This window comes from Denticeps clupeoides, chromosome 11 (genome assembly GCF_900700375.1).
Source record: "Denticeps clupeoides chromosome 11, fDenClu1.1, whole genome shotgun sequence".
NCBI lineage: Eukaryota > Metazoa > Chordata > Actinopteri > Clupeiformes > Denticipitidae > Denticeps > Denticeps clupeoides.
This window is the reverse complement of record NC_041717.1, coordinates 6,680,725-6,750,074: the sequence shown is the minus strand read 5'-3', so window position 1 is coordinate 6,750,074 and position 69,350 is coordinate 6,680,725. Positions and strand designations below refer to the sequence as shown.

The 69,350-nt window shown below is 44.6% G+C and overlaps 2 protein-coding genes and 1 pseudogene across 5 annotated transcripts; all 3 read right to left on the bottom strand.

Moving 5' to 3' along the window:
• Positions 1 to 10,325: 10,325 nt before the first annotated feature.
• On the bottom strand, positions 10,326 to 54,712 carry LOC114800004 (tubulin beta-1 chain-like). 3 transcript variants are annotated; one of them, XM_028997049.1, is made up of 7 exons: positions 49,041 to 49,119; positions 48,841 to 48,951; positions 27,894 to 28,002; positions 27,697 to 27,807; positions 27,222 to 27,611; positions 11,467 to 11,577; positions 10,326 to 11,383 (listed from the first exon to the last, which is right to left on the bottom strand). In XM_028997049.1, the coding sequence occupies exons 4-7, from the start codon at positions 27,779 to 27,781 to the stop codon at positions 10,326 to 10,328; spliced, it is 1,644 nt and encodes a 547-aa protein (XP_028852882.1). In that variant the 5' UTR covers positions 27,782 to 27,807; positions 27,894 to 28,002; positions 48,841 to 48,951; positions 49,041 to 49,119. The 3 variants fall into 3 exon arrangements, with proteins under 3 accessions (XP_028852882.1, XP_028852883.1, XP_028852884.1); XM_028997050.1 differs by lacking the exons at positions 27,222 to 27,611; positions 27,697 to 27,807; positions 27,894 to 28,002; positions 48,841 to 48,951; positions 49,041 to 49,119 and adding exons at positions 11,655 to 11,763; positions 54,485 to 54,712; XM_028997051.1 differs by lacking the exons at positions 27,222 to 27,611; positions 27,697 to 27,807; positions 27,894 to 28,002; positions 48,841 to 48,951; positions 49,041 to 49,119 and adding exons at positions 11,655 to 11,763; positions 12,617 to 12,673.
• On the bottom strand, positions 47,956 to 51,536 carry LOC114799055 (tubulin beta-1 chain-like; annotated as a pseudogene).
• A 2,593-nt stretch (positions 54,713 to 57,305) lies between the features above and the next one.
• On the bottom strand, positions 57,306 to 60,337 carry fgf17 (fibroblast growth factor 17). 2 transcript variants are annotated; one of them, XM_028996201.1, is made up of 5 exons: positions 60,014 to 60,337; positions 59,890 to 59,926; positions 59,161 to 59,338; positions 58,544 to 58,650; positions 57,306 to 57,830 (listed from the first exon to the last, which is right to left on the bottom strand). In XM_028996201.1, the coding sequence occupies exons 1-5, from the start codon at positions 60,043 to 60,045 to the stop codon at positions 57,540 to 57,542; spliced, it is 645 nt and encodes a 214-aa protein (XP_028852034.1). In that variant the 5' UTR covers positions 60,046 to 60,337; the 3' UTR covers positions 57,306 to 57,539. The 2 variants fall into 2 exon arrangements, with proteins under 2 accessions (XP_028852034.1, XP_028852035.1); XM_028996202.1 differs by having other exon boundaries at positions 59,161 to 59,305.
• Positions 60,338 to 69,350: the final 9,013 nt, after the last annotated feature.

Genomic DNA, 69,350 nt, shown 5'->3' with positions numbered 1-69,350 from the left:
GGACTGATCACCTGGATTTAAAAAAAAAAGATCCATCTCCAATCCTCGCTTAGGGTTTAGAGTGAAGGAGACTCTGGTCAGAGCTCTTGGCTGGCTGCACTGGAATGTACTTTTTCATTTGAGGACACGGTGAGCAAAAATAATTAATTTCTTAAAATTTTTGTTAAATCATATTTGCTTGATTCTGTGGTGAACTGAATTCAGTCATCTGAAAGGAGTGTAATTTTCCCATTTGTGTAATAAGACTACTCTGGCATGTGAGACAAGAACTTATTGGAAATTATTTGTGAGCCTTTATGGCAAGACCAAAGGGAAAAGAAAAAACGGGAGAATTGTGAGCCAAGGGCAAGATCAATGTTGTGATCTGTGAGCTTTTTAGCAAAATCAGTTGTTAAAACTGTGAGTCCCAGGCAAGATCAAGTTAAGCTCTGTAATAAAAAAAAAATAAAAAGAAAAACCTATGTTTTAAATATCCTGTGAGCCTGAGTGACAAGACCAGTGCTTTTTTGAAACTTATATAATGATAAAAATGATAAAAGAGAGAAAACCATGGTGATGCCTGTGTTAATACTTTTTTTGTGTTAATACTAAATTAGCAATAGATTTTACCGTCTGGACAAAAATATTTTTCATTTACCTTTTGTGGATTTTGTTTGTTTGTTTTAACTTTCTGAGCGTTTTAAAATTAAGTTTGTGGAAAGATGGGAAAACTATAAGTATATATAAGTATATATTACACGTAAACTGTGCATTTTAAATGAATTTTGTACTGTTGTATGTCGCTTTGCTTATAGGTGTGTGAGTTTTTTTCTGTTTTTTCCCCCCACCACTGCCTGCAGATGGGAGCAAAGCAACAAGGAGCTTTGGGAAAAGCAAATAAAGGAAGCTACACACTATATCTACAATATATCTGAACAAGTGAACTTGCTTCTTGACAGACTTGTATGGGGAAAAAACTAATTCCTGAGCAAAAGTCATGTTTTGAGATGACTGACAATAAAATAAAGTGAAAATAAAGATCATAGAATAGGAGGTCATGGAGGACAGATCCAAGCCCGAAGCAAACAGAAACTGGGAAATGGAAAACCGCAGCCTGGAATGTTCCAGGAAATTAGGGGATTATGTGTGAAGAGTGGGCAGTGGAGGCTGAGAAAAGAGCATGTGTTGCCTAATAACACTTTGCAGGTTAAATAATAATTAAATAATTAATAATTATTTAAAATAATTAAAATTAACTGGAATATTTTGTCTTTAAATGAATATGACATGAGGCGAGTAATAATGGAGTAATTTACCCACACTCTTTCCTCTGTGGATGAAAAGAGGCACACCAACTCGATTTGCACTGCCTCATCTAAAAACGTTCGCGGCCCCATATCCTTTAATGTCCTCTTGAGATGTCTATCATGTTTAGGGAAACTTATAAGCAGAGTTTTCAGAAGATCACATCTTTTTAGCAGCAGCTTTAGAGGAATAGCACCACGCCGATGGTACGCGCCCAAGATTTGTAGGTGGGTCAGCGCGTTTTACCTGAGAACAGTGTGGTAGACGATGGCTTGTAGATACGAAATAGATGCAGTACTGTGAGATATGATAACTTGAACATTAGGCCGAACAGGTGGTCTGCTATTACCATCCCCCTCCACTATCAGCCCAGTCATCTGCATGTGTAATGCATGGTGTCTGCAGTCTGGCTCCATAAGGCTTATCTGGGTTCTTGGGTGACTTAAACAATTATACATAATCACACACACACACACACACACACACACAAGCACACCAACAGAATGCAGCAAAGAGCCACAAGCAAGGAACGCACAGAGCTAAAGACAAGGAAATAATAAAATAACAAATATGTATAATTTATGAGTTCCAGCAAATTATGAGACATGGAGACATGCTAAAAGGCTTCAGGGCGTGGGATGGAATTCAGCTTATGCTCCGCTAGGTCTCCCACTTTGTTTCTCTTTCTGCCCCACTGATGAATGTATTTTAAGTTTCATCTTTGGTTTTGTAGAGGAATATAAAAAAAAACAAAGAAAAATGGATGTGAAGCATGGATATTGCTGGACAGTGCATACAATTAATACAGGAACCAAGGGTAACATGAATGTGTCTCAGGTATTTGAACCCACAAAAAATAAAACCAACAACTTTTGAACATGACTTGGCAAACAAATCTAATTGGAACCTTTGTCTGTCTCTGAAAACGTGGGTCTCTATTTGAACTTTTGTTTATTTATTCTCAGCATATCACACTCAATTGAAGTCCTTTTCAGCACTAATTAGGTTTTAGCGCTGGAAGATCTAAAAGAAATACTATTTTTATGAACTGCTTGAGAAGATTTGGTAAAAGGACATTATTTCATTGTGACCACGACTCTCCAGATTTTGTTCTCCAGGACCAGGCCTCTAAGAGCACTTTGTTTTAGAAGCCCACCACTGTCACCTAGTGGACCATGTTCCTATTACAGAAGAGTGGTGGCTCTTTCTAAGTTCTGTTTTTCCCAGGGGATCGACAGCAATGAAAAAAGTTCTCACATCTAAATCAGGTCTGACTGGTTTTATCAAACCATATACTTAATATTCCTGTACGCTTTTGGGCAAGTTAATCAAAAGGATGTAAACCTGTGTGATTTAACAAATGCTCTGTGCAACACTTATGTTATTAACACAGAATGAAAAAAGCCTGCTCTTAATTTGCCAACTGCATGCCTAATGTCAGGATTGACTGCAGCTGGGCTCATCACCGGTGGCCGACGGCGCATAAAAGCTGAACATTTCCGCCCCTTCAGAAGGGACGACATTTTAGTGGACCTTAGTGCACGTATGTGAATGTGTGTATTTTTGAGTTTTGTTTTAGTTCATTCCCCTTTATTTTCCCTTCTTGGCCACCGCGCCATTGTTTATTTGTATTTATTTATTGTTTATTAATAAAATCCCTTCCCAGCATGTCCTGCTTTTGCGCATCCTTCCCCCGTCAGCAAGCCAGCGTGACAGAATGTCGTCCCTCCCGACAAAAGCGCAGAGGAAAAAGGCAGAGGAGAAGAAACGAACGCGGACGCCAGGGGAGAGACGCGACACCCGTTCAGGTTGAGCGCTTTCTTTTTGTGTTCGTGGCACTGCGTGATGACGTCACCCCCGGGAAAATCCGCGAAACCCGGAAGCGACAACGTCCACGGGTGAGTGGGCAGAGCGAAGACGTTGGTGTCGACAGCAGCAAGGAAGTGTCTGACTGGGTCAGCATGGGGCTGGCAGCAGGGAGAGACAGACAGAAGGAGTTTTCAGGACTTCCTGCAGAGACTGAGGGCGGAGTTTGATCGGCCAGCGCCTGAGCCAGGGATCGAACTCTGCCCCTCCACCACATCCAGCGGCAGTCAGGATCCGAGGCAAGAAGACTCAGCACTGGCGAGCGACGAGAAGGTTGCGCCTCCTGAGATCCTGGCTGTGCCCCCTGAGGAGGTCCCGGAGACCCAAGCGATACCGTTCTCTGGAGACGACCCTCTCTTCTGTTTGTCTCTGTCTGTGTGTGTGCGTAGTATTTGTGTCCGTATGTCGCCCCCACTTCCCCTCTTTGTGTCCACCAGATGGAGACCCAGCAGCGCAGCCGAACCCCAGGGAGGGAGTTCTTAACCTGACTGCACTGGTACAAGGTGGACGAGCCCCAAGGTACCCCTAAGTCCAGCCAGGGGGGGTGCTCCCCCAAAGAATTTTTTGGGGGGGGTGCAGTTTGGGTTGGGGGCTCCTCCTGAGGGGAGGGTAGGTAGGGAAGCGATGGAGCTGGGTCCTCCAGTAGCCAGTGAGGAGGGTGGGCCAGGCATGGGCCTGTGTCCGCCTCCAGAGGGGTGGAGCGCCATAGAGCCCCCTGGTAGGCATGAGGACCCAGCTGGGACAGGCAGGAAGAGGGCCCCTCCGTTGGACGCAGAAGGATCTAGCTGGATGGTCTGGCAATGCCCCCCCCCCCCCCCCCCCCCCCCCCCCCCCCCCCCCCCCGGCACCAGGACCACTCAGTGAGAGGGGCTGCAATGTCCCAGAAGTCACCAGCCTGGTGTGCCTGGTGTGCATTCGGCGGAGGCTCCGGGGCCACCTCCCTGCGCGGTGCAGGGAAAGACGCACGACGCGTCAGAGGGGACATAACAGGGCACGCACATACTCTGATGGATCGGCCCTGATTTTTGTGTTCAGGTCCGAGGGTCCGGAGCAGTCATGCAGGACCACGCCGGGGAGCCAGTGTTGCCCGGTCACCTGCTCCTTAATTCTTTATTATCCTTAAATGACTGAACCTCCACTTTGAGGACATCCATCTAGGTTTGCAACAGCCAAAGCAGCTGCTTTGAGGCACGCCGGGGATGAGCTCCTCACCCACTTCCCCATCCAAGGTTTTTCAGGACGTCAACAAGAACTCTCCTTGCTTGATGCTCATCGTCATTCTGGATGAACACTTTGCCCCCGCCACCTCTGGAGGGCGCCGTAGAGACCTGGCTTGGAGCGCCGTGCTATCTGTGTACGTCCTGGCTGGGCAGATGGCCCTGCATTGTCATAACAGTGGCATGGAAGCGGTTCTGCCCCAGATACAGGAGTGTGTGGGGGGATATATCGAGAGAGTGATATGCCCAGAGCTCTGGGATAAGGGAGTGTCACTACACTTGCGTACTGCTGTCATTCTTTCATCTTTGTGATGAAGAATCTGTTTCACCTCTATCATAACTACACACATTCATCTTCATAAAAGTATGAATAATTAATTTTAACATATTCTCTCCTTTTTTTCTGCTAGTCTGGTTTTGTGACTCGTTTTGGAAAGAAACCTACTTTGGAAGGAGAAGTGAAGAAGGTGTCCTGCTGGACTCAGCATTTCAGCATTCTTCAGCATTCTTATTTATTTCTTATGGAAGAGCAGAGATTGACATTTTGCCCCCAATGTTACACTCCGGGTTGTAGGTAATATCATAGTGGGTAACAAACTCGATTATAAACCAGAAGTCCACAAACTCCCAGGTTCAAACCCCACTTACTGCCATTGTGTCCCTGAGCAAGACACTTAACCCTTAGTGTCTCCAGGGGGACAGTCCCTCTAACTACTGTTTGATAATTGCCATAACTTTACACTGTAAAAAAAAATTCAAGCACCCATTAAATATGACACAAATATATACGTGTCCATGCTTAATAAAAATGTTGAATGTTGTTATGATGAGTATTTAAGTTGACCTCATCAATTTTCAATAGTGGAACTCAATGAGGAATATTTGTGTGAAAGTGTCAGGATTGACTGCAGCTGGGCTAATCACCTGTATCCAATCCTGACAGCGCTTAAAAACCGCAGATGTCCGCCCCTTCGGGAAGGACTGCATTTTTGTGGACTCTCTGCACGAACTTGACCTGTGTATGTTTCATGTGTATTTTGAGTTCTGGCAATTGCCACACGCCTGCGGGTTTGTTTAAGTTTATTCCCCTTTATTTCCCGTTTTGGCCACCGCGCCATTGTTTATTTGTGTTTACTGTTTGTTTAATAATAAAACCCCATTCCCAGAATGCCAGACCTCTGCGCTTCCTTCCCCCGTAAGTCCGTAGACGTGACAGAATGCAGTTCTGCAGCGCAGAGGAAAAAATCAGAGGGGAAGAAATGCCGCGAAGGACGCAGCCCGGCGACGAGCGCGGACATCAGGGGAGAGACACGCCGCCTGTTCTGGTAGAGCGTTTTCTCCCCGATAAGCCATGGTACGCGGTGCCGCGTGATGACGTCACCCGCGGGAGAATCCGCGAAACCCAGAAGCGACAACGTCGGCGGGGGAGTGGGCGGAGCGAAGACATTGGCGTCGACAGCAGCGAGGAAGTGACGTGGGCAGCGAGCGCAGAGGATGCGACCCCCACGATCTTCGCCATGTCGAGCCAGGAACTCTGCGCTCTGCTGGCAAGGCTCCCCGTGGACTGGGACGACACGGACGATGACGACGAGAGCACTGGAGACGCGAGTTGGGCTCCGCCCATCGCGCCAGTCCGCGATCGACGCAAGGTCTGTGGGGACCCACGTCACTTTCAGGGGGGTGAGAAGCGACAACGGCAGCGTTCCTCCAGCGAGGAGGTGGGCAGGCTCCAGTCCAAATGGCCAGAGTACTGCCCTTGGGAGTAGCAACAATGACGTGGATTTTCAATTGGGCGGTCGGGGCCGGGATGGCACTGCCGGAACTGCCTCGCAGGGAAGACGCCCTCCGGTCGCCGAACCGCCTTCCCTCTGCCCGGACGTTCCCCAGCTGAACGGCAGTGCATCACCAGCGCCTCCACATGCTGGAGAAGACGTCCACCACGCCACACGCCCACCAGCATCTCCAGCGACGTGCCCAGCCCCGTGTGGGACAGCCCAAGGGTCCCGGGACCCTGCAGTGGGGCAGCAGATGCAGATGAGATCACCACCATCCTCACGTGTCTGACTGGATCAGCATGGGGCTGGGGCGCAGCCCTCTGGCAGCAGGGAGAGACAGACGGAAGGAGTTTTCAGGACTTCCTGCCGAGACTGAGGGCGGAGTTTGATCGGCCAGAGTCTGAGCCAGGGATCGAACTCTGCCCCTCCACCACATCCAGCGCCAGTCAGGATCCGGGGCAAGAAGACCCAGCATTGGCGGGCGACGAGCAGGTCGCACCTCCCGAGATCCTGGCTGTGCCCCCTGAGGAGGTCCCGGAGAGCCCAGAGAGGGAGCCAGACAACCCTCTCTTCTGTCTGTCTCTGTCTGTGTGTGTGTGCGTGGTATATGTGTCCGTATGTCGCCCCCACTTCCCCTCTTTGTGTCCACCAGATGGCGACCCAGCAGCAGAGCCAAACCCCAAGGAGGGAGTTCCCAACCTGACTGCACTGGTCCAAGGCGAGGTGGACGAGCCCCAAGGTACCCCTAAGTCCAGCCGTTTGCAGCAGTTTGGGTTGGGGTCTCCTCCTGAGGGGAGGGTAGGTGGGGAAGCGACAGAGCTGGATCCTCCGGTAGCCGGTACGGAGGGCGTGCCAGGCATGGGCCTGGGTCCACCTCCAGAGGGGTGGAGCACCATAGCGCCCCCAGGTAGGCATGAGGACCCAGCTGGGACAGGCAGGAAGAGGGCCTGCTTGTCCCAACGGACGCAGAAGGGGCTAGCCGGATGGTCTGGCAATGCCCCCCCCTTGGCACCAGGGCCATGCAGCGAAAGGGGCTGTATGGTCCCAGAAGGCACCAGCCTGGGGTGCATGGAACGCTAGTTAGTTAAATGAGCTATAACTCCTTGCTGAAATATTGGTTTGCATCCATATATGTTGGTTAGATAAATTAGAAATCATTCTTGCTAAGTACAAAGAAATATTTGCTAAGTAGCCTGCTAACATTTTTAGGCGGGAACAGGGCCGGAGCGAGACCCGGAGTTTCATGCCTCAGACAGGGGTGGGGTGGGGGCTTATACGTTTGTAAGATAACAGAAAACTCTTCACTTTAACAATATGTTGAATTGAAATTTCAAATAGCTAAAATGAAATTAGTAGCTTCGCACTTTTTTTTATTGCATTGCTCTGAAAAAAAAAGAACCAGCTAATTTAGTTAGCTTTCTATATGAAATATTGGCTGGCCGGCTGGTCAGTTAAATAAGCTATAACTCCTTACTGTACTGAAATATTAGCTTGGTAGCATGTCAGTAGGTTAGATAAATTAGATATCATATTTGCTAAGTAGCCTGCTGACAGTTTAGGCAGGAACATGGACCAAACCAATTCAAACACTTGGTAGGGGAGAACGTCCTCAGAAGGTAGAACCCATCTGACTTACTGCTAAGTGAACTACATGTAGTTAGATTCATTCATAGTGAGAGGAAACCAGCCCAAAATGTTAAAAATGCAAGGAAAGGGGAAGTGAACTATCTTCCACATTATCCGTCAGGGGAAAACGGTGAACACCAAGAGCAACAGCGGCTCAAAATTCTTTCTGAATTAAAGAAGAGAGAGGTCGACCATCAATCAGTTGATGTCCAGCACCTTTGCTCATCTCTTGTTTCCAAAATGCATCACAAACTGCTTGAGAAAGCTGTTCTACTATGATAATTGGTGATGAAAATAAATTATGATAATTGGTGATGAAAATAAATTATGTTAAATAAGATGTACACCAACTGTTTATTCAGTTAAATAGCTACATCCATGTTACCATGTCACGTTTGATGTGGTAATTTCACAGTTTGAAGACTTGTTCTCGCCCCCTACAGTGCAATTCCGCTAGGTATACATCCGCGCTAACATTTCAAGGTGAAAGTCATCAAAATTCAAAATCAAAAAAATTCATCAGTTCTTTTTTTGCGTTGTGTAACTTTTTGATTTTGTTTCTTGAACCACAAATGATGAGCTGACACCCAAGAGATTTTCTGTGCAAAGTGTATTCTGTACAAAAAGCAAGGTCGCGTCAGAACATCGCGTCAGAACATCGCGTAACACATCGCGTCTTTCTGCACCTCTCTCTCACAACTCATGCCATGTGTCCAACAGAACTGAACATTAACATAAAGCATTCACAATTTACAATCCTGCATTCCTGTACAAAAAGCAAGGTCGCGTCAGAATATTGCGTCTTTCTGCACCTCTCTCTACAATATACAGTATTAAAAGAACATAAAAAAATTATTCAGAAAATAACACACATGCAAAATATTCCTAATATGTACATAAATGAAAATGAAAGAAATAATTTTTTGCACACAAACCCCACGCACCTCTCACAGCTCACGCCATGTGTCCAAGAGACCTGAACCGGGTCTCAAAAACAAACCTGGCAGCAGAGGTGACGGCTGTTTACTTTGTGCGTAATGAAAATGGACAAGTCAAGAATGTAGGACTTGTCATTGAGGGCTCCATCGTATTCCACCACCTGGGGGATCTCAGCAGAGCCTGCTGCTACTTGCTTGGAGTAACTTATGCATTAGACCTGAAATACCCCAAAACTCTAAAATACATTTTTGAAGTATTTCAAAAGGTGCTTGTGGAAGTGGATGCTGGAAACCTGTCGACAAAGGTGCAAAGACTTAAAAACAATTTAATGACATAGTTGGCAGTTGGGTGGATGAGCACAGATGAGACTCACACAGATGAGACTCACACCCAATTTGATCATTTGTGCAAGGCCTCTTAAGGGCAGAAACGTAGACAATCTATGGGTTTGTTTTGTCAAATCATCTCCAAGTGTTGTATGACTGATTGTGTGATCTGATGATGTTCTTAATGCACTTTTCTATTTGGCATTGATATGCATTTTGTTTTTTCTTTGATCATTCCTGTGTGCTATGAGCCATCCAATTTTGAATTTTGTTTCAAGACACTATTCACACACAGTTACTTGAATGTTGTAGTTTTCAGTTTTCAGTTTGTAAAAAAGCACGAGTTGGAGTGTCAAGATAATTTTTGTTGAGCCAGTTTGTAATGGCTTAAATGACAACAGTTTAATTTCTTTTGTAATATATCTCCTGTTCTTTTAGAGAAGTGTCTAGAGAAGTGTTGGTGGAATAATCCCTATTGAAATGCACCTTTTGGTTATGTGCAATATACACCATGTTACTGCTGGTTGTTCCATATGCTAAAAAGAAATGTAATTTTCTATAGCAAAAAACATTTTAATTAAAGTTTTCATGTTTTGTGAGATGTTGGTTATATTGTGTGGGGTTTTTTTTACTGAATAATGTAAAATCTAGTGAATTAAGTTTAAAAATAAACTAGTTACAACAATTTTTTTAGTAACTACCAAAAATGTTTTCAATTACATTTACTTCTTTCCTTTAGTGCCTTCTACTCATGTATTTCATCTAGTTCACAAAGTATTTTTAGTTAAATTTACTCAATTTATGCGGTATTTGTGACAGGACAGTTCATTTAGATGTAATTGAAAATATTACTTAAATTTACTTAATACTCCTGTTTTGTTATAATCAATTTTGAGGACTTTCAAATCTACTCAATATTTTCAAGTGTATAAATGTTACACTAATTAAATTAGGTAATATGCAGTATTTCTTTTTAGAGTGTATATGACTGCTTCCGTTCAGTAACTGAATACATTAGTCTTGCTTACAGGTATTTATCGAATGTTGGTTGCACAACGTGCTACATTCTGGTGAAACAGGCAGGCACTTCGGTTAATACGAACAAAAAAATGATAATACTGCTTCCAAAAACAGAACTGCACACTTCAAGAAAAAGCGCCATATGTCTAACTGTCAAGCGTAAAAATGCTTTTATTGAAAACTATGTATAGACAAAGAATAGGGAAAAAAACAGCTCAATCAAGAACCGGAAAGCACAAAGCTGCTTTGTGGATCAAATTTTACGAGACAGCTCAAGCAACCTCCTCTTCACCCTCTTCCTCAAAATCTCCATCCTCAGCAGTGGCATCCTGGTATTGCTGGTACTCGGACACCAGGTCGTTCAGGTTGCTCTCGGCTTCAGTGAACTCCATCTCATCCATGCCCTCGCCAGTGTACCAGTGCAGGAAAGCCTTGCGCCGGATCATGGCAGTGAACTGCTCAGAGATGCGCTTGAAAGGCTCCTGGATGGCAGTGCTGTTACCAATGAAAGTGGCGGCCATCTTGAGGCCACGGGGTGGAATGTCACAGACGGCGGTTTTGACATTGTTGGGGATCCATTCGACGAAATAGCTGCTGTTCTTGTTCTGCACATTCAGCATCTGTTCATCAACTTCCTTCATGGACATGCGACCACGGAAGATGGCTGCAACCGTGAGGTAGCGGCCATGACGTGGGTCGCAGGCAGTCATCATGTTTTTGGCATCAAACATCTGCTGTGTCAGCTCGGGGACAGTGAGTGCGCGGTACTGCTCGCTACCTCTGCTGGTGAGTGGGGCAAAGCCTGGCATGAAGAAATGCAGACGGGGGAAGGGCACCATGTTTACGGCAAGCTTGCGCAGATCTGCGTTCAGCTGGCCAGGGAACCGCAGGCAGGTGGTCACGCCACTCATGGTGGAGGACACCAAGTGATTGAGGTCACCATATGAGGGTGTGGTGAGTTTGAGGGTGCGGAAGCAGATATCGTACAGGGCCTCGTTGTCAATGCAGAAGGTTTCATCTGTGTTCTCGACCAGCTGGTTCACAGACAGGGTGGCATTGTACGGTTCGACAATTGTGTCTGAAACTTTGGGTGAGGGCATAACGCTGAAGGTGTTCATGATGCGGTCAGGGTATTCTTCGCGGATCTTGCTGATTAGCAGGGTGCCCATGCCAGACCCGGTGCCACCACCGAGGGAGTGAGTGAGCTGGAAGCCCTGCAGGCAGTCGCAGCTCTCCGCCTCCTTCCGCACGACGTCAAGGACCGAGTCAACCAACTCCGCCCCCTCAGTGTAGTGGCCCTTTGCCCAGTTGTTACCAGCACCACTCTGGCCTGTAGAGAGAACACACATTCAATGTGTAGCCTACAAATCAAAACTGAACTAATAACACAGATAGACATAAAACTTTACCTACCAAAAACAAAGTTGTCAGGTCTAAAAATCTGCCCAAAGGGCCCAGACCTCACAGAGTCCATGGTTCCAGGCTCCAAGTCCACCATAACAGCACGAGGTACATATTTACCACCTATTTGATTTAAAGTTGATATTTAATAACACATAAAATAATTTGTAATAGTGAAATATGAAAAAAAGGACACCCACCTGATGCCTCATTGTAGTAAACATTGATGCGGTCAAGTTGGAGTTGACTATCTCCGTGGTATGTTCCAGTTGGGTCAATGCCATGCTCATCACTTATAACCTCCCAAAACTGGGAAAGAGAGGAAGGGAAAAATGAATAAAACCAAGCTGCTAAATGTATTATTGGACAAACTATTTATTGGGTCTGTCAGGAAGACAGACCATTTATTATTGTGCTATGAATGGCAAAAAAGAACATGTCTCACGTTAAAGACCGCCACGCGAAGACCGTCAAACGTAAAGAAACAACGGAGTGGTCAGGCCGAAGGCCTGACCACTCCGCACACGATGATATATTTTTTGTTTTGGTAGGTCGTACGGCCCGGCCACAAATCGGGTTAAAACGTGTAAAAAGTACCGTTTACCATCGTGCCGGGAACGCGTTTTTGGCTCCCCGAGGCTAACCGTTGAAGCTAGCGACCCGAAAATCGAGGCGAGGCCGACGTATGGGACGAGTCGGTGGCACCAACGGGGGTTTGGAAAACCCGGAAAAAGCCGGAAAACCGGGAAAAAGGCAATAAAAGGACACGTCTTACGTCCAAGGCCGCCACGATAAGACCGCGAAACGCACATTATGATCATAATGATTATTGTCAAAAGCCAAAGCGCAAGCCACGAGCTCTGATTGGCTAGACCAAACGAGGATTTTGGCCAATTTAAAACTAATTAAAATACATTTACCATGCCATGAAACCACCACAACAGCGGCGTTTTATTGAAATATCGACACATGATTTGAGGACATTTGAATCCTAAGCGCATTACTAATTTACTTGCAATTATGGAACGGTAGCAGGTAAATTGACAATCTTTTGGAAATAAGGTCTGCAATTTCATCCACATTTAAACAAATGAGCCAAAAAAACTAGACAATTTACTCATCTAAAGTCAGTAAAAGTAAAACATTACAATAGTCAACTTACCTTGGCACCAATCTGGTTACCACACTGTCCAGCTTGAAGATGCACAATTTCTCTCATTTCTTCAATAAATTTGCTTACTGATTTCAATATGAATTTCGGACACGTTGTATTAATTTAAATAATTAGTCTTTACTAAAGACATTTTACTAAAGACTAAAGATGTTTATAATTTAAATATTACGTTTGCATTCTCATCAAATTTTTTTAATAAATACTTTTTTTGTGCAAGTGCCCATCAGCATCACTTCACTGCAGAGAGCACGACTCGCATCACAGCGCACTGTAAAAATAAGGATGACTTTAATAACTTACAATAACTACAGGACAAAAGTTAAGCATTGCCGCATATCCTGCTGTCCCCATGGACGTTAACCGATTACAAAGCGAACTACAGTAATCAGTCGACGCCACTGAGCTACGATTACGCCCTGTGCTTTTACCCCATGTTCCTTCTTTTAACTGGAGAGCCACAGAAGTCCAGTTTGCCAGCAAAAAAAAATTGAGTTACTTAACGTAACCCCGGTTCTCTGATAACATCTCAGCGCGACCGATTGTCAAAATGGGAAAGATATGGCCAACTCCCGTATTGCATGCTTTCCGAAGTACCTCCGAAGTACACAGAGCCGAAAAGACACTAATCAGCAGCATTAAGCACAGAGTGCGCAAGCGTCGGCGCTGTGACGTCGAGTCAGTAAAATGTAATACATGTGTGCAGCATTGCCCAGCTAGCAGCAGCACAAATATCATGTACAGCAGGGTTCTCAACCTTCTGCAAGCTGCCCCCCCAGCCCCCCCCTCACATCCCAAACACCACCTTACATAGATAGATAGCTAGATACATAGATAGATAGATAGCCCTAGACTATATTTTTTAAGCTCATATTATTATTATTATTATTAGGGGCAGTGGTGGCCTAGTGGTTAAGGAAGCGGCCCCGTAATCAGAAGGTTGCTGGTTCGAATCCCGATCTGCCAAGGTACCACTGAGGTGCCACTGAGCAAAGCACCGTCCCCACACACTGCTCCCCGGGTGCCTGTCATGGCCGCCCACTGCTCACTCAGGGTGATGGGTTAAATGCAGAGAACAAATTTCACTGTGTGCACTGTGTGCTGTGTATCACGTGTGACAATCACTTCACTTTATTATTGGGTCTGTCAGGAAGACAGACCATTTATTATTGTGCTATGAATGGCAAAAAAGAACATGTCTCACGTTAAAGACCGCCACGCGAAGACCGTCAAACGTAAAGAAACAACGGAGTGGTCAGGCCGAAGGCCTGACCACTCCGCACACGATGATATATTTTTTGTTTTGGTAGGTCGTACGGCCCGGCCACAAATCGGGTTAAAACGTGTAAAAAGTACCGTTTACCATCGTGCCGGGAACGCGTTTTTGGCTCCCCGAGGCTAACCGTTGAAGCTAGCGACCCGAAAATCGAGGCGAGGCCGAAGGCCTCGCCGAGTCTTACGATCCGACGTATGGGACGAGTCGGTGGCACCAACGGGGGTTTGGAAAACCCGGAAAAAGCCGGAAAACCGGGAAAAAGGCAATAAAAGGACACGTCTTACGTCCAAGGCCGCCACGATAAGACCGCGAAACGCACAGAAACAACGGAGTGGTCAGGCCGAAGGCCTGACCACTCCGCACACGATGATATATTTTTTGTTTTGGTAGGTCGCACGGCCCGTCCACAAATCGGGTTCAAAGCGTAAAAAGTGCGGTTTACTGTTGCGCAGAGGAAGAGGTTTTCAGCTCCCTGTGACCAGCCGTAAAAGCTAGAGACACGGGTGTCGAGGCGAGGCCGAAGGCCTCGCCTCGACACACGATCTGACATATTGGATGTGTTGCTACCGCCAACAGTGGTCAGGAAAACATGGGAAATAGGGAAGGAGGCCAAAAAGGCCATGTCTCGCATTTGTGGCTGCCACGCTAAGGCCGTGAGACGCACAAAAAAAACGGAGAGGTCAGGCCGAAGGCCTGACCTCTCCACACACAATGACGTATTGGTTGCTTCTTTGGGGATTACAGGAGGGCCACAAATCGCGACCAAAACATTAAAAGTGTGAAAAAATCTGGTTTCCAAGAATTTGCGATGAAACGCTTCACAGCACACACACGACTCTCGTATCAAATCGTGCGGCTTGTCGTTACGCACGGTTTGACATATGGCTCGGCTCGGCCGGATTTACGGTCCGCGCGCAATTAGCCAAAAAGCGTTTTCGGAACGCGTTTATTATTCTAGCCCAAAATTGGACTTTTTTGGAGTTTGCGTCCAGACGGTTTGACATACAAAGAAGATATTGATGTCGTCTCGTAGATCTCGCCATGGCCGACGATTTGACGTATGGTTTATCTCCGTCTGACTTACGGATCATGCACAAACTTGGGAAAACAAAAAAGTGTAAATGCGCGAAAAAAGTTTATTTATTTATTATTTATTATTTCAGCCTTTTTTCGGCAATTAATGCGGGTCGTACCGAAGCACGCACACCGGCGTGCTATATATCAAAAATTAGAACTTTGTTGCGTGAGGTGTGCTATTACTTTTATAAGCGATCGGACTGGGCCTGGCCGAGCTATTAACGCTGAAACAGGGTAATTTCCCATTCGAACGTATTGATCGCTAATTTTAGCATTGGTAGCATTTGTAAAAAAAAACTTCTTTGAAGTGATACTGCAGTACCACATTAAAGAATTCCCATTTTACAAATTACATGCCCGCGGCTGTGACCAATTTGACACATGCCACCACCACTAACCGCTGAAGCTAGCGGCCCGAAAATCGAATCGTACGATCTGACATATGGGACGAGTCGGTGCCACCAACGGGGGCTTGGAAAACCCGGAAAAACCCGGAAAAATGGGAAAAAAGCAAACAAAGGACACGTCTTACGTTTAAGGCTGCCACGATAAGACCGTGAAACGCACAGAAACAAAGGAGAGGTCAGGCCGAAGGCCTGACCTCTCCTCACAAAATGACATATTGGTTGCTTCATTGAGGACTACAGGAGAGCCACAGATCGTGACCAAACCACTAAAAGTGCAAAAAAGGACATAACTTACGTTCAAGGCTGCCACGCAAAGACCGTGAAACGCACAGAAACAAAGGAGAGGTCAGGCCTTCGGCCTGACCTCTCGTCACAAAATGACATATTGGTTGCTTCATTGAGGACTACAGGAGGGCCACAGATCGTGACCAAACCATTAAAAGTGCAAAAAAGAACATAACTTACGCTCAAGACCGTGAAACGCACAGAAAAAAAGGAGAGGTCAGGCCGAAGGCCTGACCTCTCCTCACAAAATGACATATTGGTTGCTTCATTGAGGACTACAGGAGGGCCACAGATCGTGACCAAACCACTAAAAGTGCAAAAAAGGACATAACTTACGTTCAAGGCTGCCACGCAAAGACCGTGAAACGCACAGAAACAAAGGAGAGGTCAGGCCGAAGGCCTTAAAGAAGACACCAGTTCAGGAGGCTACACCCGCCCCATTTTACAAATTCCATGCCCGCAGCTGTGACCAATGCCCGCAGCTGTGACCAATGCCCGGACAGACCCATCAAAATTTCCCCTGGGGATTTTTGTTTCTAGTTATTGTTATTATTATAGTCTTCCCATGCACGCATGTAAATAAAGCCTGACTTAATTCATTGTTTCTCATTGTGGCTCCTCAGACGCTCGGTGATAGAAATAATTTCCACAACAATTTGGTGTCAGAAGTGGGATTGGTCATGACGGCCAAGACTTGATCAGAGGGACTGGATTTACATTTACATTTACGGCATTTGGCCGACGCCCTTATCCAGAGCGACTTACAACGTGCTTAAGTTACCATCGATGAAGAGATCAATTCCGGTTCACTAGGACCCCAACTATGAATACATCTATTTTATTCACTCTGTTGTAGATTCTGTACACAAAGTTCGACAACAAGAAAATTACAATTTAATCAAATATTCTTTAAAGAGGAAGGTCTTGAGCTGTCGTTTGAAGGTGCTCAGTGACTGAGCCGTTCTGACCTCAAGGGGAAGTTCATGCCACCACCGAGGGGCCGAGACGGAGAAGAGTCTAGATGAATGTTTTCCTTTTACTTTCAGAGATGGAGGGACCAGGCGAGCAGTACTGGAGGCTCGGAGTAAACAAGGTGCAGTGCGAGGTGTAATAAGGGCTGTGAGGTAGGATGGTGCTACTCCATGTTTGGCTTTGTAGGCCAGCATCAGTATTTTGAACGTGATGCGTGCAGCTACTGGGAGCCAGTGGAGGGAGCATAGCAGAGGGGTGGTGTGGGAGAATTTGGGAAGGTTGAAGATTAGTCGTGCTGCTGCATTTTGTAGTAGTTGTAGAGGTCGGATGGTACATAGTGGTAGACCAGCTAGAAGGGAATTACAGTAGTCCAGTCGTGAAATTACTAAGGACTGAACCAGTAGTTGGGTGGCCTGGGTTGACAGATAAGGGCGGATTCGTCTGATATTGTAGAGAAGGAATCTACATGTGTGGGAAAGATTGCTGATGTGAGTTGAGAAGGAGAGTTGGTTGTCTATTGTTACGCCAAGGTTGCGGGCTGTTGCAGGAGAGAGCTGCGAGTTGTCTAGGTAAATAGCAAGATCCTGATGTGGTGAAGAAACTGCTGGAATGAATATTAGTTCAGTTTTGGTGGGATTGAGTTGGAGGTGATGGGCTGCCATCCAAGACGAGATGTCGGTTAGACATGCAGAGATTTTGGAAGCAGCATGTAGATCAGAGGGAGGAAAGGAGAAGAGGAGTTGTGTGTCGTCAGCATAGCAGTGGTAGGATAATCCATGTGAGGAAATGACCTCACCAAGTGATCTCATGTAAAGGGAGAAAAGGAGAGGACCTAGCACCGAGCCGTGAGGGACACCAGAGGAGAGTGGATCCTTTCCAAGTTACTTGGTAAGATCGCTCATCAAGGTAGGAAGCAAACCACTGCCATGCTGAGCCCCGAATTCCAAGCCTCTTCAGGATTGACAAGAGAGTCTTGTGGTGATTTAAAAAAAGATCCATCTCCAATCCTCACTTGGGGTTCAGAGTGACAGAGACTGTGGTCAGTGTTCTTGGCTGGCTGCACCGGAATCTTCTTCTTCATTTGAGCTTCGGTGAGCTAAAATACTTAATCTCTTAAACTTTTAATTAGTATATTCTGTCATGCTGGCTGGACATGGCGAGGAAGGAGAACGCATACCCACAACATCACAGGACAGGGGTTTTAATACATAATACACAGGACAGGGGAAACATCACCACACAATGACCTGACGGTGAACAGACACAAACAGGATAGTTTTATACAATGATACACAGGTGATAACAATCAGGGAACATTACACAGGACGAACATGAAACTCCTGCCGGACCGGATCATGACAAATGGACAAAATGGAGAAGTGTTTTAAATATGGGAACCGAAAGGTGAAAGAAGGAACAGACAAGTTGGGAAAGAAAAAAAAGGGGAAAAACTGAAGCTGTGAAACCATATAGTGTTTCTGCCGCTGCTGCTGTCTCTTTGTCTTCTGTGCAGAATTTTTGGGGACCTTCTGCCTGTCTGAGTCTAGACTCCATCCCTCCACCTACAAAAATTTACAGCCCCCACCAGACCAAGAATATGCAGATCTACAGCCGTTGCTTCCCCAGCCGATTCCTGCTGCAGTACTACTACCGCCAGAAGATGTACCTGTTCCAACTCCACAAGAGCCATCCATCATCAGAACAACAGCAACTGTCAAATTCAAACCTGGCATCTTTCCTTAAACCTCCTTTTCCATTTAGCCTTTTTCGTCACAGTAACCATGTGTCTGAAACCTATTCCAGTAACCATCTCTTACAGGCCCAGGAAAACATACTCACGCTGCAGAGGCTCTGTTACAAACAACCTCATCTACCCCACCCTGTCATCTACTTCTCAAACAAGTGTGGTTGGTGGGCTCTGGAACTGTCAATCTGCTGTTAAAAAAGCTCACTTCATCTCTGGTCTGAATGGAGGACAATTTCAATTTTAGATCCCTGTTCCTCCGGAACCTGCACCCCACAGTAAGTCACCATCTGGGGGTTCTGGCATGCCCACGGACTACGTCCACCCAACAGCTGAGAGACTTGGCCCACAAGGCCTATGCCAAACAAAGACCTGTTTCTGAAAGGACAGTGAAAACCCCCACCATCTATCCTGTCTCCAATCAGAGTGCAGAACTCACTCTAGAGGGCACAGAGCAAAGCCACAATGACAACAGAAGGTCACAAACCTTTCCAGCCAACAGGGGGCAGCGTGGACAGGGTGGTGCCCGGCACAAGCACCAAACTGGTCACTCCAAAAGATCCTGGGACAGGTCACAACCACCTCCCAACCCAAGGGGTGAAGCCACATGGGAAGCAAAGAGACAACCCAGAAGGTCACAGAAGGTCTCGCCAACAGCTGCGGGAACACATCGACCCAAGAGCAAGGTTCAAGGACATTGCTATGTACTTTCCAGCTAGCTAAAGCAGATGCACTACACGGCGAGTTATGGTCTCTACCTGCCCACCCACCCACCCTTAACGTGGCAGCCATAACCCTCAGCAAACAGACTCAGCCCACTTCAATGACCACCTCACAGCCGCTAACGCTGGCTCCTCAAATCACCACTAAGGACATTACTGTGTATATGCCTCCAGCTAACCAGAGGACAACCACAAGCTGATATCACATCCCCAGGTCCAGCATCTGGCATTACACTGAGGAGCCAACCTGGACTTTACATCACCAACGACAGTAACCCACAGTTATACCTGGCATTGTACCACCTTCCAAGTGACGAGTACCAGAGTAACCATCAAGCTTCAAAGCATTCCAAAGAGACCTCCTGCCTGGTCCAACCCTTGCAATACACAATCACGCACACACTTAAACACATTTTCTGTATCTAGTGCTAGGAATATGCGATTATAAGTGGATCCCGTATATGCATGAATTGTGTGTACGTTCCCTTGTATGAATTATATTAGTTACAACTTTCTATTTGCATTTAGTTAAACTCGAATTGCCTATACTATATCATGCAATTTCTACAAGGTAGAAATTGTAACTGCAGTAAACTGCAGTTTCTCTCTGGGCCAGCAATAAAAATTCCAATGGGTTGTAAAGACAAAGAAAGTTTCTCCCGCCATAAATTCACACTTGTGATTGGCCATTCAGGCCAAATTGTGGGTATACCAGGGAAAGCATCAAAAGTGCTTCTCCCAGGCCCCGCTTCGCTCGGAAAATTCTTTTTCCTCCTGAGACACTTCTTTTCAACACTCTGTTAAGCTCATCTCTAGGGTTTTAATCTTCGGCAAGTTTTTTCCTTCAAGTAACTTCAAGGAAAACCTCCAGCTCACGCCTAAAGGTCGAGGATCTTGACCCTACCGCATCAGGACTCTTTTGCATGAAACAAGGACCAATGCAAGTAACGTTTTATAACTATTTAGGTGCGTGTTTAAGCTTGATCCCCTTTTTAAGGTGAACCGTGATTCTCTGACGATTCTAATTAAGCTGTGGTTAATTGATGTGAAATACTGCCATTCTCTTTTCCTTACTTTCCTTTACTCTGTACATATTTGTTGGTTTAATTGTTGTATTTTAGCCATAGCCTCGTTTATTAAATTCTTTATATTCACAATTGTTTGTTTCTGAGGATCACTGAACGTTGATCCTTTAAGCTACATGCTAAATTACAGCTAGTACTGCAGAGTGTGAAAAGTTATTTTCCTTGGCCAGGAAATAACCTTTTATAGAATTGATAAATAATTGTATTAATCTGCTCGGTTGATGGACAGATCAAGTAATTGTAACAATAATTCTGCTACAGTTTATCCTAAAATCTAATCTAAATGTTTATTATTAATTATAACCAGTTATAATTAATTAAAAATATTTCCCTTTTGAGCGAATTCGTTACACATAGTATGGCCACAACTCTGAATGGCGCCTCGTGAAGTGCGCAGATTCATGTCCGAGATCATGCAGATTCCTCCCAGCTAGCTGGAATGGGGTTACCAGAGTCAAGACCGTCTGGCACCATGGGTGGCCGAGGCTCTTTTACAAACCTCGACCTAAACTGAAGTCCCCCTGTGTAGGGTTCGCTGCCCTGAGCGCTGGGAGGTCTGGAGGGCTGCGCATCCGGGAGAATGGCGTCCTCGTCGTCCTCCTCTGGCTCGTCTCGTAGGAGCGTCATCCTCCTCCTCGCCATATGCCACCTCCCTGTCTGCGAACATGTGTGCGTCAAACAGCGGGGGCAGCATAGGGGACATGACATCCATTATGTATGTCTAGCTCGTGGAAGCATGGGTGAAGGGGGTTTTGAGGCGCCCTCCGCCGCGGGCTTGGGCAACATACATGAGTTGTCACTTGTGGCTCCGTAGAGACCTGGATTGGAGCGCCGTGCTATCTGTGTACGTCCTGGCTGGGCAGATGGCCCTGTATTGTCATAACAGTGGCATGGAAGCTGTACTGCCCCAGATACAGGAGTGTGTGGGCGCGTATGTGGATAGAGTGATATGTCCTGAGCTCTGGTATAAGGAAGGATGAATGAGTGTCACTACACTTGCGTACTGCTGTCATTTTTTCATCTTTGTGATGAAGAATCTGTTTCACTTGGATCATAACTATACACATTACATTAGTCTACGTAAAAGTATGAATAACTCATTTTAACATATTCTCTCCTTGTTTCTGCTAGTCTGAAGTGAAGAAGGTGTGCTTCTGACTTTGCTCATCTTCAGCACCGGCATTCTCATTTATTTTATTTATAAAATGATTGACATTTTGCCCCCAGTGTTACACTCCAGGTTGTAAGTAATAACGTAGTGGGTAACAAACTTGATTATAAACCAGAAGTTGTCACACGAACCGGGATCAGAACGAGGAGACGAGAAACCTCGGTGCGGCGGGACGCAGGGAGGCAGGTAAGTTCCTCCGCGTTTATCTGCGAATGCGGACGGTGCGAGCCTCAACACCACACTGATGTTGTCGTTCACGTTTTAAGACACAAGACAGGGCAGAACAGGGCGACAGGAAGGAGTTCGGGAATCAGGAGAACAGAGAGGACAGGTATGGTCTTACTTGGGTTGAGGATTTCGGGGCCGAGTCAAATGACGTGCATCCTTCAATGACTGAGCAGTTGGCAGCTGCTCTCTAGCCTAATTTATAGGAGTCACGTTACCTCGTTTCCGTGTTACTCCGTGTTACCCCCCCGTGTTACCCCCCCGATCCCCGACGGCCCCGGAGCGGCGGCGGTATGCTGCCGGTACTCAGTCACCAGAGAAGGGTCCAGGATGAAACGACTCGGGATCCAAGACCGTTCTTCTGGTCCCAGCCGGTCCAATGCACCAGGTACTGGACCCCCCAACCTCTGCGTCGAGAGGCAATAATGCGCTCCACCGTGTATGCGGGTCCCCCGTCGACGATGCGTGGCGGTGGCGGATCCGGAGGATGAAGCGAGGATCTGACAAAGGGTTTTAGTTTGCAGATATGAAAAAACGGATGGACACGAATGGCAGGAGGGAGTTGGAGACGGTAGGTGAGGGGGTTGATCCGGCTGAGGATCCGGAATGGCCCGATGTATCGAGGGAACAGTTTGTGTGACTCAGTCCTGAGACGCAGGTCTTGGGTGGATAGCCACACTCTCTGTCCCACTCGGAAGCGCAGTCGCCGGGGGTGCCGGCGGTCGTGCTGGGTGGACATCCTCCGTGAGGCGGCAAGGAGGGCCGACCGCACAGATTTCCAGGCCTTTCGGCAACTGCGGATCATCTGACGGGCCGAGGGGACCCCACCTGCGGGCACCTGGTGAGTGAAGATGGGGGGCTGATATCCATGGCAGATCTGAAAGGGGCTATGGAGGAGACTTGCAGGTTGTATGCCAGCTCCGCCCAAAGGAGAAACCCGGGCCACGTGCGTTGGTGTTCCGACCGTTGGTCTGGGGATGGTAGCCAGAGGAGAGGCTGCAGGTTGATCCAATGAGGCGACAGAACGCCTTTCACACAGCTGAGACGAATCGGGGTCCCCGATCAGAGACGATGTCCTGGGGGAACCCATGAAGGCAGACCACGTGTTGAAGCATGAGGTCAACGGTTGTGGCAGAGGACGGTAAGCCGGGCAGGGCGACCAAGTGGACCACTTTGGAGAAGTGATCCACTATGGTCAGGATGGTGGTCATACCATTAGCTTCAGGGAGACCGGTGATGAAGTCCAAGGCGAGGTGGGTCCAGGGGCGATGAGGAATGGGAAGAGGACGCAGGGGCCCAGCAGCCGGAGTGTTGGGAGTCTTGGCCCGGGCACAGACGTCGCAGGCATCAACGTAGGCCTGTACGTCCTGCTGTACCGAAGGCCACCAGAACGCCCGGCAAATGAAGGAGAGGGTCCGTTGGCGTCCTGGATGGCCTGAGAGCACGGAGGAATGGCACCAACGCAGTACATCGGGCCGGCAGGTATTTGGGACATACAGGCACCCTGGTGGGGTGTTAGCTGGGCCGTGGGTAGGGGCCACGATGCCACTGCTTCCAGCTTCTTGGGCTCCATGGCCACACCCTGGGACGAGATGGTAAAACCCAGGAACGTGGTGGAGTGCTGGTGGAAGGCGCATTTCTCCAGCTTACAATACAGTCGATGGGCGAGCAATCTCTTCAGTACTGCTCTGACGTGTTGGATATGAGATTCCAGGGTGGGCGAGTAGATGAGCACATCGTCCAGGTAGGCATACACCCACCGTCCCAGCATGTCCTTGAGAGCATCGTTGATGAACTGCTGGAAGACGGCGGGTGCATTGCACAGACCAAAGGGGATGACCAGAGATTCAAAGTGACCAGTGGGGGTGATGAAGGCTGTCTTCCACTCGTCGCCCTCTTGGATGCGAATCAGGTTGTAGGCCGAACGGAGATCCAGCTTTGTGAAGTACTTCGCTCCCGAGAGGGCGTCGAGGGCGGTGTTGGTGAGGGGTAATGGCGTTAGATTTTTGATAGTGATTTTGTTGAGTCCACGATAATCCACACACGGTCGCAGACCACCATCCTTCTTGGTCACAAAGAAGAACCCTGCCGCGGCCGGGGAAGTTGAGGAGCGGATGGTGCCATTCTGGAGCGCCTCCGCCTCAAACCGCTTCATGGCCAGTTGCTCTACTTTCGAGAGGGAGTAGAGATGTCCTTTCGGGGGAGTGGTTCCCGGTAGCAGGTCAATGGCCATGTCGCCTGGTCGATGGGGAGGCAGCTGGGCAGCTTTGGCTGGGCTGAAGACGGCGGCTAGGTCGTGATAGCAGGAGGGGACATGGTCTAATACAGGACGGGTCGGTTCTGGGTTCGAGGAGGCAGACGGGGAGGGCTGTGACAGAAGGCAATGGCGATGGCAGTGCGCTCCCCACTCCAACACCATGCCCGATGACCAGGAAAGGTGGGGTTCATGGAGGGACAGCCAGGGGAACCCGAGGAGGAGTGGTGAGGTGATAATATTGGTCACTAAAAACTGAATTTTCTCCACATGCGAGTCGAGCCGGAGTTGAAGAGGGACCGTGCGGTGAATGATGGGTCCTGAGGTGACCGGATGACCATCCACGGAGGTGATTGTGAGAGGACTTGCGAGGAGTTCCAGGGGAATGTGATGTTGTCGGACGAAGGAGCGACTATGAAATTTCCAGCCGCCCCGGAATCCACAAAGGCTGTGGTGGAGATGACTCGCTGATTCCATTCCAGGACAGCCGGGAGAATGAGTCGGGAGGTCGGTGTCATCAGATGTGGAGGAAGGGACACAGCTAACCGCGCCGTGCCGATCTGCTGGGTGTCCAGTTTCCCTGGATGAATAGGGCAGGTCAGACGGAGGTGTGAGGGGGACGCGCAGTATGCACACAAACCCTCTCGAAAACGCTGCTGCTTTTCTTCGGGCGTGAGGGTTGTCCGTCCCATCTGCATGGGTTCCCCCCTATGGTCTGGAGGAGTGACGGTGGGCTGAGGTGGTGAGAAAGGCAGTCGGGGAGTCCGGTGCAGGGTTGGAGTGGGGGCCGCAGTTTTCGGGAGTGCCAGCAGGTTGCGATCAATCCTCAGCGCGAGTTGTATGAGGGCCTCATACGTTGCTGGCATCTCCCGGCTGACCATCTCCCCACGAATTCGTGGGGCCAGTCCCTCATAGTACATCATCCGGAGGGCGTGGTCGCACAGCGGAGTCTTTGCAGCCAGGGTCCGGAATCTTGCGGTAAACTGGCTGACAGATGAGGAACCCTGGCGCAGATGGTAGAGCTGCGACGCGACATCTTCCACACCGTCTGGATTCGGAATATGAGAGGGACACAGAACGGGGTGAGCTGATTCGCGGGCGCCCACTCCGCCGCAGGACCAACGAGCAATGTGAATAATAAGGCGATTCGGGGTCGGGAGCTGGGGTAGCGGCTAGGCTGCAGCTCGAAAATCAAGGATAGAGCTGTGAGGGGCGCCTCGCCGCTCCCCTTTGTCCCGTTCCAGCGCTCCGGGACGAGGGCTCTGCGCAGCGTTCGCCGCTTCATGCTCTCGGTGCCCGACAGTCATCTCATGTAAACGCTGACGCAGGAAGCGAACCTCCTGCGACAGACATCCAAAACGATTCTCCTGCCGCGCTACTCGATCGCATAAAGCAGCGAGTTGTGAAGCGTGTACTTGCGGCTCAGTCATTCTGTCACACGAACTGCGATCAGAACGAGAGAGACGTGTAGGAGGAGACGAGAAACCTCGTGCGGCGGGACGCAGGGAGGCAGGTAAGTTCCTCCGCGTTAATCTGCGAACGCGGACGGCGTGAGCCGCAACACCACACTGATGTTGTCGTTCGCGTTTTAAGACACAAGACAGGAGCATGCTTTTGTTTTGCGTAGCGACTGTCTGCGGGGGGATGTGTGACAGAGATTCAACACCTCTGTTTTACATGCCTTTCGTCTGACGGCATCGTGTGAAGTGTCAGCCGTCAGGACCGCCCACTCTCTTTGTCTTCCCCAAATGGGAGGCATCGGGGGCATGACATCAGAAACAACAGGTTCTGATTGGTCAGTGACAACTTCCTGTAGGCCAGTGACAAGTTCCTGTAGGCCAGGGGTATAAAGGTCTGCTCACATGTGGAAAAAGGGACTGAGCTTTCTTGCTCAGGGGTTTTTCCATCGGAAGCCGGAAGGCTTCTGAGTCTTTCTCTCTCCCTCTCTCTCCCTCTCTCCCCCTTTACTCTTTCTTCTCATTTTTATTTTCTCTGTAATCTTGGTACCTTTTTACATTCAATATTCACATGTAACTACAATAATTATTTACCGGTGTTAATAAATTAGAAACTGTTCATTTTTAACCTCTATTGTGCCATGCCTCTTTCTACCAGGTAACATCAAGTTGGAGTGGTTGAATACAGTGCTTTTGTGTGGAGGGAGAAAGAGTTTTTCTGTTCTCTCTCACACCACATGGTCTTTTTAACACTGCTCTCTAGCCTAATTTATAGGAGTCACGTTACCTCGTTTCCGTGTTACTCCTGGTCACATGATGGAATCCACTAAGAAGTCCACTTCACATCAGAAGTCCACTAAGTCCCAGGTTCAAACCTCACTTACTGCCATTGTGTCGCTGAGCAAGACTTTTAACCCTGAGTGTCTCCAGGGGGACTGTAACTACTGTTTGATAAATGCCATAAATGTTAATGACTTCTTCCATTCAATAACCAAAACTCTAATACAATTATTCTTGTTTACAGATATTTTTTGAATGTTGGTTGCACTTTCTGGTGAAACAGGCAGGCACTTCAGTTATGACAAACACAAAAATTATAATAATGCTTCCTAGAACAGAACTGCACACTGCAAGAAAAAGCGCCATACGTCAAACGTGAAAATGATTTTATTGAAAACTATGTACAGTCAAAGGAAAAAAAACAAGATCAAGAAAGCACAAAACTGCTTTGTGGATCAAATTTACAGGACAGCTCAAGCACCCTCATCCTCACCCTCTTCATCAATGTCTCCGTCGTCAGCAGTGGCATCCTGGTATTGCTGGTACTCGGACACCAGGTCGTTCAGGTTGCTCTCAGCTTCAGTGAACTCCATCTCATCCATGCCCTCGCCGGTGTACCAGTGAAGGAAAGCTTTGCGCCGGAACATGGCGGTAAACTGCTCAGAGATGCGCTTGAAAGGCTCCTGGATGGCAGTGCTGTTGCCAATGAAGGTGGCGGCCATCTTGAGGCCACGGGGTGGAATGTCACAGACGGCGGTTTTGACGTTGTTGGGGATCCATTCGACGAAATAGCTGCTGTTCTTGTTCTGCATATTAAGCATCTGCTCGTCAACTTCCTTCATGGACATGCGACCACGGAAGATGGCTGCAACCGTGAGGTAGCGGCCATGACGTGGGTCGCAGGCAGTCATCATGTTTTTGGCATCAAACATCTGCTGTGTCAGCTCAGGCACAGTAAGTGCGCGGTACTGCTCGCTACCTCTGCTGGTGAGTGGGGCAAAGCCTGGCATGAAGAAATGCAGACGGGGGAAGGGCACCATGTTTACGGCAAGCTTGCGCAGATCTGCGTTCAGCTGGCCAGGGAACCGCAGGCAGGTGGTCACGCCACTCATGGTGGAGGACACCAGGTGATTGAGATCACCATATGTGGGTGTGGTGAGTTTGAGGGTGCGGAAGCAGATGTCATACAGGGCCTCGTTGTCAATGCAGAAGGTTTCATCTGTATTCTCGACCAACTGGTGCACAGACAGGGTCGCATTGTATGGTTCGACAACGGTATCGGAAACTTTGGGTGAGGGCATAACACTAAAGGTGTTCATGATGCGGTCAGGGTATTCTTCGCGGATCTTGCTGATTAGCAGGGTGCCCATGCCAGACCCAGTGCCACCACCGAGGGAGTGAGTGAGCTGGAAGCCCTGCAGGCAGTCGCAGCTCTCCGCCTCCTTCCGCACGACGTCAAGGACCGAGTCAACCAACTCTGCCCCCTCAGTGTAGTGGCCCTTTGCCCAGTTGTTACCAGCACCACTCTGTCCTGTAGAGGGAACACACATTCAATATGTAGCCAACAAATCAAAACTGAACTAATAACACTTAGATAGACATAAAACTTTACCTACCAAAAACAAAGTTGTCAGGTCTAAAAATCTGCCCAAAGGGCCCAGACCTAACAGAGTCCATGGTTCCAGGCTCCAAGTCCACCATAACAGCACGAGGTACATATTTATCACCTATATTTGATATAAAGTTGATATTAAATACATCAATTTTTTTTGCATATAACTTTTAATATAGTGAAATAGGGAAAAAAACCTACCTGATGCCTCATTGTAGTAAACATTGATGCGTTCAAGTTGTAGTTAACTATCTCCATGGTATGTTCCAGTTGGGTCAATGCCATGCTCATCGCTTATAACCTCCCAAAACTGGGAAAGAGAGGAATGAAAAAATGAATACATCAGGCTGTTAAACGTGTTATTGGGGTAGGGGGAGCTAAGCGCTAAGTTGCTACAAACATGTTGGCCGGTGCGTTTGGAATTATGATCATAATGATCACGGTCAAATGCCAAAGCGTGCGCCACGAGCGCTGATTGGCTGGACCAAACGAAGATTTTACTAAATACGAAGGTTTTACTAAAGAAATGATGTCCAATTTTAAAACATTTTAAAATATAATATACGTTTACTAATCCTTGAACCCGGAAAAAAATGAAATATTGACGCATGATATGAGGACATTCAATTCCTAAGCGCATTACAAATTTACTCTCAATTACGAAACAGTAGCAGATAAAATGATAATCTTTCGGAAAAGCAGGCCGCATCGTTTAAACAAATGAGGCAATAAAAACTATAGAATTTACTAATCAAAAGTTATGTGAAACATTACAATAGCCAACTTACCTTGGCACCAATCTGGTTACCACACTGTCCAGCTTGAAGATGCACAATTTCTCTCATTTTTGTTCAAGAACTTTATGTCTCTGAGTGTTCCGACATGCGGTTGTGTTTAAATACCTTCACATACCAGCCTTCGAATGACAAGCTCTTGCCATTGGCTGATTATGAACATTTTACTAAAGACTCAAAGGGTTAAGAAATGATGGGCAATTTTAAACAAATTAAAAATATAATATAAATTTACCAATCCATGAAACCGGCACAACAGCGCCGTGTTATTGAAAAATCGACGCATGATCAAGCACATTCAAACTCTAAATGCATCACTAATTTACTCGCAATTATGAAATGGTAAGAGGTTATTTTTTATTTTTTTTACAGGTAATATATGATGCTAAACTAATCTCTCAACCAACTAAATTAGTTATCAAGTCTAAAAAGTAAAAATAATTAATAACAGCACTAAACCAGTAAAAGTAGTTATCCTTTAAAAAGGCTTTTGGGGTGAAAAGTTAAATTTTTCGTCTAAAGAAAGCAAGAGAAAATGCCTGTCAGGATTGGCTCCAAGTGATGGCTACAGCTGAAGCCAATTCTGACAGCTGTTAAAAGTTTATGGCTCCGCCCGTCAAAACCCGGAAGCGGCAACGGAGGCGTTCTGCCAGCAGAGATTTTTTTTTTGTGCTTTATTTGTGATTTTCAATTTTTCAACAACAAACAAATAACAGCTTTTGACCAATATTCACCCACCACCCTCAGACCCACCCATCAAACAGCAAGAAATATATATATATATATTTTTTTAACAAAATAATTAAAAAAAGGGGGAAGGGAAGGGAAGCAGTCTCCTCTCAGTGTTATAGTATTTTACTTTGTATATGCATTAAGAAATGACATGTCTATGCTGGACTTAAACTGGATGATTTAAGATAATCATCCAGGTGACGATTAGCTTGATTGCATCGCAGTTTTTCCAACTGCAACATGGAGAGCATTTCCTTAATCCAACCAATGAGAGACGGGGGCTTGTCTGATTTCCACAAAAGAAGAATAAGTCTTCTGGCCATTAATGAGGCGAAAGCTGGCAGTTCCTGAACATGTGGAATAAAGTAGCTGGCCCTTGGTAGGCAGTCCGAGCTGGTATTAGGAAACATTTTTGCTATCTTATCTAATGTAATGTAGACGATGTAGTACTTTAAACTGCATCAAACATTGTTTAATACAGACTGAGGAGGTATGAATAGCTTCTAGGCACTGTTGGCAGCTCTCATCCGTAACTACAATGTTAAGATTGTGTTCCCATGCCACTTTAGTTTTCTCCCATGAGGGTGAATAAATGTTCTGGATCAGAGTATATAATTTTGATATATTGCCTCTCATAAAGGGGTCCAGAGCAAGAATTTCATCTGCAGCATTTTTAGCTGGTGAATGTAAAGATCCAAAGTGTTTGCTCACATATATTGTAATTTTTTTGCAGTGTTTCGAATGTCATAAGTGTTCCATCAGCGAAGACGTCTTTGATAAAGATCAAGCCATTGTTGTGCCAGTGTCATGATCCGGACCGGCAGGGGTTACTCCAGATCCGGAGTTTGGACCGGAGTTTCATGTTCGTCTCGTGTAATGTTCCCTGATCGTGTTCACCTATTGTATATTTATATAATTGTATAAAACTATCCTGTTTGTGTCTGTTCGCCGTCGGGTCATTGCGTGTTTATGTTCCCTTGTCTCATGTAGTTTGTATTAAACCCCTGTCCTGTGAAATCGTGCAAATGCATCCTTCATCGCCATGTCCAGCCCACCCGTGACAGAATGACCCGACCATGTGGACGCAGCCGATCAACGCCCCGCTGAGATCCAGGGAGCCGTGGATGGTCGGGAGGACATCTGCTCCATAGTTCCATGTTCAAAATTCCATGTATGGACGTCCCCCGACACCGCTGTCTCGTCCGGATTCCAGCGACACACCTCCGGTAATCGCCAGTTCCCTGCCATGATCCATATCATGGATGTGACAGACTCTCGACGGCCTACGAAAGCTACCGTGGGGTCGAGAGGATCTGTTACACTGTCCATGTTCTCCCTGGCGATTCCGGAGGCGGGGAGTACCGACGAATCCGTGTGACCGGACCTCGATAGCCTATGAAAGCTACCGTGGGGTCGAGGAGACCGGTCGCGCAGTTCAGGTGCTCACGGCGTTAACCGAGACGAGGGAGGTGGCAAACTTTCCAGCGGGGCACGTCGGAGACTGACCGGAGTGACGGTGCCTGCGGACGGCGGACAGGATGCCGGACGAGCCATGCTTTGGCCCGGGCCTGACGCCGCCGGTGCAGGACAGCCGCCACTCGTCCTTATGGACTTCCTCCCCCCTTTCATGGACCGTTTTGTCGGGCACTCCCAGGAGGTAGTGCCTTTGAGGGGGGAGTCCTGTCATGATCCGGACCGGCAGGGGTTACTCCGGATCCGGAGTTCGGACCGGAGTTTCATGTTCATAAACACAGGTCATTGCGTGTTTATGTTCCCTTGTCTCGTGTAGTTTGTATTAAACCCCTGTCCTGTGAAATCGTGCGAATGCGTCCTCCTTCAGCGCCATGTCCAGCCCACCCGTGACAGCCAGGTTTGAAATGCTGCATCCGTTTGGGACGGTAAGAAAAGATAGTTATTCAAAAGGGGAGAAAATAAGCTTAGTTGCTTTATACGAAAATGTTACCTAAACTGGAGCCAAATCTTAAGTGAGTGTTTTACTACAGGATTAAGGAGGCGTGAGTACGGTTGCATATATATAGGAGCGCTCATTAAGGAAATAGGACAAAGCCCTGAATCACCGCGCAATTCCATGTCTGCCCAAGCAGGGCTAGGATTATCACGCCACGCAAAAATCCAGTATATTAATTTACTTATGTTTGCTGCCCAATAGTAATACATGAAGTTTGGCAAACCCATACCACCTGCTGCTTTAGGCATTTCAAGGAAAATATTCCTCATCCGTGGGACAGATTTATTCCACACAAATGAAGAAATAAAAGAACCTAACTCCTTGAAGACAGACTTGGGTAGGAAAATAGGAATCATTTGGAATAAATACAGAAAGCATTGTAGGACTACCATCTTAATGGTATTCACTCTTCCAGCCAAAGAAATGGGCAATGAAGACCATCGTGAGAAATCATTTTTGTACGCTCAAGTAGAGTTTTAAAATTGCATGCATAAAGGTCCTTTTAAGAACGGGGGACATTAATTTCCAGATAAGTAAATTCCACAACCTGCTTAAATGGAAAAGAAATAAGATCCAGTGACATTGCTAACTGATTAACCTGCAAAATGGTGCTTTTAGAAAAAATCAGTTTATAGCCTGAAATTAAACTATATGACTGTAATAGTTCCATGAGGACTGTTATAGATTCTAAAGGGTTAGGCAAATATATTAGAAGGTCATCTGCATAAAGTGGCACATTATGGGTTTTATTGAACCTGGTTACACCTGTAATTCTCTCCTCTTTCCTAAGGGCAATCGCCAAAGGCTCTATAGCTAAGTCAAAAAGGAAAGGTGACAGACAGCAACCCTGTCTTGTACCACAATGCAAAGGGAAATAATCTGATATTACAGAGTTAGTTCGTACAGAGGTCAGTGGTGAATTATACATTATTTTAACCCATGATATAAAAAACCAAATCTTTCCAAGACCTCAAATAAACATACCCACTCAACCCGGTCAAACGCCTTTTTGGCATCTAAAGAGATAACGATTTCAGGCTGGAGAGTAGAGTGTGAAGAATATAATATATTGAACAAACGGCGCATATTAAAGAATGATTGCCTGCCTAGTATAAAACCTGTTTGGTCCTAGTCAATTATTTTAGGTATCACTGAATCCAGGCGGCAGGACATGACCTTTTAAAGAATTTTTTAAACGCATGGAAGGAGACTTATTGGCCAGTATGAACCACGTGTAACGAATTCGCTCAAAGGGAAATATTTATAATTAACTAAAGCCAAAATTCCAGGGGAAATTTTGATGGGTCTGTCCGGGCATTGGTCACAGCTGCGGGCATGGGATTTGTAAAATGGGGCTTCTTTACTGTGGTACTGCCTTCGGCCTGACCACTCCGTTGTTTCTTTACATTTGACGGTCTTCGCGTGGCGGTCTTTAACGTAAGACATGTTCTTTTTTGCCATTCTCAGCACAATAATAAATGGTCTGTCTTCCTGACAGACCCAATTATAACTGGTTATAATCAATAATAAACATTTAGATTAGATTTTAGGATAAACTGTAGCAGAATTAATGTTACAATTACTTGAGCTGTCCGTCCACGGAGCAGATAATATAATTATTTATAAATTCTGGGAACGATTATCCCCCCTTTTGCCAGGAAAGGTAGCTTTCCCACTCTGCGTGCTAGCAGTAATTTAGCCTGTAGCTTAAAGGATCAACGATCAGTGACTCCAGATTGTGAGCAGCACACAGAAGCAACAATTGTGAATTTAAAGAATTTAATAAACACGGCTATAGCTAACATAAAACAATTAGACAAACATATACATACAGGGTAAAGGAAAGTAAGGAAAAGAGAATGGCAGAATTACACATCAATTAACCACAGCCTAATGAGAATTGTCAGAGAATCAAGGTTCACCTTAAAAAGGGGTTCAAGCTTAAACACGCACCTAAATAGTTATAGACGTTACTTGCATTGGTCCTTGTTTCATGCAAAAGAGTCCTGATGCGGTAGGGTCACGATCCTCAACCTTTAGGCGTGAGCTGGAGGTCTTCCTTGAAGTTACTTGAAGGTAAACTTGCCAAAGAGTAAGCCCGAGAGGTGAGCTTAACAAAGTGTTGAAAAGACGTGTCTCAGGAGGAAGAAAGATTTTCTGAGCAAAACGTGACCTTTGTGAAGTGCTTTTTGATGCTTTCTGGCACGCCCATCATGTGGCCTGAATGGCCAATCACAAGTGTGAATTTTTGGCGGGAGAAGTTTCCTTTGTCTCGGTTTACGACTGATTTTTTCTTTTTTTTTTTTACGACTGAAATTTTTATGGCTGGCCCAGAGAGAAACTGTAGTTCGTTGCAGTTACAATTTCTACCTTATAGAAATTGTATGATGCATTTTGTGATCACATAGTATGCATCACTGTTTCAGTAATAAAGAGAAGTTCCTTCTGACACCAAGAAAGAGACCTTTAGGAGGTAGGAAAGTAGAGATACACTTATACACTTAATTATAGGTAATTAGAGTTTACCTAATACAAAATAGAAAGTTGTAACTAGTATAGTTCATACAAGGAAACGTACACACAATGCATGCATATACGGGATCCACTTATAATCGTATATTCCTAGCACAAGATACAGAAAATGTGTTTAAGTGTTGTGTATTGCAAGGGTGGGCCAGGCTGGAGGTCTTTTGGAATGCTTTGAAGTTTGGAGCCCCACCCTGGGGGAAGACTGTGGGCAATCAAGCATCAATATAAGTGTAGGCTGAGGGTCCTGGTTTGTAATTTATATGTAGATGTCAAAGGCTAAAAGTTTCTTTGAAGATCGACCATCTGTGATCCTACGCAGACGCTACACACGTTTACGTGGGTCCTTATCTTTTTTTAGTAAAACCACTATGACTGCCTGGGTCATTGTACAGGGTAGTTTCTTTTGGGAGAGAATTTCCTCAAAAAGTTTACTTAAAAGAGGGGTCAGCTTGGCTGAAAAAACTTCATAAAACTCAATTGGGAATCCATCTGGGCCGGGAGATTTACCATTTTGCATGGAATTTATAGCTTGTGCTATATCTTTGCAAGATATTCCAAGTTCTAAACGTGACCAGTATTCACAGGTAATCTTAGGATTTCTAACTGATCAAGAAATGTATGTATTTCAGATGGACTGACATGGACCTGAGAAGTGTATAGTTTTGTATAATATTCCTTGAATTGTTCATTTATGGTTGTTGGCTGGTTTGATACAGTGCCACGCGTCGTGTGGATCTCAGATATTGTGTGGCTAGCCTGAATTTGCTTAAGCTGATGAGATAATAACCTGCCGACTTTATCACTGTGTTCATAGTATGTGCATCTAGTGCATCTAGTCAAAAGCAGTCTTTCAGTCTCAGCAATAGAAAGATTGTTAAATTCTGCTTGCAGAAGCAGTCTGTCCTTGTACAACTCTGGATTAGAGGAACCAGCACATTTTTTGTCTATTTCCAGAATTTTTTTGGACAGGTCCATTAGCTGGCGATTATGCATTTTCCTCACATGGGCTGTATATGAAATTATTTGTGCACTAAGAAATGCTTTAAGAGCCTCCCAAATAGTGATGAAGGACATACCAGGCGTGAGATTGACATCAAGAAAGAAGTCAATTTGCTCCGAAATATGGTCTCGAAATGGTTTAGTAATGGGTCGAGGCGCCACATTCGACGAGTTGCGATGTTGCTAGGAAAGCACATATCGAGTTGCACAGGGGAGTGATCCGAGATCATGATAGGATGGTATTGACTATTTGTGATGCAAGAGAGAAACCCTCCATAATTAAGTGATATGTGTTTAGGTGTGGGAGCTTTGCAAAAAAGGTGCAAAAGAACTGTGGGTTGTCTCACGTTGTAAGTCGCTCTGGATAAGGGCGTTTGCCAAATGCCGTAAATGTAAATGTCTACACAGCTTCCTTATAACTATGACAAACCTGACTTTGGTATCTGATATTACAGACTCATTTACAAACGAAACCCCTTTTCTTATCAATATCGCTGCGCCTCTTGATCTGTCCCCATATTCAGAGTGGAAGATGTGATCTACTCAGCCTCTCTTTAATTTTGAGTATTCATTAACTCAAAGATGAGTCTCCTGTAGAAATATAATCTCAGGGGCCAGGGCTTTCAGATGGGAAAAAACCCTGCAACATTTTATAGGGTGGTGCAACCCTTTAATTTTCCAGCTTACAAAACGCAGTGAACCCGGCCCTGACCCATTAAGACAAGCCATATCGTGGATAGCCTAAGCAATCCCACACACTGAGAAGGAGACGGGGGAGGGAGAAAGAGAAAGTAAATAACATTTACATTTACAGCATTTATCAGACACCCTTATCCAGAGCGACTTACAATCAGTAGTTACAGGGACAGTCTCCCTGGAGCAACTTAGGGTTAAGTGTCTTGCTCAGGGACACAATGGTAGTAAGCGGGATTTGAACCCGGGTCTTCTGGTTCATAGGCGAGTGTGTTACCCACTAGGCTACTACCACCCCAAAACAATAATGATAAAAAAAGCAAACTTAAAACCCCAAAACCTATGCTGGCCCCATAAAGCGGGGGACCACATCAACATTCCTAGTGAGCGATAAACATAGCACAACAGTGCTCAGGGTGAACTACCATAAGCACCACCGAGCAGAAACAGCAAAAAAAATAAAATTATGGAAATTATGGTAACGTCATCAATAACAATAAACAGTCAGTAAACAGTAATAACTGAGCACACCAATAAATCAGCTCAAATTGAACATGTACCCAGTTTGGGTGTGATATTTTAACCAGAATTTTGTCAATCATGAATCAGACAAGTTTTACAGAAAATACCTAAATAGAGAATACTGTACTTCCTATATGTACAAGATAAATAACTTACAGGATCAGCTGACTTTCTTATTCAAAACTGGCGAAAAGAAAAGTAATTCACCACCTGGATGTCCCTCAAACAGATGCGCCGAGAGATGAAGGCTCAGGCCTCCTCTGGAGAGAAGAACATTTTCTCTGTATTCAGATGGGTGATTCTGAGTCGACCAGGATACAGGATGCCGAACTTTACCCCCTCCATCCTGCGGAGCTGCCGTCTGATGTCATTAAATGCAGCCCGAGCCTTAACTACTTTAGCCGTGAAGTCTGGGAAGACCGAGATGGACATGTCGTTTATCTTGATACGATGCTTCTCTTTGGCAAGATGCAGGATATTTGCACAGTCCTGGTAGTAGTGGAAGCGGGGTGGATTCCCCTGCCTGGGCCCTGGAAGAAATTATCGGTGCGCCCTGTCCAGCAGTGGCGCTTCTTCCAACTCAAAAGCTTGCTGAAGTAGTGACGAGACAAAAGTTGTGGAGCAGATCTGAGCCTCAGGAACTACTATTATTCTGACGTTGGTCCTCCACGATCTGGCCTCTGCGATCTGGCCTCTGCATTGTCACACTTATCTTGCAACATTTCAGTCAGTGTTGTAAGGTGACCTACTTTTTTCTGCAGATGTGTAATAACGTCATTGCATGTCGAGAGGCTTTCTTCCATGTTCTTCACTTTAACGCTGAGTCCAGACAGCTCCGTAGTAATTCGACAGTAACAGTCTCCCTGTATTCCTTCAGCTCGGACCGGACCGCTCTTATGTCCGATTTTATAGAAGCCAGCTCACTCTCCAACAATGCCCGGACCTCAGTTTTTAAGGCATCGACCAAATCCACTCGCAGCGCGGACAGATCTTCAGTTTTAAAAGATTTGACGTTAATCGCTAACACGGCTGCACCTGTTCCAGAATCTTCCACACGGCCCTGAACAGGCGAGCCACAGGCCTCGTAGTCTGAAGAGTAGTTTGTTTTCCTCTGGATGATTTACCAGCCATTTCTCCGGATTATATTTGTGCAGATTCCTTTCTGACCAAAGAAAAAACAATGGTTCATCTATGAAAAATGCCTAAAATTATACTATTTAAATCACACTTGGCAGAGCTCCACACTAATGTGTCTACTCCATAACACGCTCAGCAGCACCGACCCCCAGCAGAGAGATTTGCGGGCTCCAGCCGGAATGGCCAGAGAACTGCCCGTGGGAGTTGATCGTGCCCTGGGTCCGGGATGTCAGCAGGATGGATGACCCTCAGGACCACCGGAGGGAGGACACGGACGTCATAAGGATTGGTGGGCGGTAGGGGCCGGGATGGCTTGGTGGGCAAGCGAATGAGCTGGGTCCTTCAATAGCGCATCCGAAATTTATATTTAATTAGGGAAACAGAAGGCTCAAATGAATAGTAATGACATAAAGCCCAGTCAGCCGGTGAGTGTCTCTACCCCGGCGCCAGTACCAGTAGCACCCTCCGGACAGCAGGGCAGTTGTGTGACGGCTCGGCGTAAATCACGCAAGCGAGCTTCCGTGGCGACCCGCCAAGCTCCCACACCACCTGGGTACCACACACCGGTTCACGTTTAGAGACGCTTCTCCCCCCTCAGCGAGGCATCCGCTGGGTCCTACAATTCCCCGGCTCATTGGAGACTCTATAGTTAGAAACGTGAGGATACCGGCACCAGCAAATAAAACCCCGTGTTTTCCTGGAGTCAGAGCGCTCGACATCCGCGCAAATTTAAAAGCCACAGTTACCTCAGTATAGCGATTCACGTCGGCGATAACGACGTCTGGCTACGCCTGTCAGAAATAACCAAACATAATTTTATAGAGATGCTTGAACTGGCTAAAACGATGTCGGATAAAGTAACCTGCTCTGGCCCATTACCGCAGTTAGGGCATAGCGACGAGACCTGTATCAGGCTCCTCGACATAAATCGCTGGTTGTCGGAGTGGTGTCCAAAAAATAAAGTGGGCTTTATTAATAATTGGCCAACATTTAGCCTGGTCTTTTTGGGCGAGATGGCATCCACCCCAACAGTTGTCTAAAAACTTAGCTCATAGTCTTAAAACCAAAAAACAAAACTGACTCGCCAGAGCTGAGACCAGGCAGCAGACAGACTGGCTAAACCGATTGTCTGCCATTTGCGTAGAGTCGCCACCCAGCTTGTACAATATTGACACTGTGTCTTTACCTCGCTCTATTAAAACAAGATATTATAAAAGAAACATTAATAATAAAACTCATAAATATGCTGACACTGTGTCTGTTCCACGGCCTGGACAGGGTGTCTGTTTCAGCAACTTACTACCCGTTACTATCATTCCTTCTGAACGTACCACCAGCAACTCCAATATAAAAATAGGATTATCAAATGCTAGATCCATTACACCTAAAATGCTCATTGTCAATGAAATTATTATAGATCAGGGGTTTGATGTACTATGCCTGACTGAAACCTGGTTAAAACAAAACGAATTTGTAGCATTAAACGAGTCTAGTCCTCCTGGATGTACACCAACCTTGCTTAACTGGAAGAGGAGGTGGCGTCGCAGTAATTTATAATGATAACCTCGGTATTACTCATAAACCCAGACATGGATTTAACTCTTTTGAGGTTCTACATACCAATATAACTCATTTAGTCTCACAAAATAAAAATCCCAAGGTCATTCCATTGATTATGATTTACAGACCCCCTGGACCTTATTCTGAGTTTCTTAGTAAATTTACGGATTTTGTCTCCAACTGTATCTGTGGATAAAGCCCTAATTGTCGGTGACTTTAATAAATTAGAACTCCCTAAGAACAGCATTCCTGTCTTTATTAGACTCAGTTGGAGTTAACCAATATATAACAGGACCTACTCACTAAGGTGGTCACACGCTCGATCTTGTACTGACTTTCAGTTTAAATATAGAAGATATAGTTACTCTTCCGCAATCTGAAATGATCTCAGATCATTTCCTCATCGCTTTTAAATAATGTCTCAGACACAATAAACTCAACCCCCCTCGTTAACTGCCATGAACTGAGAAAAGTCAAGCGTGCAGCTGCCAAGATGCCACTTTCCACCAGTTTGGCCATATTTCAGAGCTGCAACATCACTGGAGTGCCCAAAAGCACAATACTCAGACATGGCCAAGGTAAGAAAGGCTGAAAGACGACCACCACTGAACAAGACACACAAGCTGAAATGTCAAGACTGGGCCAAGAAATATCTCAAGACTGATTTTTCTAAGGTTTTATGGACTGATGAAATGAGAGTGAGTCTTGATGGGCCAGATGGATGGGCCCGTGGCTGGTAAAGGGCAGAGAGCTCCAGTCCGACTCAGACACCAGCAAGGTGGAGGTGGAGTACTGGTTTGGGCTGGTATCATCAAAGATGAACTTGTGGGGCCTTTTCGGGTTGAGGATGGAGTCAAGCTCAACTCCCAGTCCTACTGCCAGTTTCTGGAAGACACCTTCTTCAAGCAGTGGTACAAGAAGAAGTCTGCATCCTTCAAGAAGAAATCCTTCATGCAGGACAATGCTCCATCACAAGTACTCCACAGTGTGGCTGGCAAGAAATGGTATAAAAGAAGAAAAACTAATGACATGGCCTCCTTGTTCACCTGATCTGAACCCCATTGAGAACCTGTGGTCCATCATCAAATGTGAGATTTACAAGGAGGGAAAACAGTACACCTCTCTGAACAGTGTCTGGGAGGCTGTGGTTGCTGCTGCATGCAATGTTGATGGTGAACAGATCAAAACACTGACAGAATCCATGGATGGCAGGCTTTTGAGTGTCCTTGCAAAGAAAGGTGGCTATATTGGTCGCTGATTTGTTTTTGTTTTGTTTTTGAATGTCAGAAATGTATATTTGTGAATGTGGAGGTGCTATATTGGTTTTACTGGTAAAAATAAATAATTGAAATGGGTATATATTTGTTTTTTGTTAAGTTGCCTAATAATAATGCACAGTAATAATCACCTGCACACACAGATATCCCCCTAAAATAGCTAAAAATAAAAACAAACTAAAAATTACTTCCAAAAACATTCAGCTTTGATATTAATGAGTTTTTTGGGTTCATTGAGAACATGGTTGTTGTTCAATAATAAAATTATTCCTCAAAAATACAACTTGCCTAATAATTCTGCACTCGCTGTATAGCCAAACTAACCAGGAATAAGACAGAAACGGATACTACCACTCAATATCATCATAGTAGCGATGACTTTATGAATTTCTTTAATACTACAATAGTCACGAATAGAGATAAGATTAAAAGCACAACAAAAAGCTCCGCCGATGTTTCTATGGAAAATAATATTCAAATAGCTGACCACCGATTAGAACGCTTCAACTTTATTAAAAAGCATGAATTAATTAAATGAATCTCGTAGTCAAATCAATGTACTTGCGCTTTGGATCTGTATCGGTTGTACAGTGCCACCGTCTGCCGCTGATTCTGTTTGTTTTCTCCAAGACATGGAATCAGGCGCCCAGACTACTGGCAGACCCCAGTGAAGAGACAAGCAAATAAATCCTGGTTCCTGACAACTGCTAAACGAGTACATAGCATGAAACGAACCAGAGGGTCACCACAACCGCCACCACCATTACAACTACAGCTTCAGGGATCTTCAAGTGGACCAGTAGCATCACTATGGACACGTAATCTAGACCATGACACTGGACTACATTCTGGACTTCTCTAACCCTACAACTGTAGGACTTATTATTAATATGCTAATTAATGTAGACTTGTCCATCTGTTGAATTCATTATTACTAATCTTGTTTTGAGATGTAACCTATCTGTGTGTGTGTGTGTGTGTGTGTGTGGTGCGCAGGAGGGATGAATTACATGAGTGAGATCTCATGCCTTATCATGCCTTGTCACTATTGACTCATAACTCAAATAATTACAAATTATGTACGTTCTAAGAATCATTTGAGTTATTCGAATAATCATGTCAGCCACACGGCTGTCCACACAGCGCGCAAGAGGGTTCATCTGCCCCACCAGCGGCACATGAGCACCATCTTGTGGAGACGTAGAGGCATGATGCTCTCTGAGTAAGTTTTGTTTTTGATAATGAAACTGTGCCCTCGGCCGGTGGCCTGGATGCGCTAATGCAATTTTTAATGAACCCTGATAACGGTGAGGGGAAAATGAACAGGGACAAACAAGGAGAGGCCAGATATCACGTGGTGCTGGCGACGCCCCTGTTGTGAGTGAAATGAATCCCTATGTCTGCCGCTGCCTATTTGAAGCTACCCTTCCTGGGGCCTGCAGGCCTGAAGTCAGACCGGAAACCCCGGTTTTGAGGCGGGGGTCCTGGGCTAGCAGTGGGGGCGGGGGTGGTGTAGTGTAGGCTTGCGAGGCAGACAGAAGTCGAAGGCTTCTCCTTCTTTCTTCTGGAGGTCGCACCTCTGACTCCTTGCCTCGAATGTGGGGCCGAAAAGGTTCTTACATTCCACCAGGGTGTCGAGAAATTGCACCTTTTCCTGGTCACTGAGACATGGATGTTATGTCCCTGGACGTATGCTACCATGTGTTCTGTGTGTCTGGCTGTGTTTTTTGCATCCTGTCTCTTTTAGGTTGACTTCATAGGAGGAGTTGAAGCTTTACTTTACTTTACTTTATTTAGCAGACGCTTTTATCCAAAGCGACTTACAAGAGGAAGACATCAGCAGTTCTCGTTCGCTTTCTATAGAATATTGAGTTTACAAACTAAGAGCCCTGATAAGGCTGAACTTGTCAGCGAAGAGCGTGCTCAGAGATTGTTAAGTGCTAGACGAAGAAAAAAAATTATAATGTATATATGCATTTTAGTCTAATTTCATTTGCTGATCTGGGAGAGCGTGTAGGAGTGTAGCTAGGTAGTATTGTATTGATGTAGGAGGGTGCAGTTCCATTTACAGCCCTGTAGGCAAGCCTTCCAGCTCCACCTACCATCTGCCATTGGTCACCTCCACCTATATAAAGGGACTTTGGATGGTGTTCGAGAGGTCCCCAGGGTCTGCTAGGCCCTTACACTTTTGGGAGGTCCCCAGGGTCCACGGAGATCTGCAAGGAGCTCCGTTGGGGATCTCATTTGTGTGTCTTGTTGCTTTGTATGATAGATCCCTTTGTTGTTAGCCTGTTAGATGTTAGCCTGTTATGTGCCCTTTTTGTTAACTTGTGTGTGTTTGAGCTGGACCATCCCTTCCTTTAGGCTGTTTTAATGTCGGTTAGCTGTGTTGAGTCTGCTGTTTTATTGTACCTGTTAGCTCACTGTGAATAAAAGCACTGTTCGTACACTTTGTTTGCTGGTGAGTGTGTAACAGTGGACATCCTCCTCTCCACACCCTTGTTGCGTTTCTGAGACCCCTAGACTTATGAACGTGACACTGGATAAGTTCAACCATAGGTCCTGTTGATGAGAAAGAAGCCCTCCTGGTTAGGTGGAGGTGATGAGCCACCAAGCAAATGTTTGAAAGAGAACCCTTGGTGGGCCTGCAAAAAAATAGAGAAATAAGGTAAAACCTTATAGCTTTTTAATGCAAAGCTGAGCAGAGCCGGCCAGTGCAAACTTAATAAAGATGTGACAGACATGCCGGCACGGTTCAGCCACAGAATTAAGGTCTGCATCCAAGACCGAGGGCGACAGTGTGAGGTTGGAGACCACAACGTTTGGATCTACACCTGCAGAGGGCTTAGGCCCAACGGAGGAGATGGCGGGAGAGGTGCCTTTGATCCCTATCTACGGCCGAGCCGGAAATGAGCTGCGCATTAAAATGAGCTGCGCACACAACCCCACAACTGAGAACACTGCTGAAAAAACAAAAACACACACTCGACATCTGAAAAGTTTGCACTTGAGACAGGAAATTAAAAACCTTTTAAAATGATCCGTAAACCACAGGGGCTTCAAAATGAGAAAATAATAGCTGATTATTCACAGGGTTTAAAGAGGGCACGGCATGGAATTGAGCTCACACTCCTCTTGCGCTCCCACTTTGTTTCTCTTCCTGCCCCACTGACGAATGCATTTTAAGATTCATCTTTGCTTTTATAGAAGAACAAAAAAAAAAAAAAAATATTCGAAGCTTTAAAATATTCGAACCCAGCGGTGCCAGACCACACCATCCAGCCAGTCTAGTTCTTCTCGGTTCACTGCATGGACAGGACACGGGACTCTGGGAAGTCAAGCGGAGGCGGTGTGTGCTTGATGGTCCGGGGACATGGGACCATACAAAGCTGCGTCGTACAACGTCAGGAAAGCGGTGAAGGAGGCAAATCAGTGCTACAGGAAGAAACTGGAGTCACTGCTGGAACAGAGTCTGTGGCTCTAGGAGCCTGTGGCAGGGACTAAGGACGATCATGGATTATAAAGTACCAACATCCGGAATGACGAACGTGGACGTGTCTGGCAGACAAGCTGAACACATTCTATGCTCGCTTTGAGGCTGCACCTAAAGACGCTAGTGATGCTCTAGCATCGGCTAGCGGCTCTAACAGCTGCAGACAGGAAGACACTGACAGCACCGAAAACACATTCATCATCACTGAGCATGACATGAGGAGAGCCTTCAGGAGCGTGAACACCAGGAAAGCAGCAGGACCAGACGGCATCTCTGGGAGAATCCTCAGAGCCTGCGCGGACCAGCTAGCACCTGTGTTTACAGAGATATTCAACCTCTCTCTATCTCAATCGGTGATCCCCACATGCTTCAAGGAATCCATCATTGTTCTGGTCCCAAAGAAACCCAATCCTGCCTCCCTCAGGCAGCTAGCCTTAACCTCAGTAGTGATGAAGTGCTTTGAACGGCTGGTCAAAGACTTCATCATTTCTTCATTACCAGACACACTTGACCCACTACAGTTAGCCTATAATCCCAATTGATGTACAGACGACGCCATCTCACATCTCCTCCACACAGCACTCACCCACCTGGACACTTGGAAGGGAAATTATGTTAAAATGATTTTCATTCACTACAGTTCAGCATTTAACACAATAATCCCTTCCAAACTCACCACCAAGCTGGAGCACCTGGGACTCAGCTCATCTCTGTGCCAGTGGATCTCCAACTTCCTAACTGGGACCACAGGCAGTAAGGATGGGCGGACATGTCTCAGCCACCATAACTCTCAGCACTGGAGCCCCCCAGTGCTGTGTATTGAGCCCCCTGCTGTACTCGCTGTACAAATATGACTGAATAGCCACTACTAACTCAACCACCATCATCAAGTTTGCTGACAACACTGTCGGGGTGGGCCTGATGTCTGACAATGACAAGACGGCCTACCTGGAGTAGATTGGAAATCTGGAGAACTGGTGCAGAGGAACAATCTCCACCTGAACGTCTGCAAGACAAAGGAGTTGATAGTGGACTTTAGTACCAAGCAGGAGAGGAACTACAAGACCTCTGTCATCAACAGGAGTCCAGTGGAGAGAGTGGACAGCTTCCGATATCTTGGTGTTCACATCACGCAAGACCTTTCATGGTCCTGTCACACCATGGTGAAAAAGGTCTGGCAGCGTCTCTACCTCCTTAGACGCCTGAGAAACTTTAGACTGCCCCCCAAGGTGCTCAGGAACATCTACCCCTGCACCACAGAGAGCATCCTGAAGGGAAACATCTCAACCGAACCCTACAGAGGGTGCAATTACCTGAATGCATCATCTGTACCTAGCTCCCTGACCTTCAATCAACCAGCGGTGCTGGACCAGGGCCAAGAAGATAGTGACGGCCACCCCAACAATGGACTGTTCTCTCTGCTGCGCTCAGGGAAGAGCTTCTGCTTCCTGAAGTCCAACACAGAGAATGAGGAGGAGCTTCTTTCCACAGGCTGTTCAAGTTCTCAACAATCACAACACTACATAGAATTTCAATACACTCCAGCACTTTCACTTCCACCTTTAATCACTCTGGACTCAATCACCCCCAGAATTTTTGCACAAAATCTGTACTCTTTTTTTAGTGGTGGGCCGTTATCGGCGTTAACGTGCTGTGTTAACATGAGACTCTTATCGGACGATAAAAAAAATATCGCCGTTAATCTATTCACAAAGTTGTGTTGGGAGCTGGGTCTATACTACGCAAGCTATTGTGCCGGAGTTAAATGGTTACACTAGATTTATAAGTATATTTCTTCTTTCTTGTGTGTTTTAGTTTCTTATTTCCTAAAGACTTTTATTTTGTTTTTGAGACCCGGTTCAGGTCTCTTGGGCACATGGCGTGAGATGTGAGAGGTGCGTGGGGTTTGTGTGCAAAAAGTTATTTCTTTCATTTTAATTTATGTACATATTAGGAATATTTTGCATGTGTGTTATTTTGTCAATATTTTTTTATGTTCTTTTAATATTGTAGAGAGAGGTGCAGAAAGGTGCGATGTGTGACGCAATGTTTTGACACTTTGCACAGAAAATCTCTTGGGTGTCAGCTCATCATTTGTTGTTCAAGAAACGAAATCAAAATGTTACACAACGCAGAAGAAGAACCGCTACACTATGATGACTTTCACCTTGATATTTTAGCGCGGATGTATACCTAGCCGAATTGCACTGTAGAGGGCGAGAACGAGTCTTCAAACTGTGAAATTACCACATCAAACGTCACGTGGTAACATGGATGCAGCTATTTAACTGAATAAACAGTTGGTAAACACAAGTACATCTTATTGAACATAATTTATTTTCATCACCAATTATCATAGTAGAACAGCTTTCTCAAGCAGTTGTGATGCATTTTGGAAACAGGAGGTGAGCCCCTGGTCTAATGCGCCACCTGGCTTGAGAAACCCGTTCTCAAAGACTTTACTTTACTTTATTTTTAGCAGACACTTTTAGACTTACTTTTAGTCATTATTTGGGTAACACACATATTCTGAATGCCTTCAGCAGAATTCAAATGAGCCATTTAAATCTAGATTAATGTAGATTAATCTAGAATATAGATTAATTCTAGATTAATTTTGCTTACTCTAGATTACTCTAGATTAATTCCAAGATTACAGTGATATTAATCTAGATTAAGAAAATTAATCTATGGCCACCTCTACTCTTTTTACTATAGCACAATTTTTTTTTTACTTTGCCACTTTATATTTTGACTCCACTCATTTGCACACCTTCACCCTACCTGTTACACATATTTTGTGTTTTAAGACAAAAGTGTAATATTTGGTTATGTTTGCAATATTTGCATATTGGTTCATTGTATACTTGCAATATTTGCAATACTGTGGTCTGTACCAGTTGCTAAAGCATTTCACTGCATATCATACCGTGCATGACTATGTATGTGACAAAAAAATTTAGAATTTTAATTCTGGGGCCGATGGCGAAAGAGTGAAAAACAGATGCCTCTGAGGACACCACGTGAAAGAGCAAACAGCTCAGATCACAAACACAAACAGAAGGTTTTGGAACATGTTTGGTTTTTCAGTATCTATGAATAAAATCAGCGTGCCAAGCGTCAGTTCCTGGATGTGGAGCATGGATATTGCTGGACAGTGCATAGAATTAATAAAGGAACCCCAGAAAACATAAATTGGTCTCAGGTATTTGTACCCACAAAAAATAAAACGTACAACTTTTAGAACAGATCTAATTGGAAAGTTTGTCTCTGAAACCGTGGGTCTTAATTTGAACTTTTGTTTATTTATTCTTAGCATATCACACTCAATTAAAGTCCTTTATTAGCACTAAGAAGGTTTTAGCGCTGGAAGATCTAAAAATGCTATTTTTATGAACTGCTTAAGAAGATTTGGAAAAGGACATTATTTAATTGACCAGGCCTCTAAGAGCTCTTCGCTTTAGAAGCCCACCACTGTCACCTAGTGGACCACGTTCCTATTACAGAAGAGTGGTGGCTCTTTCCAGGTTCTATTCTTGGGGGATCGACAGCAATTAAAAAAGTTCTCACATCTAAATCAGGTCTGACTGGTTTTATCAAACCATATACTTAATATTCCTGTACGCTTTTGGGCAAGTTAATCAAAAGGATGTAAACCTGTGTGGTTTAACAAATGCTGTGTGCAACAATTAAGTTATTAACACAGAATGAAAAAATCCTGCTCTTAATTTGACAACTGCATGCCTACAAATAAACACATTATTCTGTTTTTACTGCTTTTATGATTAACATAAGATATTTAAGAAATGAACACAAATCCATCTGGTAAGTAAACATTGTTATGAACCTTCTCATCACCAAGGACAAAAAGAGCATTTCTAACTTAGAAAATTGTTCATATATCTGACAAAAACATAAAAAAATGAACACATTTTAAATCAGCTCAGCCAGAATCACCATTAAGATCATGAATATAAACGCAGGTATATAAACACCATGTTATGTACAGGACTACCATTGCCCAAGTGCTCACGCTGGCTTATATTTAGCCATGCCATGATATGTGTGTTGGCTGTGCGAGTGCCGTGTTGGTTTCCAGCCAGTAATCGCAGGCCTTCAACTCGATCTAGTTATTTTCAGCCTGTTGCCAAGTGTTCTGCCGTGGAATTTAATAATAATTTCAGTGTTTCTCTATCATTCCAGGTGTCTTATCCTTTTGACCATGAGTGGTTGGAGGCTTTAAATGGCTGAGCCTTCACTTTGCTAACATCCGGCTAAATTTGCTGGGGAGATGGATTCCCACTAAGAGCGGGAATCCAAACTCGACTATAAACCAGAAGTCCTCAAAGTCCCAGGTTCAAACCCCACTTACTACCATTGTGTCCCTGAGCAAGGCACTTAACCCTGAGTGTCTCCAGGGGGACTGTCCCTGTAACTACTGTTTGATAAATGCTGTAAATGTAAATAAATGTAAATGACTGCTTCTATTCAGTAACTGAAACTGTAATACAATTCTTCTTGCTTACAGATATTTATTGAATGTTGGTTGCACGTCGTGCTACATTCTGGTGAAACAGGCAGGCACTTCGGTTATGACGAACACAAAAATGATAATAATGCTTCCAAGAACAGAACTGCACACTTCAAGAAAGAGCGCCATATCATAACTGTTGATCCAGAATAAACGTGAAAATGCTTTTATTGAAAACTATGTATAGACAAAGACTTGGGAAAAAACAGCACAAACAAGAACAGGAAGATGGCTGCAACCGTGAGGTAGCGGCCATGACGTGGGTCACAGGCAGCCATCATGTTTTTGGCATCAAACATCTGCTGTGTCAGCTCAGGCACAGTGAGCGAGCGGTACTGCTGGCTACCTCTGCTGGTGAGTGGGGCAAATCCTGGCATGAAGCTATGCAGACAAGGGAAGGGCACCATGTTTACAGCAAGCTTGCGCAGATCTGCGTTCAGCTGGCCAGGGAACTGCAGGCAGGTGGTCACGCCACTCATGGTGGAGGACACCAGGTGATTGAGATCACCATATGAGGGTGTGGTGAGTTTGAGGGTGCGGAAGCAGATATCATACAGGGCCTCGTTGTCAATGCAGAAGGTTTCATCTGTGTTCTCGACCAGCTGGTGCACAGACAGGGTGGCATTGTACGGTTTGACAACGGTGTCGGAAACTTTGGGTGAGGGCATAACGCTGAAAGTGTTCATGATGCGGTCAGGGTATTCTTCACAGATCTTGCTGATTAGCAGGGTGCCCATGCAAGACCCGGTGCCACCACCGAGGGAGTGGGTGAGCTGGAAGCCCTGCAGGCAGTCGCAGCTCTCCGCCTCCTTCCGCACGACGTCAAGGACCGAGTCAACCAATTCCGCCCCCTCAGTGTATCAGCCCAAAACTGAACTAATAACACACAGATACACATAAAATTTTACCTACCAAAAACAAAGTTGTCAGGTCTAAAAATCTGCTTAAAGGGCCCAGATTTCACAGAGTCCATGGTTCCAGGCTCCAAGTACACCATCACGGCACGAGGTACATATTTACCACCTATATTTGATTTAAAGTTGATATTAAATAGCAATTTTTTTTAGCACATAATAACAATATAGTGAAATAGAAAAAAAAAGAACACCCACCTGATGCCTCATTGTAGTAAACATTGATGCGGTCAAGTAGGAGGTCACTATCTCCATGGTATGTTCCAGTTGGGTCAATGCCATGCTCATCGCTTATAACCTCCCAAAAGTGGGAAAGGGGAAGGAAAAAATTAATAAAACCAAGATACACAGGGTGGTAGCAGCCTAGTGGGTAACACACTCGCCTATGAAACAGAAGACCCGGGTTCGAATCCCGCTTACTACCATTGTGTCCCTGAGCAAGACACATAACCCTAAGTTGCTCCAGGGAGACTGTCCCTGTAACTACTGATTGTAAGTCGCTCTGGATAAGGGCGTCTGATAAATGCTGTAAATGTAAATGTAAATGTGTTATTGGACAAACTATTCATTTTTGGATGAAGGGACGGGTGAAGTTAAGCGCTAAGCTAATTTTAAAAAAATGCTACAAACATGTTGGCCGGTGTGGTTGGAATTATGATCATAATGATCAGTCAAAAGCCAATGCGAAACCCACTGTTTAAAATGCGGCGCCAAAGCCACACTGCGGATGCTTTGACAAAGAAAAATCCCCCCACTCACCCACATCTGAACGAGGATTTTATTAAAAACTCAGAGTTAAGAAATGGCCAATTTAAAACTAACAAAAATATAATATACATTTACCAATCCATGAAACCGACTCAACAGCGCCGTTTTATTGAAAAACCGACGGATGATTCAAGGACATTCTAACCTTAAGCGCATCACTAATTTACTCGCAATTATGAAACGGTAGCAGGTAAATTGACAATCTTGTGGAAATACAGGCAGCAATTTCATCCACGTCTACATTTACATTTTACATGTACAGTATTTATCAGACGCCCTTATCCAGAGCGACTTACAATCAGTAGTTACAGGGACAGTCCCCCCCGGAGCAACTTAGGGTTAAGTGTCTTGCTCAGGGACATAATGTATTAAGTGGGGTTTGAACCTGGGTCTTCTGGTTCATAGGCAAGTGTGTTACCCACTAGGCCTAATGAGCCAAAAAAAATGCAATTTACTAATCGAAAGTTATGTAAAACTTTACAATAGCCAACTTACCTTCGCACCAATCTGGTTACTAGTGATGTTACGGGACGTACCGAGGCCTCGGAGTGTGTATCAAGTACTGGAGGGGGCTTTTCCGTGAAGTGCGTATCGAGGTTGCTGCATTTAGGGGAGGAGCCTAAACTGATGATGTCTGAAGCCTCGCTGCCGGCTGTGCCTCGTGACTGCCTTGGGAAGCAGTTCAGATTTTGCTGCGAGGTTTGAGGCAATATAAACCCCTCAGGCTCCATTCAAAATGTGGGGTTTTGATGGAGAGTTCTGGTCAGTTCAGACTTTGGATAGTTTTAATAGTTTGGATACTATATCATTTGGAGATACTTTGGAAAGTTTAGAGAGAGAGAGAGAGCAGCATCATGGAGGCACGGAAGACACAGAATGTAACAGCAGATGCCACTGTGGAGGTCCAGTGCTACCATTCTGAGCCAAATATAAGCAGGCTGGAAAACCCTCTGGAGTACTGGGAAAGGCAAAAAGGACTGTACCCCAATTTGTATGCGTTTTTCTTCTGTGCCATGTGAAAGGTGTTTTCAACGGCCAGTGAGGTTGTCAAAAAAAAAGGAATCACTTAAAACCAAAAATTCAGAAATTTTATTCCCAGTTACACAAGCATATCATATAATACTTCCATTTTGTGAAAATATTCACACAGAATACACTCAAACAGTATTTTATTATACTTAAATGTGATCATTTATGTAGAACAATTATTTGGTCATGCATGGTTTGTAATTATACACCTGGCCAGTAGGTGGTGTCGTGTGCACATGAATCCTTTCTTGATCCATTTGGCTCAAGTGGTGCGATGCCTCATGAGGCTTCATCTCACCATCACTACTGGTTACCACACTGTCCAGCTTGAAGATGCACGATTCCTCTCATTTTTGTTCAAGAACTTTGCTTGCTGCTACCAAGACGAATTTCCGTCTCCGCTTGAGCGTTCCGACAGGCGGTACCGCTTTAAATATGTACCCGCTCTGATAAACCCACAAAGAACAAGCTGTTGCCATTAGCTGATTTTGAGCTTCCACCCTTGAGGACCGTCAAGGTAACATCCCATTGGCCGTTAATGTTGTGAATCAAATGTCTGAGAATGTCTGTGATCTTTCCCTCTCCGCCATAGGCCCGAAGCCTTGACGCTTACTTCCTCTCTGAAATATACTGCGTAACACAAAGTAAAAAATATGATTTGCTACAAACTCGGTTTGCATGTATTTTATTTTTTGTTGTGCATCAAGTATTCCTCTTTTGTTTTTTACTTTAAATATTTATGTTTATACTTTACATATTTACTTTAAATATTATGTTTGCATTTTCATTAAAAAATATAAATAAATACGTTTTTTGTGTACGTGCCCACCAGCATCACTTCACTTCAGAGAGCATGACTCGCATCACAGCGCATTGTAGAACGAAGGGCGACTTTATTAGCTTATAAGGACAAAGCATTGCCGCATATCCTGCTGTCCCCATGGACGTTATCCGATTACAAAGCGAACTGTACAGTAATCAGTCGACGCCACTGTGCTACGATTACGCCCTGTGCTTTTGCCGCATGTTCCTTCTTTTAACTGGAGAGCCACAGAAGTCCAGCTTGCCAGCAGAAAACGTAAAAGTAAAAAGTTACTTAATGTAACCCCGGTTCTCCCAAGAGCAGCTGGGACAGCCAGTGTGGAGCTTGACACAGGAAACACGTCACCTCCACAGTAGGCGGAGACACGTGACTTCAAAATTGACCTTGATGGGTGTGTGTGCGCATGCTAATGGGATGCCTGCCCCCACAGGGATCCCCTGAAGGGGGGACATTAGCAGCTATTTCCCCTGTCAGCATAATCATGCCCGGCAAAAATTTACATCCCACTCAGCCTGTTAAGTGTCCCACAGAATAAAAAAACCTTCCCCAAAGCCATTATAACTTCAGACCTACTGCACTGACACTGCCAATCTAGTTATGTCTCTAATACTTTAGCACAATGGTTTATAATTATTTTTAATAATCAGTGATTATGTGGATGGATGCATATGAGATTCTGTTTTAAGTGCATGATGGTAGTAACTTAGTGGTCGTCCCTCAACCAGCGAATCCACTAAATTCTATATAAAGACTTTCTTCTGATTGTTAATAGCAGCATGCATACACTGTATTCATTTTTATAAAAGACAACAGATGTGAATATGTAGAGAAAAAGTAAAGGCTTTCTCTGTGAATGAGCGTAATATTGATTGCTGTCTTTGTTCAGGCTGGATCTAATCTGGTGGCCTTTGGCGGGGAAGCAGACCCCGTAATAAACCCAGGGGAGGAAGAAACAGCTATGATATTGTAACCACCGCCTTTTACATGAAGGAAAATGCAACACTGACCTATTCAGCATGTAGGGGAACAACAAGAGGAAATTATGTGCCCCCATCCCACTGAACTCAAAATGTCATCGTCTCCTTTCTTTCTGTCTGTTTTCCTCTTCCTTAAGGTGAAAAGGAGGAAATGAGGTTAAAAGTACAATGGCGCTCCCTACTGGCCATTAGGATCATGCTGTCTCCAACATCCATGGTGCTCAGGTCGGTATTAAAATACAGTAAGACAAGCCTATTTAACTACATATATAGTTTACATAAGAGGAATTATTATTCCTAAGATGAAAAGTATTAATAATTGACTTTCGGTCACAGTCAGAAAAAAAGAGAAAATTTATTGTTTTTGTCATTGTGAAACACTGCAGCACAGCACACGATGACACAGTAACCATCACCCTGAGTGAGCAGTGGGTAGCCATGACAGGTGCCCGGGGAGCAGTGTGTGGGGACAGTGCTTTGCTCGGTGGCACCTCAGCGGCAACTTGGCAGTTCGGGATTTAAACCCGCAACCTTCCAATTACGAGTCCACATCCTTACCCACTGGCCAACACTGTCCCACAACTGTGCTTGTGTGGACCACCCATCAAGTAACATTATAAACAACCTCACTACATGAAAACATTTACATTGGAGGGAGATATGAACTTTTCTGAATTGAATAGAATGGCCTAGTGGGTAACACACTTGCCTATGAACCAGAAGACCCATGTTCAAACCCTACTTACTATAATTGTGTCCCTTAGCAAGACACTTAACCCTGAGTGTCTCCAGGGGGACTGTCCTTGTAACTACTGATTGTAAGTCGCTCTGGATAAGGGCAAAATGTGAAAACATTGTGGTAAAAACACAAATGATGATATTCACTGGTCACTGGACTGAAAAAGTCAGGGCCTAGTTTAAAACATTATTCAATGTTTACACCAGGGGTCTCTGAGATTCAGAATCCAATGACCTAGATTGTGGCACATTTATGCCATGGCAGCTTCCTGGCCTATAGGGGTCACAAAAGTATTCCCCATGTGCCATTGCTTGCCCTGGTTTTGGACTGTTGTGTGAAGATTAGGTCTCGCATTGGTGATTATATGAACCTATTGCACCTTGGGGGTTAGTTTTAGCCAGTTATCATCATGGATTTGTGATAAAAGAAATGCTTTGCTAGACCCCAATAGAAAAGTTTGCTTGTGCACAAGTCTTGATTCAGACTTCATATTAGACACGCTTTGTGGCAACAGTTAAGTACACATACATACCAACTATATTCAATGCATCGTGTAACTTGATAAGAGAGAATAGTGTATTAGTGATAGTTGTCTTGGCGCCCGGGGAGCAGTGTGTAGGGACGATGCTTTGCTCAGTGGCACCTCAGTGGCACCTTGGCGGCTCGGGATTCGAACCGGCAGCATTCTGATTCCGGGGCTGCTATGCCACCACTGGCCCTGGATGTATATTAATTAATTAAAGCACCCTATACACCATTATCAGAATATGCTTATCAATACTTTTAACATGAATAATTCTATCAGCACCGTTCATAGTAGGAACAACTACACCAGAAATTAATGCATTGTTTTGAATATGTTTGTGAATATGTTTGTGTGGTCGTTTATATACTTAAGTGACAAACGAGACCCTCTGCAGAGATTTCTCTCCTCTATAAAAATAGTTCACACAGGTCCATGTCTCTTGCTATAATTAATGGTGTATTAAATCTCATGTCTGACTTCTTTGCCAAGTTCATTACTGGCAATAAGCTTATGATTATGCTGGTGTTTGATAACTGGGATTTGCGAGTGTTCATGTTATGTTCAGCTGTTGTAGTGATTATCCTGTTCAAGCAAACCTGCGTGTATGTTCCTTTCTCACACTGTATGTAAATCGGCATGTGGCGAGGACTTTTCTCAACGTCACTCGGATGAGTCCTCATTAATTGCTGGTTTCTGTCAAAAGAATCTTAATATCCGAGACATATACAGAGCCACAAGGCATTATGTGTGTTTGGCTTAATGCATCAAAACAGCTCTGACCTGAAATCCTTGAAGGTGTCCCGTGGTATCTGGCACCAACATGTTAGCAGCTGATTCTTTAAATCCTGTAGTTTACGAGATGGCGCCTCCTTGTATCTGGTATCTTCGGTGGTCAAGTCAACACCTTGAACAAGATGTTGTGTTCCAGGGTGTCGGGAGCATTATCTTGCACTGACTTCACATGTATGGTGTATGTGGTCTGCACCGCATTTAAATTTACAGTATTCAGCAGTATCCAGAGCTCCTTACAGTCAGTAGTTACAGGGACAGTCTCCCTGGAGACACTCAGAGTTAAGTGTTTAGCGCAGGGACACAATTGTAGTAAGTGGGGTTTGAACCTGGGACTCTTTGAACTTCTGGTTCAGAGACGAGTGTCTAGCCCACTACAGGCTGCTACCATCAATGTTTAGGTACATACTACATATCAAAGTAACATCGACAAGAATTCCAAAACCCAAGATTTTACAGCAGAGCAGTTGCCCGTGTCCACAACAATATTGCGGCTGTTTGACACACTGAGGCTTTACTCAGCTTCCCTTTCCAAGCAAACTGTTATTGAAATATGGACTTACTATTTCTATTTCTACCCAATGAGCTCACTAATGTTACCCCCTCATGCTGTAGGAGATATTGAGTTCTCATCGGCTTCTAATCTCATTTTGAGCTGCTAAGGCCACTCAGCCCACATGCAGTGACATGGTGTGACAGGAGCCAGCAGCTGGGGGCTGGATGTGGCAGCGAACTGAAGAAAAGCCTCGACCTGAGCCCACATAATGTCCAGGCATCAACCCTGATGCACGTCAGACATTTCAATTAAAAGGATTACAGGGTGACCAGAGGGATGAGAAGCAACTGGAATCCTTCCTCAGTCCCCAGCACTAAGCTGAGAGAATGTAAAGAGGAACTGATCTCAGAGTTAAGGACCTGAGAACAAGACTGCATCCCGCCCTCCAAAAGAAGCGCAAAGAAGCGCTTCAGGCACACAAATAAAATGCCTTTGATTGTAATATTATTATCTTTTACATTACATTGGGTTTTTAAACGAGTTATTTTGCAGGCTCTAACCTGTAGGTTTTGCAGAGATGGTCTGTTCCACCAGGGGGTGGGAGCTCACCTGTTTTAATGAGAAGACAGCGGCATGTTTACCTGCCTCAGTGCAACAGAGACCCCTTCTCGGAACCCATCGCCACCATAGTAAAGTGAACTCTTTACTGAGAGGTGGTCAGCTTGCTAGTAAAATGGTAGATTTTTTATGGAGTGCCATCGGTTAATCAAGAAGGGGCTCCTTGCACCTGCTGCCTACAAGGGTTCGTTTTTACGACTCTCAGCTCGCCACCATGGTTTGAAGAACATGCAACGCTAAATAAAGTGAAGCAGACGCAATAACGTGTTAAAAATACATTTAAAAGGGGACTTACAGACTGTTACACAAGCTAATAAAAGGCAGAGCTCAAATTTCATTTATTCTTACAATACAGTCAACGAAACGTAGATCTGACTCAGTTCTCGGGGTACAGAAAGTCTCCACTGTTGGGGTCGTGTTTAATGCATGAGACAATTCAAAGGGCACATATCTGTATTGTGTCGGCGGACAGGATGCCGGTCCCCCACGGATGAGCCGTGCTTTGGCCCAGGCCTGAAGCCGCCAGTGCGGGACAGCCGCCACTCATCCTTATGGACTTCCTCCCCCCTTTCATGGACCGTTTTGTGTGGCACTACCGAAGGTTATGCCTTTGAGGGGGGGTACTGTCATGATCCGGTCCGGCAAAGGTTACTCTGGGTCCGGAGTTCAGACCGGAGTTTCATGTTCGTCCTGTGTATAACCCTGATCGTGTTCACCTGTGTATAATTATAGAATTGTATAAAGCTACCCTGTTTGTGTCTGTTCGCCGTCGGATCATTGTTTGGTGATGTTTCCCTTGTCTCGTCTACTGTGCATTAAACCCGTCTTGTGACGTCGTGCGTATGTCCAGCCAACGTGACAGTATATTGTTATCTGCACTGCAAAACATAATGGCTTGGAATCACTGGGCAACATAAGGCAATTAATGTTTCTAATGTTCCCTTTTTCAAAGCACAATTTTCTTTATCTTTATATGCTGTTCAAAAGGTGAAAGTTGTGCAGCCATGGGAATGAGCCGTTGTTGTAGGAACTCACATGTTCCTCAACTCAATTCTAATAATTATGTAAATTTTCATGCCGATTTTGTTGCTGTTATACCTTCCAACTCTCAATCAAATAATCTGTTTTCATCAACTCAACACATGCAGATATCGTAGAAAGCTACAAATTACACAGAATACGACTGAAGGGAAAATGTCTTCAGTCTGAAAGCAGGAAAAGATCTTGTGTACTTTCTACCAGTAATCAATTAATCAAAATCTGTTAGTTAAAATCAAAATTAGTATTTTTTAATGTGTTTTGAGATTAGGCTGAGAAAGCATGTCATGTATCACCTGTTTTATGCTTTTACAAGCCACTAAGGTTTTGAACACTGCGACCAAACTGAAACAAAAAATACTTTTTGTGAAGAGTTCGAATCCCGAGGCTCTGACCTTGCGTGTGGAGTTTGCATGCTCGCCCTTGGTGTGTGTATGTGTGTTGTACACCCTGTGGTGGGCTATCAAATCTGACCCAAGACACAAAACAGATACCTTCACCTCTATAAAGGGGGACTTGTGGTCAGCCAAACTATTTCGGGGGTTATGACTGAAGCAACTTTTTTGGGCCTTAAATGGATTTGAAATATGTAAACCCAAAAGCTGTTAAGTTTATTGATATTTCTACAAGCATTTATGTCTTTTCATTTAAAAAGTCCCCTTTTATCTCTTCACACCATAAATGCTTACTTGAACACAAAACACACACAGGATATTAAATATATACATACATTTCATTAAGCATCTTATCATATTTACATTCAAGCACTTTACAACCTTTCAATCTTTTTTGGGGATTTTTTTGGCATTCCATACCATTTTATAGGAAAATATAAAAATATATATAAAGTTGCCTCTTCTTTTTTCATAAAAAAAAGTCCACTTTTTGTCTCTGTCAGGGTGCTGTATGAGGTTTCCTGTTGCGCTTGGCTCGTCTTGCGGACGGAAAGCTGATGAACTCGAAGTGTTTGAGTCGGTCTGTGTTGGGGAAGGGCAGGGGACCTGTGTGGAGCCTCTTGATGAAGTGGACCTCGCGCTGGTTCTCCCTGGTCTTTGAGGCCTTTATTGGCCTGCCTTTCCTGGAGAAGGCCATGTACCAGCCCTTGTATTTGGCGTTCTGAAAGGCTGTGTAGTTGTTCTCCAGAACAATCTCTGTGAAGATGCAATCCCTACCTCTGCCGCTGGCCTGTTGGACACAACAGTATCACCATTAGTGTTTTGAAGCTCGGTATGACTAATTTTTGTGTGAATTTTAACAATTTATTTGTAGCAAAAAAAAAAATATCACCCAGCAGCCCAGTATGAACTGTTGGTGCCGCTGTTCAATGATTTACTTTTTCAGTAAATATCTATAATATAACCAGAGAATAAAAGAATTAAGAAAAAAACTATTCTGTTAGGATCAAATCATCCACAGATTCATCAAAAAGTTTTACCCCAAAGTTTATTTTACTCAGAATCAACATTTCAATCTTTCCATATGCCTCATCCCATAATGACAAGATTTCCTTGATTCTTTCACATGGTAAGAGGACAACACTGAATACATCTTTTCCACTTCCCTGCAGGAAGCGACACGCTGACTTCTGACCAGCTTCAGGCTGGGTGTGAGGAGATTTTTTGTCCTGGCTGTGCACACTGTGTCCACCAATCGGCATCATGACTCCTTATGCTACACACATCATTCCTTATACCACAGTAAACTTTATAGTATTTAAAGTCTAGAAACAGTCCTTTCTTTCTCTGTGCATACTTCATTACACACTTACAATATAGGTAAGTGTCTGCTAATAAGAGGCCAAGTTAAACTATTAAGACAAATGTGGTCTTACAATATTGTCTTACAATAAACAAACAAGTAAGCATAATGAATAACTGAGAGGTAAGAATATGGAATACCTTTCCAACCAGTTTCCCCCTCCGGTTCATGCAGAGGTACCTTCCACTTTCCGCGCCTTTGATCCGAACACGACTTCCAAACGTGTCGGTCTCCACATACAGCTTAGCTGCGACACAAACACAATAAATACACTCTACGTTTATTAATGTGTAATTTTGTGGTTTTCAAAACATGCTTGGCTGCTGATTATGATTATGATTGATTTAATTGCAAGATTCTGTCTATGATAAATATTGGGATATAACAATAAAGGTTTCATTCTGGCCTACCGTCATTTTAAATGTATTCAGAACAGTATTTTTATCTATTTCGATGTACATTGAAGTGTATTTTATAAGCCAAATACAATACGCAAGAAACTATAAATAAGCCAAAGTTACGTAAAATAAGCGGTCTTGGCAACAGTGCTATCACAGCAAAGTTGCCAGTTCTGCTTCTTTTTAAACGTTACTGTATAGGCCACTTGACACCTTGTAGAAATCTGCTGGCGTCCGCCAGAATACAAAATGCCTGAAGTCAATAAGCCGTCATGTCTGGGGAAAAACGAGCAGTTTCGAGACCGTCGCAAAATGTGTCAGTGCCGTCGGGGGACGCGCACGGTGCCCGGGCGGCTCACCGAAACTGTTGCCGTCCTCGGCGGTGGCGGCGACCTTTTTGCCCTGGATCTGGACGTGCTTGCCGCTGGTTCGGCTGTAGAGCTGGTAGACCCGGACCTGCCGCCGGCTGAGCTGGTCCGTAAGCGACCCCTGTTCCCTCACATACTGGTTAAAATTAGGAGAAGGGTGATTCTCCCCCTTTTCCAATGCAAAGGGAAAAATAAAATCACAAAATGTCTCTCTACGTCTAACTGCTGTCAGCATTAGTCAAGTTAGACACGTTGACCAGCTTGCTCTGCTCCCATGGCTCCGTACATGCAAATTATGTGTCCCATTTGTGCAATAAATCTAAGCATTAATTTCCTGCAAGCGTGGCAAAATAAATACATAACACAAATGGAAAAGTTGTATATTTATAACTAATATTCTAGAGGTATTTTGCACATAACTGATCTTAAATTTTAGCCAAACTTTACAGCTTGTCATCTAAGCTATGAAATTTGATTGAACTTTAAAATTCTACTTACAGTTATGAAGGGTTTGAGGTACAAATTGGCATTGCACGAATGCCAAATAAAGAGTTGTTAATTATAGCTGGTAATTTTGGTAATATTCGTTAGCTACAACATTCTTAATCATTTTAATTCTGTCTGGTAGCTTGATGGCATGAGCAGGATTCAAACGAGTCCTAAACTTCAAGTTAAACATCGGAAATAACTCCATGATAAATGTACAAAATTGATATTTACCTGAGCATGGCACCACACTACGAAGAAATGAAAAGATCTGCGAAATGACAACAGAAATTTGGCGTCATTTTACTCATCAGTCAAACAGTTGGATCGAGTTTGCAGTTTGGAGGAGAACCCTTACATGTAAAAGCTGCGCTGGTTTATACCATACATTGTCCAACCCTGAAATGATTCGGAGATCAAGTGTGTGTTTCTCGCTTCCTTCCAGTCGTCAGGCAACCCAAGTCCCAGCCATTTACTGATAAAGGGCGAAGTGTGTCAACACCCCCTCAAAAACACATCTTCGTGGGGAGGGAAGTTATAATCCAAGGGAAACGCACCGAAAAATGTATCCAGCTTTTTTAATCGAGGCGCCGTCCGCTTCCATTATATTCCTGACTTCTGCTTTTTGGGGATGAAAACACGAGCCGCACGTGGAGTCCCCGGCCGGTGAGTTGAGGTGCTTGCGGAGCGCTCCCCGGGTTAATAACGTTGTCACGACCGGCGGCTGGCCGGTATTAAAGGCGCCTGGGCGCTCTGCGCGGCTCGGCGAGGGTTGCCAGATGCATGGACACAAACACGCGTCCGGATTCGTGCAATCGCTGACCGGGCAGACTTTGCAAAATCCCCCACATGCTTGCGTGCACGCGTGTGACGTTATGCGACGTGTAAATGTAACACGTTTTCCGTAGCACGCACAACACCGACTTAAAATGCTCGTGAATGCCGAACCTGCTTGAATTCGACGGGCCTGGCAACCCTCTGTCCCCGACTGCGCCAAATGATCAGAAGTCAGGATCCCTCCCCATAGTGCGACGCTCCCGTATGGATTTCCAGGTGTCGTGCCGAAATATCACCCCTACCTATTTTACGCTGATATGTGTTTATTTCTCGAGCACGGGGAGTGAAATTCGTCCCGTAATAACTTTCCTGTCAAGCAAAAGGTAAACAAACCAACTTCAGAAAATAATTTCTAGAACATGTCCCGAGAACTGAAACTCAGATTAAGAGAAAAAAAAGTAGCAGGAAGCGGGGTAAAAAAAAAAAAAAAAGGCCGTGAGTGAAACTAATTTCATCTGGATGTGTTTTAATTCGGGCCCGACGTAATCGATGATCAAAGTTGACGCTTATTACGCCGTTTGTGATGCATTCAGCCTGTAATCGTCCTCTGTATTTAAAGTTTGCTGATGGTCCTATCTCCTGCGAGGGGCTTGGGGCGGTCACGCCTTTTGCTAACGCGCCGGCCCTAATAGTAAAACAATGGCCCGTTTTAATCACGGGACACCGGCGGCTCCTTCGTCGGAATCCACATTGCGCGCTCATTAATTATGCTAATTACCAGCAGACAGGATGCCCGCTTTCCGACAGGCACGGCGATCGGGGGGCGAGAGGGGGCTCGTCTTTATTTTTCGTGTGCATTTTAAACGACAGTCCGATTTCTTGTTTGTGACCACCTGAATCCCACCCCGTGCATGCAGAATTAGGACGATTATATCATGAGATTTCTTGTTTTTTTTTGGGTTCTGTCACGTGCGCTAATACATTTTAGGGGCATTCTGTGTCCTCTCAGCATATTACTGTTTTGGACTGGAAACTATGACTGTGACTTCATATCACTGACAATATTTCCATTATTGGCCATACATTTTTAATTAAAATAATGATGTAAAAACTCAAGCAAAACTTGTTCTAATATTACTTATGATTAAAGAAATCACTACATGTTCTCCCGAAATGCAATTTCATCCATTATTTTTCCTCTTTCCATTAAAAAAAATGTCCCAGCAACAGGGCATCATCTCGTTCTACAGCCACGAACATTTTCCCTTGAAGCACATGCAGTTGGCTTGCACCACTGGTTTTACGGTCAGATGCAACGGAGACCGGGCTTTTCAGACGAACGTATGCTGAGCTCTTGTGCCATTCCTTCAAACCCCAATCTGTACAGCTAACTGTAGGTAATCTGGGTAGAGGGGGTCCGGGGGGCGGCAGGGTAGGAGAAGGAGCTTTTGCTGCAGCTCGCCTCATCAGTGTGGAATTCATAGAGCCCCAGCAGGATGCCATGGGTGTCGGCAAAGTTTTTTGGGAGTCGGTTGTTTAAGAGCAAGGATGACAGAGAGGGAGGGATGAGAGAGAGAGAGCGAGTGTGTGTGGTGGCTTAATAAACAGCACTTGCCCTCTGTAAATTTCCCACCGCCCTTAGTTTACAGAGTGGTGGAGAGATCTGAGGGATCTTATTTGTTCATGTCTCTGCGTGTCCAAGAGGCGCTAATCATGCTTTGAAATAACCTGATGTGCAATAGAGAGCAGGTACATGATGTTAAAGGAAGCTATGGGTGATTTGACATATCTATCTATCTGTCTGTCTGTCTGTCTACTATTATATGTCTGTAGTATGTCAAATGCAGCAATTAGTGAAGTTTTTAACAGTCTTTATCCCAGTTGTTCTCAGATAATACTGTACCATGGCTGTCAAGTGAAAGGACGATTGGTGGTCTCCCAACAGCTCCAACCACATCGTAAAAAGACTCTGCCATAAAGACCAACTGGCCTCTCTTTTTTGGCCTCACCGAAATAGAGACTAAGCTTCAGAAAGTGGGTGGTCCGTCTAAAGCAAAATAAATTGGCTTGGATTTACAAAGAAACTGATCATCAGTAATACTTTCACTGATAGGGTCACCATTGTTGCGTCTACCTGTACAGGGAGAGATTTGTAGGCACATTTTCATTTCTCTCGGCTTAACAGATCATTGATGTCCAACCTGACACAGACCATACTGCGCTGTAACATTTACAATTTATTTTTTAGCGATTTCCCTCAGTTCATAACGTGTTCGGAATGGACAAGTCTGCAATTATCATAAGTCCGTTGACCCTTAGATATACCCCAGCCATTTGCGAGCTGACCATTTGAGTTGCCAAATTTGACACAGCTGACCCAGGCAATAAATTTGAACTAGGTCTCCCTCCCCCATTATCTGTAATGAGGCCAAACCCCTCACCTTACACACATACACACACGCACACACTCACGCACTGAAAAAGACAGACATGGTTATGAGTATACACGTTGACTGCTAATTGCTGTTGCATCTTGTTTCCATATCATCATGCTGTCACATACAGACAAACGTCACCAAAGTTAGAATGCAAGTGACTTTCTTGGACACCATTCATCATAAAGATTGGTGATGCTGTCTAGATGCTGTCTAATATGTCAACCCAAAATGTGTAATATGTGTTCTGTAAAGGTCATACAGTCGGATTTATACCATTTTCTTTCCCATTAACCACTTATAGACAATTGTGTCCTGGATCATCATCCTGGAAGAGAGAAAAGAAAAGCCATGATTTCAGAAATGATTTGTCACAAAGGTGACAAATACACAAATGTGATCAATCATAACCATTCTATATGTACTGTGAAGTAGTGTGATAGAATGACATAAAATATATATTTTAATAATATATAACATAATATATACTTTCATAAAATGAAACAGCAATCTGATCATTTAGAATATTTGTAAATGTAACTCACTATGCTAAATAGAAGTATCACTGGACTACATGCTTAGTTACCTAAAATCAGAGTACCTGTTCCACCTCTATCACCAGTCAGAGGCAGGCAGGCTTTGATGGCTTCATCTGACAGAGCTTCATCCGTCAGAATTCAATATGGGTCATGTGACCACAGCAGGGCAGCAATGAAAATAGCCAGCCGGAGTCTGGCGGGGGCCTCGGAGGGCACCGCAACATCTGTGTTATTTTTAAGGAGCAAAATGTCACAGAGCAGCAAAAAGACTAAGGGAACATGTGCAAAACGTAAGGCACAGGGTCAAGTCAAAGCCACACTGACAGTGTGGTCAACATTGTTAATATGGCAAACGCTGAGTGCTTTGAAGTTCTACTGTCATGAGTACAAGCCTGCTGATCTTAATTGTGCCACTGAAATTGTAAAAAAAAATAGGCTGGGATAAAAAATTCACTTTATCCTAAATCAGAATCACAAATCTAACCCTAGATTTAAAATAGTACACATATCAAATGATCCTCAAAGGATCCCAATCATCATAAAATGTAATTTTGTTCATACAGTTGCTTTATTTTAAAATAAGTCAATTATATGACAAATAAAAATACTATGTTTTCTTCACATGCTCCGACCTATAGTTTACATTTTTTATTAACGGTGAAAAAATGAACGAATTCATTACCAAAAATAAAAAATAATGATGCAGTGCAACTAAAAATATTTTAGACACATTCTAACAGTATTCAGCATACATTAAGACAAGGTATAAAGTCTGTGCAAGAATGGATTCCGATCATGTATTCCCATTGCATGCTGCTTTAATGACATGCAGTTACTTCTATAATTACATGTATAATTAGGGGATTTGCAATACATAATTCTTGATAATATATTGAAGCAGTCTACTGTGTTTCTATCTGTGAGATTCTTTATTGAGATTCTTCTTCTTCTTCAGTTACATAATGAACATGAGATGACAAGCCGCACACATTCACACACACAAGAATGCACGACTTCAATGAGAGTGGGAGCATCTCAAAAATGTGACCTCTGCACACCAGAATTAGGAAAAATAGCCATTTATTTAAAATTTGTTATGCATCCAAGCTGCTGTGACCTCATGCTCCCAGTGGGAACATTAGTCCTTTATATTTGACTGGTTTGGGATTTCAAGCACCATTAATTGATTTATTCTCTCATCAGATAACAGCAACACTTTATCTTGCCTACATCATATGCATTTACTTTCTCTGAGGTCTTGTAATGTATTATTTTCTCATCTTTGCTGTTATTCAATTTTAGGTTTAAATCAGATTCTCTGAACATCAGACATTACCACTGATTTCCTTTTAAGTCCCATAAGTAAAATTCTGGTTGGTTTTGGCGATACTGATCGGATACTGGTAATTTATACGAAAACTAAATATGATTGGAAGATTGAACCAGACAGGCTGGGGCCGCCGCTTTCTGTGATGTCACCAAGCCATGATGATGTGTGAGGAGCAGTATTTCAGTTGGAATGTGGACAGAAAATAAAAGAGCAAAAATATTGATATAATTGTGCTAGTTTTGATCCAATACTGATACCAACTTGGTATCGCTATTATTGATATTTAGGATCAATCCACACATCCCTAATTGGTCTCAAAGTTGATCGCAAATTTGATATCGAAACAGAAAGTTAATCATAGTAAATGAATCAGTGTTCTAATAACCAAATTGCCCCACAGGCCTGTCATTGGATTGCTCGCCACATTAACACATTCACAGTATGGTAATGAGAGTCAACCAATGTTCACTGAGCCAACTGCACGTACTCATAATAAAGCCATTTCACTGGAGAGTGTCCCCTGATGTGACGGCAAAGTAGATCTGGGGCAGTGGTCTTGCCTGTCCAGACCTCCTTTCCTGATCCCTGTTTTGCACTTCACACCTGGTCACCAGTGACTGCACTTCACGCTGGAATTTTCCATTTTCTATTTTCTCTCTCACCCCCCACAACCCCCCACGCCCTTCTCTCCAGCCTCGCCAGTGAGACAAGTGACCAGCGACACCAAGACTGGGCTCTCTCTGTGTTCCAGTTACTCCCATGGAATCTCCCAGAACTCAAAATACCACATAATGCACATTTATGTCACATTCACACAAATATTTTGTGAAATTCTTTGCCTTTATTTATTTTTTACATTTGGCGCATTTCAGTTGAGGCAGACTTAAAACAACAGATAAAATCGATCAGTCATATTTATTAAGAGAGCACAGCCTTTATAGTGTTACTGTTATTTCAGTACAGGGTTAAATACGTTCCTCTTACTTAAAAGAGGCTGTTAAAGGGCTGTTCTAGGTTTGCCACTTGTATATAAAACAATACAGAGTCATTTGGAGACGTAAAGGTTTTTTAAAAAGAATGCATGGTCGCTGGTCGTGGGAACCTGGTGCACTTTTATCGGGTCAGCCCAAACTGCCCCTTTACCTGTCTCTGACCTCAAAGGGGGGTGGTGCTGACCCCTCGTCAATCTCTCCACACATCCCTTGCGTTCCGATCCCTGTATCCACATCAATGAGCTCCTCACCTCCAATCTGGAGGCAGCATCTCATGGTGCTCAACCTGCCTGGGATGCTTGTCTTTGGCATCAGAGTGTGCATCAGGCCTCTGATGGCCGCCATCAGTCACATCATTGGGACTCCTAATGAGTCAAACAATGGAATGTGACACAATTGGGGTCTGAGGAGAAAAGTGGCCTTCAAAGTGAGGGGAGAGGAAGGTTGTTTAAATAGTGTGCGAAAAGGTGGAACGCCAGGAACATATAATTGATGGCAAACAGTGAATCTGCAGACCTGTTGGTTTCAAGCGTCCCTCAATCGCCGTCTTAAATGTCTAGTGTCATTTAAATGTCTAGTGACAAATCAAGGTACATTACTGTGAATATTCAAAACTATTCTACTGCCAGTTTTTTATGTGGGTCACGTAGAATAAAACACTGTCGATGACTTGAAATCACCGGCCAGTCAGTGTCAAACTAGATTGTCCAAATCAAAACCTTTCACAATTACACAGACAATGCCAGTCCAGGGTAATGGAGGTTCGTCTTTGATGGTGCAGGGGGTCAGGGGGTCAGCGAGGGAGCAGGGTAACAGGACACCTCCATAGACAGCACTTAAACAGGCAGAAAAAAACACAAGCTCAGCTCCTGTTACCCCTCACCTGCATGGCCCAGCACACTGCACGCTCCCCCTGCAAGTCACTACAGGATAGCAGGAGTACAGCGGGGCAGGGGCAAAGAGAGGGAGATGCATCTCTGTCCTCGCCTCTGAGTGCTAGTGGCCCATTTTCATATTGAAAGCAGAATCGGTTTAAGTTGAGTTAACAATATATTCCCTTCCAGCATATTAATTCAAACAAGTTCATTTATTCAAATCTTCTTATTAATAGGCAATAATTAAGATAGCTACACTATGAATTCCAGGTAGCTCATAATAATCAATTAGATAACAGTATCAACAAATGCCACCATAAATGCTGCAGATGATGCATATGAGAGGGTTAGTGAAGTTAAGGCTTCTAAATAAATAAATAATATTAGTAGTAGTGTAATTCCAATACAAAATATTTAATTGTATTATATTATTGTAATAAATCATATGTGACGCTTCTGTGTGGAGTCATACATGTTCTAAATACATGGCATTCTCAAGTAAAATACTTGTTTCTGGTGGTGGACAGTAATCTTTATTTAAGTAAAATTGTGTGTATCTCTTCCATTTTGGAAGACTTTTTTACTTAAGCTACATTCCAGATATAAAATATATTACAGGTATGTTATGTTAATATTCAGACTTTCCTGACATTGTGACCAAAAATGTACACATTCATTTTAAGTTTATGAGACATACTAGGGGAAAATGAAATTTTCTAACCTTTGTTTAATTATTAAACTAAAAGTTGCAAATAAGACTCAAACCAAAACGTTTTTGCTCGCAAATCATATTGTTTCATAGTTACTTGGTTTTAACTAATGAACATCATTTGCCTCCAATGTTTAGGGTGTATGATAATTAAAAAAATGTCTACTTAGTGACAGTAATTAGCAACAACTAAAACCAGTTTATTAAGAAACAGTCTTGTTACAAAAAATGTCAACAAGTCATAATAAATAACTGTGCTTTAAAATACTTAGAAATGCCTTTGTATTTTTACACAAGAGGAAGTCTAAAGGGAGGACCTCTACTTTTTCCAAGTACATGGTTTCTCTCTATATTTCTTTTACTTTTATATTTTATTTTATATATAAAATATTTTAGATTTTATAAATGTGAAAAAAAAATACAGGAGAGCAGTGTCTTGTTCTGGTTGTGAAACCTCATCAGATGGAAGAGGAGAACATGGGACTCTTCACACAGGGTTTTGAATGGTCTATGGTTACGTGTCAGTCCAGATAGCAGCTAGCATTCCTGAGAACATATCTTCTGTCCCACTGTCTTTCTAGTCCTTCACCACCTCGCTCTTTCTCGCCGTCTCCCTCTCTGGCTCTGTGTGACATGATGGTCATGCATTATGCACCGTGGTTGACAACGAACTTAGATAGCATGCGAAGTTTGAGAAGAACGAATTCCTAAAATGCAGAGGTTCTAATATGTAGGTGGATAGAAATAAATCCCATTAGAAGCATGTTCATTGATAATAATAATTTCCAGAATAATCAAAGATTCTTTGTTTTTTTGGGGTTTTTTTTTCTTCTGTGTCTCTCGCCCTCTATGCAACCCCCTCCCCTCTCTGGGGCTGTCAGGTTTGAAGGGCAGAGAGAGAGGACCACAGCAGGGGGAAAGGTCTGGCTGTCCATCAGCATCTCTGCCACCGTTCCCAGCGTTCCTGTCACACTCCAATTAAAGAGGCAGCCACTCTCACGGTCCGCCTCTCCCTCGCTGTATGCCGAGACCCTGCCCGTGTAACGTCACACGCGCGGAAAGCCAAGTCGGACCGTAAAAGTTCTCCATGCTACTTAGCCGACTACTTTTTGACAGAGCTGGCTTGACGTGTTTGTTTAACATATTTTTTAACGCTGATAATGACTCACTGGGGCTGTAATGGGACTTAAATGCAGTCTGATGCTATTCAAAGTTGAGTGATTAAATCAAAGTCAGGAGAGCTTTTCACTTGAATAAACACGTCTTTGTGAGTTTCGCGGATTCCACTGATTTCTGCCTTCACCATTTTTTCTTCTTCTGTCTCCCTCGCTCTTTCTTTTTGTCCGCCCCTCAAATCTCTTTCAACAGTTCTAAGAGTCAGAGGCAGCACAGAGGGGGGAAAAATAAGGGGGGGGTTCTCAAATGATTTTGTTCCAATGTGCAAATACACACCTTTCACTCAGGCCCCGGATAAAGGGGGCAGCCGCCAGTGAATGACATCCTGTGTGGTACTGTATCCCGCCCGCTCCACCCCCCGCGTCCACCCACCCACGGCACATTCGTCCTCCTTCAATACACAAGCGCACCTGAAGCGTGAAAGGAAGGTGAAAATGAAGTCTAGTTGGGGGAGCATTAAAAAAAAAAAAAAAAAAAAAAGAAAACTGGCTTATCTCCCGGGTGGAACGATGCCCTCCCCTATCTGACACACAAGGGGCCAAAGGGGGCTGACCTGAATGGGAAACAGCATGTCCTTTAACAAAGACCTTGTTAGAAACAATTAGTCCCGACCGCCGAGTTTGATTTGGGTGGCTAATTGCCAATGTGGGGCTGAGGCGGTCTGAGGTCGGCCCAGGGTGGGCTGGGGGCCCTGGCCGCTGGGAAGACCCTGCGCACCCCCCCATCTGACAATGGCAGCTTTTCTTTCACATTCAGGTGCTACAGAGTAGGTATGCTTAAAAGACTTAATCCCGCATTCAGGGCTCAACAAGAGAGACCTTTCACACTGAAAGGTGGCACAACACTGTTTCAGGTACGCCTC

Excerpts from the sequence above, each read along its gene's own strand:
- LOC114800004 (XM_028997049.1), bottom strand. The coding sequence starts at position 27,781 with ATGGTGGACTTGGAGCCTGGAACCATGGACTCTGTTAGGTCTGGGCCC. Across the intron at positions 11,578-27,221 it reads ACTCACCACACCCACATATG|GTGGTAAATATGTACCTCGT; the intron begins GTGATCTCAATC and ends TAAATCAAATAG. Across the intron at positions 11,384-11,466 it reads ACCTGACAACTTTGTTTTTG|GCCAGAGTGGTGCTGGTAAC; the intron begins GTAGGTAAAGTT and ends TTCTCTCTACAG.
- fgf17 (XM_028996201.1), bottom strand. The coding sequence starts at position 60,045 with ATGTATGGTATAAACCAGCGCAGCTTTTACAT. Across the intron at positions 59,927-60,013 it reads AACCAGCGCAGCTTTTACAT|ATCTTTTCATTTCTTCGTAG; the intron begins GTAAGGGTTCTC and ends GTCATTTCGCAG. Across the intron at positions 59,339-59,889 it reads TAGTGTGGTGCCATGCTCAG|GGGGAGAATCACCCTTCTCC; the intron begins GTAAATATCAAT and ends GCATTGGAAAAG.